General features: G+C 42.9%; 1 protein-coding gene and 1 long non-coding RNA gene across 2 annotated transcripts; both read left to right on the top strand.

Annotated features, from left to right (window-relative positions):
• The first annotated feature begins 19,607 nt into the window (after nt 1-19,607).
• On the top strand, nt 19,608-28,880 carry LOC137360165 (uncharacterized). Its single transcript, XR_010971745.1, has 3 exons — nt 19,608-19,658; nt 27,784-27,816; nt 28,572-28,880. It is a non-coding gene; the product is annotated as an uncharacterized lncRNA (long non-coding RNA).
• Nucleotides 28,881-31,748: 2,868 nt separating this feature from the next.
• On the top strand, nt 31,749-54,468 carry LOC137360149 (deleted in malignant brain tumors 1 protein-like). Its single transcript, XM_068025697.1, has 8 exons — nt 31,749-31,838; nt 34,625-34,737; nt 35,907-36,091; nt 43,670-43,984; nt 46,312-46,626; nt 50,901-51,215; nt 52,346-52,657; nt 54,371-54,468. The coding sequence occupies exons 1-8, from the start codon at nt 31,749-31,751 to the stop codon at nt 54,466-54,468; spliced, it is 1,743 nt and encodes a 580-aa protein (XP_067881798.1).
• The last annotated feature ends 17,621 nt before the right edge of the window (nt 54,469-72,089 follow it).

The raw sequence follows: 72,089 nt of genomic DNA, 5'->3' as shown, positions 1-72,089 counted from the left end.
TGGAGGGAGATATTAACGTATCAAATTACGCCTTGCAGTCTTCAGCATTCATCATCTCTATAACTGCAAATATTGAATTGTTTATGCACAAGTAGAGGGACATATTGCTGCGTTAATACAGCCGATGAATTGTGCAATATTGACCAGCAGAGGGAGGCATTATTGTAATCGTGGTTCTGTGCAGAATCCGCAGGCAGATGTGGACATTATTGAATCAATGTAAACATTGCGCTGTGCAGTTTTAACCAGTGTGGCAGTTAGCCAACTTATATCTGGGAAGTTAGAATTTCTGTCTGCATTATATCTGGTTAAGTTTATTTTCGTATATATATATGTATATACATATATATATATATATATATATGTATATATATATATATATATATATATATATATATATATGAAAGATGGAAATCTTTCGCTGAACTTGTTTACTTAGTGACTGCAATGAATGTCAATTTTCATGGGGCCCAATTGAATTTCTTTGCTGTGAATCAGAGTTTCGTTGTTATGTTATTCTCCCCAAACGTCAGTGACATCATCAAATCGGGGACAGACATGTATCAGCCGCTCTATAGTGAGGGAGAGAACGGATCAACGTCTGAGGTTAGTTTGGTTGAGTATGATCTGCAAGCTTCAATATGTATAGTCAAACGACCACAGACCATCATTTGAAATTAGGATATATATTGCAGTTTTGGGTTGCACTGTATCCAAATCGCTGATGCTGGTGTTCCTTCTGAGACCCGATGTACAAATATTGATGCTTCTAAATTTTAATAGAAATATAGACGGTTATGGTTTGTGTATCGATATTTCCAGGTATTCCATGGAATTGACAGTATTTGATCAGGATCTCTGGGAGTCTAGATGTATCTTCGGGGGGCGGGGGGTGCAATGTAAATGTCTAAGAATTTACAGATCAGGCATCTGTCTGCATCTATCGAACCCATTTCCCACACTTACGACGTCACCCCTACCCCTCCCTCCCAGAACAGTTTCAGGGTTGTCCTAGCCCCCACTTTCTACTCCTGCAGCTTCCAATCCAAAATCATATTTCCCTCAAATTTCCACCACATCCAGCGTGATGTGACCAACCAAACACATCTACCCCTCCCTTCTATGTCAGCGTTCCGAAGGGACCATTCCTTCTGAGACACACTGGTCCACTCCTCCATCACCCCGTCAGGCTTATTCCCTTTTCCACGGCACCTTCCCACGCAATAGCACGATGTGTAATACCTTTTACCTCCTCTCTTCTCACCATCCAAGGCTGCAAGCAATCTTTCCAAGTGAAGCAACGATTTAGTTGTACTTCTTTCAATTTAGAATAGTGTTATGACCAAGAGTTAATTCAGTCTCACAGCTCCACAGTTCACAACATATCAGTAAAGCTTTCCAGCAACCAGAAAAATAATCACATTAAACACTTTCTTTGCACCACTCCCGCACCACAAGCCCCCACAACCCCCGAACGCCCCAAGAATAAAGCATACCAAGCCAGGTTTCTTAAACAACAGAATTAATTATTTTAATAAATTAAATCCTAAACAATAATGAAACAAATCTGCATATGAAAAGATTTTATAACTTCTTACTCTTCCTAACTCTTATGCACACACACATATACATTCAAACACCGCTGAAACGGAGAAAAAGGGTTTTCTCTTTTGAACTGTTTCCTGAGAATAATAAAATAACTTGGTCATAATATTCTGGTCGGATATTCCAGGGTCGGTGAGGTGTCCCAGAGACCAATAGTCGGATGCAACTTGAAATCTCTCCAGGCGTGTTTAATGAACAGTCTGTGATGGTTTAGCGTTCATGGAAATTCGTCTACAGTAGGCGTCCCACATATCTTTCAGCAAAGGGTGTAGCAACAGACTTACTTGTATTTTGAAGTAGCTGTCTAGCAATATAAGCTTTCTTGAGCTTTCTGGGTCTTTTAAAATATAAGAGGCAACAGGAATCACTCTTGAGGCAGAGAGTTTTCAGAGATTGGGGACAATATGATCCTGTTCCTTTAACAATGCAGGGCTTCCTTTCTGCAAAGTAGTTTTCCACGACAGAATGTAACAACTCCTCTTTTCCTAGGTCTTTTCTCTCTCCAGGGCTCTTTATCCCTCTCCAAGCACTTCACCAGCACACCGCAAAAGTAAGATTTTTTGTTCCAAGTGAGGAAAATCTTATTTTTTCAGATAATAACTCTTTTCCCTTGTCTGCAAACATAGGTGCCTGCCAGCTCGCTGCAATGCTGCTCAGCTCATTGATCTCTCACAGTGCAAAGTGAAACTAAAACCCGAACAATAAGTCATGTGACATTCATAAATCTTCCTGTCATTTCCCTGTTGAGCTGCTTGGCAACAGGTGCCGGCAATCTGAACTCAGTTCCAACACCAAGTTTCAGCATCCAATGTTCACAGAAAATCCTTTTGCTCAAACATTTAAAATCACACAGAATTCTTAGCATTCAATACAAAGCAATCAAAGTTCTTGTGACATTATTGTCTTTGCTGTTTGACTACGAGCTTCCTATTACTTGCCATTTGAATTCCCCACCCTGCTCTCACACCCACATTTCTGTCCTTGGCCTCCTGCAGTGCTCCAGTGAAGCTCAACACAAGCTCGAAGGAAGCACCTCGTCTTCTGATTAGGCACTCGACAGCCTTCTGGGCTCAACATCGTGTTCAACAATCTCAGATCATGACTGCCATTAATTTTTTTTATTTATTTGATTTCATTTTATTTTTAACCATGGGTCAGTTTTGCATGCTTTTGCTTTTGGATGGAGCTTATCATTTCACTGCAATTAACACCCTCTCTGGAGTAATACAATGTAATTCTACTACAACTCTTAGCACTCCATTTTCTTTTTAATCCGGGCTATCTCTGTTATTTCATACATCTGGAATTAAAAGTTAGTGTAATGATGACCGTGAACCTATTGTCGATTGTTGATGCAACCCATCTGGTTCACTCAAGTCTTTTCCGAAAGGAAATCTGCTGCAGTAACCCGGTCTGGCCTACAGGAGAATCCAGACCCACAGCAATGCGGTTGATTCATAAAATGTCCTCTGAGCTAGTCTAGCAAGCCATTCAGTTGCATCAAACCACAAACAAGTCTAAGTGTGTTCGCATTGGAGTGCTGACGTGGGTTGCAATAGAGTGCAATAGTGGAAGTTTGGGAACTGAGGATCATTAAGGGTTAATTGTATCTTAAATCTAATCTGTATTTTATTTAGCAGATTAACTTAACAGTTGCTGTTAGGGTTGGAGAAGCTTTAAACAGGGTTCACTAAGGCTCTGCTTGCAGCTTCACTTGTCAATTAGAGAATTGGCTTAAATCAGTTTTCAGGGGCTGGAGTCAGTCCGTATAAAAGTGAGCCATCTTACAGTGCTGACTTTGTTTGTACTGGAGTGCTCACTTGGGTTGCATTAGAGTGCTACAGTGGAAGTTTGGTAACTGAGGAAGTTCGGTAAGGAGGGAGTGAGGAGCTCCTTTCATTTCCTACCTGTCCTCAGAGTGAGGGGGGCCGAGAGCTTCCAAAGAGCACAGTTGACTGGGAGAAGATTCGGAGGGCGGATTTCCGTGACGATAAGCATTAAAAATCTACCTCTGGTGAAAAACAATGAAAGAGACTTCACAGGAAAGCTGTGACCTGAGTGGCTGGCAGGGCATTTTTACTGAGTTTGAAAATAAAACATTGATGAAAATTGATTAAAAACCTAATTAACAAATAAGTAGAGTAACTAAACCAGAGGGAGGAGATTACTGTATTTAGCATTTAATATTTATAGTAAGCATCCAGCACTAGGGAACATATAGTTAATTACAACAAGTTAGTAAGGATTTAATAAGTATTTACTTATTTTAAATTGATGTATTAATTAGTGCTAGAAATATCAGTTAGAGGGGTGAAGTGCTTAACCTGTGAGATGTCGGAGGTCCGTGACGCTTCCAGCGTTCTAGACGACGACATCTGCAGGAAGTGTACCCAATTGAAGCTCCTCACAGACCGCAGGACACATAGGAGCATGCAGGTGGCAGAACGCGTCATAGACAGGAGTTTTAGAGAAGTGATTACACCCAAGGTGCAGGCAGATAGAGGCGTGACCGCGAGAAGGGGCAGGCAGTCAGTACAGAAATCCCCTGTGAATATCTCCATCTCTAACAAGTATACCGTTTTGGATGCAGTTGCGGGGGATGGCCTATCAGGGGAAACCAGCAGCAGCCAGAGCAGTGGCACCACGGATGTCTCTGTTTTTCAGCAGGGAGAGACAAAGCACAGAAGAACTATAGTTATAGGGGACTCTATAGTCAGGGGCACAGACAGGCGCTGCTGTGGACGTGAAAGAGACCCCAGGAGGGTATGTTGCCTCCCTTGTGCCAGGGTCAAGGATGTCTCTGAACGGACAGGGGGCATTCTGAAGTTGAAGGGTGATCTGCCAGAGGTTGTGGTACACATCGGTTCCAACGACATAGGCAGGAAGGGTGAAAAGGTCCTGCAGGGGGATTTTAGGGAGTTAGGTCGAAAGTTAAAAGGCAGGACCCAAAGGGTTGTAATCTCGGGATTACTCCCTGTGCCACGTGCCAGTGAGGCTAGAAATAGGATGATAGAGCAGCTAAACACGTGGCTGAAAAGCTGGTGTAGAAGGGAGGGTTTCAGATATCTGGACCATTGGGATCTCTTTAGGGATAGGTGAGATCTGTGCAACAAGGACAGGTTGCATCTAAACTGGAGAGGCACAAATATCCTGGCTGCGAGGTTTGCTTGCGTCACTCGGGAGGGTTTAAGCTAGTGTGGCAGGGCGGTGGGAACCAGAGCAGTAGGACAGCAAGTGGAAGAAATGAGGGGGAACTAGCAAATAAGGCCAGTAAGACTGAGAGGAAGAGCAGGCAGGAAGATGTTGCTGAGCACAGCGGGACTGGCGGTCTGTAGTGCATTTGTTTCAATGTAAGATGTATAACAGGTAAAGCAGATGACCTCAGAGCTTGGATTAGGACTTGGAACTATGATATTGTTGCTATTACAGCGACTTGCTTGAGGGAAGGACAGGATTGGCAGATAAATGTTTCAGGATTTACAAACTTCAGGCGGGATAGAGGGGGATGAAAAAGGGGTGGAGGAGTTGCATTTCTGATTAAGGAGAATATCACAGCTGTACTGCTGGAGGACACCTCGGAGGGGTCATACAGCGAGGCAATATGGGTGGAGCTCAGGAGTGGGAAGGGTCACTAAGTTGGGAGTTTTCTACAGGCCTCCCAACAGCCAGTGGGAGGTAGAGGAGCAGATATGTAGACAGATTTTGGAAAGATGTAAATGTAACAGGGTTGTAGTGGTGGGTGATTTTAACTTCCCCGATATTGACTGGGACTCACTTAGTGCTACGGGTTTAGATGGGGCAAAATTTGTAAGGAGCATCGAGGAGGGCTTCTTGAAACAATATGTAGATAGTCCAACTAGGGATGGGTCCTTACTGGACTTGGTATTGGGGAATGAGCCCAGCCAGGTGGTCGGAGTTTCAGTAGGGGAGCATTTCGGGAGCAGTGACCATAATTCCAAAAGTTTTAAAGTACTTGTGGAGAAGGATAAGAGTAGTCCTCGGGTAAATGTGCCAAATTGGGGGAAGGCTAATTGCAACACTATGAGGCAGGAACTGAAGAATTTAGATTGGGGGCGGCTGTTTGAGGGGACATCAACATCTGACATGTGGGAATCTTTCAAACGTCAGTTGATTAGTATCCAGGACCCACATGTTCCTGTGAGGAGGAAGGATAGGTTTGGCAACTTTTGGGAAACTTGGATAACGGGGATTATTGTGAGCCTTGTCAAAAATAAAAAGAAATACTTCATAAGGGCTGGAAAGCAAGGAACAGACGAATCCCTTGATGAATATCAAGACAGTAGGAAGGAACTTAAGCAAGGAGTCAGGAGGGATAAAAGGCGTCAAGAAAAGTCATTGGCAAATAGGATTAAGGAAAATCCCAAGGCTTTTTATACATATATAAGGAGCAAGATGGTAACTAGGGAAAGAGTAGGCCTACTCAAGGACAGAGAAGGGAATCTATGTGTGGAGCCAGAGGAAAAGGGCGAGGTACTAAATGACTACTTTTCATGAGTATTGACAAAAGAGAAGGACTTGGTGGATGATGAGCCTCGAGAAGAGGGTGTAGATAGTCTCAGTCATCTCATTATCAAAAAGGAGGAGTTGTTGGGTGTCTTGCAAAGCATTAAGGTGGATAAGTCCCCAGCGCCTGATGGGATCCACCTCAGAATATTGAGGGAGGCAAGGGAAGAAATTTCTGGGGCCTTGACAGAAATGTTTGCATCCGCATTGGCTGCAGGTGAGGTCCCAGAGGACTGGAGAATAGCCAATGTTGTTCCTTTGTTTAAGAAGGATTGCAAGGATAATCCAGGAAATTATAGGCCGGTGAGCCTTACGTCAGTGGTAGGGAAATTATTAGAGAGTATTCTTCGGGACAGTATTGACCCCCATTTGCAAACAAACGAACTTATTAGCGAGAGGCAGCATCGTTTTGTAAAGGGGAGGTCGTGTCTCACTAATTTGATTTTGTTTCTTGAGGAAGTGACGAAGATGATAGATCAAGGAAGGGCAGTGGATGTTATCTATATGGACTTCAGTAAAGCCTTTGACAAGGTTCCTCATGACAGACTGGTACAAAAGGTGAAGTCACACGGGATCGGAAGTGAGCTGGCAACATGGATACAGAACTGGCTCGGTCATAGAAGACAGAGGGTAGCAGTGGAAGGGTGCTTTTCTGAATGGAGGGCTTTGAATAGCGGTGTTCCACAGGGATCGGTGCAGGGAACTTTGCTGTTTATCGTATATATAAATGATTTGGAGGAAAATGTAGCTGGTCTAGTTAGTAACGACACAAAGGCTGGAGGAGTTACGGACAGTGATGAGGATTGTCAGAGGATACGGCAGGATATACATCAGCTGGAGACTTGGGCAGCTGGAGTTTAATCCGGACAAATGTGAGGTAATGTATTTTGGAAGGTCTAATGCAGGTGGTAAATAAACAGTAAATGGCAGAACGGTTAGGAGTATGAACAGGCAGAGAGATCTTGACGTACAGGTCCACAGGTCACTGAAAGTGGCAACGCAGGTGGATAAGGTAGTCAAGAAGGCATACGGCATGCTTGCCTTCATCGGTCGGGGCATAGAGTATAAAGATTGGCAAGTCATGCTGCAGCTGTACAGAAATTTAGTTCAGTCACACTTTGAATATTGCGTACAGTTCTGTTCGCCACACTACCAGAAGTACGTGGAGGGTTTGGATGGGGTTGAGAAGAGGTTTACCAGCATGTTGCCTGGTCTGGAGCGTATTGGCTATGAGGTGAGGTTGGATAAACTCGGATTGTTTTCACTGGAACGACGGAGGTGGAGGGGCGACATGACAGAGGTTTACAAAGTTATGAATGGCATGGACAGATTGGATAGTCAGAAGCCATTTCCCAACATTGGGTGGAAAAGTCAGTTACTAGGGGACATTGTTTAAGTTGAGAGGCGCAAGGTTTAGAGGAGATGTGCGAGGCAAATTCTTCACACAGAGGGTGGTGAGTGCCTGGAACCTACTGCCGGGAGAGGTGGTGGAAGTAGGTACGATAGCGACGTTTAAGAGGCATCTTGACAAATACACGAAAAGGATGGGAATAGAGGGATACGGTCCCCGGAAGTACAGAAGGTTTTAGTTTAGGCAGGCATCAAGATCGGCGCAGGCTTGCAGGGCTGAATGGCCTGTTTCCGTGCTGCAGTGTTCTTTGTTCTAGATTAGAGGACAATATAAATGGCTTGGTGCGATGAGCGGTTCTTTGCCAAATGGAGTTTTATCCTGAGAGGTGATGCATTTTTGGGAGGAATAACAAGGCAAGGAACTATAATGTGGATATCGGACCCGAGGAAATAGAGGCTCAGAGAGACCTTGGTGTACTTGTCCATAGATCACTGAATGCAGCAGCACAGGTAGATAAGGTTGTTAGGAAGGCCTTGCCTTATTAGCCGAGGAACAGAATGTAAGAGCAGGGAGATTATGATGGAGCTGTATAAAATGCAAGTTAGGCCACAGCTGGAGTACTGTGTACAGTTCTAGGCACCACACGAGAGAAAGGATGTGATTGCACTGGAGAGGTTGCAGAGGGGATTCACCAGGATGTTGCCTGGGCTGGAGAATTTCAGCTATGAAGAGAGATGGCATAGACTCGGGTAGTTTTCCATGGAGCAGAGAAGGCTGTGGGTGTGTGTGTGGGGGGGGGGGGCGGTGGGGGCGGTGCATGTTTGAGGCATGTAAAATTATGAGGAGCATTTGTAGGTTAGATTGAAAGACACATGTTCCTTAGGGGAGGGGTCAGTAACCAGAAGGTACAGATTTAAAGTAAGGGGCGATCGTTTCGAGGGGATTTGAGGAAAAGAATTTGAACCCAGAGGGTCGTTGGAGTCAGGAATGCACTGTCTGAAGCTGTGGTAGAGGCAGGAACCCTCACAACATTTAAAACGTATTTAGATGAACACTAGAAACGCCATAGCATAGAAGGCTGCGGGCCAAGTGCTGGAAAATGGGATTACAATAGTTAGGTGCTTGATGGCCGGCACAGACACGTTGGGCTGAAAGGCCTGTTTCTGTGCTGTATAACTCTATGACTCTATGATTGACCATCACACAGTAACTTTGGAGACCAAGTCCTGTCTTTACATTTTATGAATACCCACCATTGCGCTGTGTGGCAATACCACCATGCTAACTGGCATAGGTTGAAACAGATCTGGCAATTCAAAACTGGGTATCCATGAGGCACTTTGGGCCATAAGCAACAGCAGAATTACATTCAACCACAATGTGTAACTTCACGGCACGGCATATCCTCCACTCTACCATTACCATCAAGCCACGGGATCAACCCTGGTTCAAAGAGACTGTTGGAGGGCTTCCCAGGAGCAGCACCTTGAAACGAGGTGTCAGCCTGGTGAGGTTACAACACAGGACTACTTGGATACCCAACAATGGAAGCAACATGTGAGAGACAGAGTTAAACAATTCCACAACACACAGATTAGCTCCCAAACCGTCGCCTTCCCCACCCATATTGCCAGTCCTCCTGACTCCCAGTCTATTGCCAAAAGGCTTGAAAAATTCAGCCTGTTGAAACAGGCAAGACTTCCAGCCACATGACACACCAGATAATAAAAACAGGCAAGTACCTTGGTCGATGAACTCCATTTTTCCCACAGTTCATATGAAACCCCTCCTTCCCCCTCCCACAAGCTTCGTGTACACTCTTAAACCGACAAGCTAACTGTTAAAAAATCATTCTTCATACTGTTCCCACTCACTTGTCTGGATGAGTGCAGGTCCAATAAAACTGAAACAGATCTGCAGTCCTGTCGCATCCAGTCGCGAATGTTGGTGGACAAATGATCAACCAACAGGAGGAAGAGGTTCCACAAATATCCACAACGTCACTAATAGTGGAACCCAGCACATCAATGCAAAAGACGAGGCTGCAATATTTACATCCATCTTCAGCCAGAAGTGCAGAGTGGATGATCCATCTCGGCCTCCTGCTGAGGTCGCCAGCATCACAGATGTCAGTCTTCAGCCAATCTTATTCACTCTACCTGATATCAATAAACAGCCGAAGGCTCCGGATACTGCAAATGCTCAGGGCCCTGACAATATTCTGGCAAGAGCACTGATAACTTGTGTTCCAGAGCTAGCCAGACGATGAGCCACGTTGTTGAATTATGGCTACAACACTGACATCTACGTGGCAATGTGGAAAGTTGCCCAGGTATGTCCTGTGCACAAAAAGCAGGACAAACCCAACATGGTCAACTACCGCCTTATCAGTCTACTCTCGATCATCAGCAAAGTGATGGGAGGGGTGATCAATCGTGTTTTGAAGCGGCACCTGCTCAGCAATAACCTGCTCAATGACGCTCAGTTTGGTTTCCGCCAGGGCCACTCAGCTCTTGATTTCATTACAGCCTTAGTCCAAATATGGGCAAAAGAGCTGAACTCTAGAGGTGAGGGGAGAGTGACTGCTCTTGACATCACGGCAACATTTGACTGAGTATAGCATTAAGAAGCCCCAGCAAAACTGGGATCAAAGGGACATCAGAGGGAAAGCTCTCCGCTGGTTGAGTGGTACCCAGCACGAACGAAGTTGGTTGTGGTTGTTGGGGGTCAATTATCTCAGCCCGAGGACACCAGTGCAGGAGTTCCTCAGGGTAGTGTGCTCGGATCAACCATCTCCAGCTGCTTCCTCAATAACCTTCCCTCCATTATAAGGTCAGAAGTGGGGATATTCGCTGATGATTGCACAATGTTCAACACCAACTCATAATATGTGAAAGCAGCCTGTGTTCATATGCAGAAAGACATGGAGAACATGAAGGCTTGTGCTAATAAGTTGCAAATAACATTCACACCAGACAAGTGCTAGTCAGTGACCATCTCAAACAAGAGGTAATCTAACCATCTCCCCTTGATGTTCACTGGTATTAGAATTGCTGAATCCCCCGCTATCAATATCCAGTGGGTGACCGTTGACCAGAAACTGATCTGGAGCAGCCAGGTAAACGCTGTGGCTACAAGTGCAGGTCAGATGCCAGGAATTCTGCCGCAAATAACTAATATCCTGTCTCCCCACTGCCTGTCCACCATCAACAGGGCACATGTCAGGAGTATGATGGAATAACCTACACTTGCCTGGATGGGTGCTGTTCCAACAACATTCAAGAAGCTCGACACCATCCAGGACAAAGCAGCCCGCTTGAATGGCACCCATTCACCAGTTTCAACATTCACTCCCTCCACCACCGACATACAGTGGAAGCAGTGTGCATCAAGAACAAGGTACACTGTGGCAACACACCAGGCACATATCAAAGTCGCTACCCATACTACCTAGAAGAACAAGGGCAGCAGATGCATATGAACAGCACCACCGTAATATTCCCCTCCAAGCCACTCACCATCCTGATTTAGAACAACACCATCATTCCATCAATGCCGCAGTATTAAAATTCCAGCACTTCCTTCCTTTTCGCACTGTTTGTGTACCTGCACCCTAAGGACTGCAGCAGTTAAAGAAGGCAACTCACACCACCTCAAAGACAATCAAGGATAGTCAATAAATGCTGGTCTAGTCGGGATGCCCACTCCCTATGAATGAATAATAATTTAAAAAATCTCACCTGCCCTCCCTCCTATCGCACATCTTAACTTTATTTCTTCTTGCCCCCTTCTTTTCACTTTCTAAAAAAAACCTGTTACATTTCTAACCTTTTCCAGTTCTGATGAAAGGTCATAGACCGAAAATGCTAACTGTGGCTCCACAGATGCTGTCAGATCAGCTGAGTATTTCCAGCACTTTCCGACTTATGGTCAATGTTCATTAGGTTGACTGAGTAACACATTAATAACAGGGATATCAGAAAATGACAGTGTTGGCAGAGAGATCCTCAGTTCTCTACTTTTATACTGCATTCCCTTCAGTATTTGAGAAATTCTGTGCAGATCCTGCACGTGTAATATAATTTAAATCTGTTCTTTGTTGAGTATCAGTGGTTTCTGCAAGTTCCTTGGTTAGTGTAACAATTTTCAATCTGTTCATGTGTAATTGCCACTGTTTGCAGGACTGATTAGCTCTTCACAGATACAAGAGATTGACCCACATATCTTCAATCTCCACCACGCTGTGCGTGTGTTTCATGTTTCTCTGACAATCTGTTGCGGTCAACACCCATGGCTCATACTGAAATTGTCAGTCTGTGATATTTGCAAAACACACCTTGGGGGGACAAGTCTATCAGTTTGGAAAAAGACCGGATGCAGCCACAGAAACCAAACAGTTTGTGGCAGTGTTATGGCGGTCTTTACCTTGTTTGAAATCATATTTGTCGAGATTGAAAATGCAGTTTGTGGAATTCATTGATTAAATGTCCATTTCTGGGGAGTTTCTGTTTCATTCTAAGTGAGATACGGAGGAATTAATCATTTGAGAATTTTCCACCTGTGATAACTCTATAGTGGCAGCTCAGGGGCGGCCCAGTGGCGCAATGGTTCGCACCGCAGCCTCACAGCTCCAGTGACCCGGGTTCGATTCTGGGTCCTGCCTGTGTGGAGTTTGCAAGTTTTCCCCGTGATTGCATGGGTTTTTGCCGGGTGCTCCGGTTTCCTCCCACAGCCGAAGACTTGCAGGTGATAGGTTAATCGGCTGTTGTAAATTGCCTCCAGTGCAGGTGGGTATTTGGGTATATAGTAGGGTAGCATATTTGGGTGACACAGACTCGGTGGGTCGAAGGGCATGTTTCAGTGCTGTATCTCTAGATAAAAATATAAATTTATTGATCTGTTATAGTTCTTGAGACTCTTTTCATTGCCCAGATCTACTTTCACTCCCAAAGAAATCAGGCTGACATTAAATGTGATATAATGTGGCACATTATTGAAGCAACCCTCTGCCTTCAGATCCCCTCTTTGAATTGAATCACAGCAAGTTAACCACTGACATTGACAGAGGCTGCATTTCCAGTGATCGGATCACAGCGAGTTAACGCTTCACATTAACATAGGCTCAAACCTTCTGATTGCATTTGATTCTTAACAGTATTCCTGCTTCATTAACCTATACAGGAAACAGCCTCAACATCTCATGGGATCTTCTATTTTAAATTAAAACCACAGCGAGAATTGATGCTTTGGAGTATCTGACTTGGATTGGACTCAGAGTGATTTATCGTGACCTGTTGATATTGTGCGTTATACATTTGGAAATTGTACACAGATTACAGATATTCTGTGCTGTGATTCAGTCTTTGTGATCAGAGATACGTTTATTTGCAGACGCTAAGCTGTCAACTATTTCCAATGAATTAATGATATTGCCCATACATGCTTCCCCCAATACTTTGTCCTTTTGGATTTTAAACAAAGTAATTTCAAATTCCGAGTTTTAATATGCTGCTGCAGTATCTTGACATTACAGAGCAGCAGGCAAGAAAAACAGAAGCAGAGAAATCACCACAACGCCAGGTGCTTCCTCTCAGTTCAACAGAAAAACACGCAGTGGCTGTTCTGAGGCTCTGCAGACTGTGAGCTGCTTTTTACATATTTCAGTCATGGAAAACCGTTCTTGACTCCAAGTGATCACCTTCCAGAAAACAGATTCCTTTTTTTTTGAGGGAACACATCACATCACTCCCTGTATAGTTTAACGATGGTGAAAATTCGCTACTTATGATGACCAGTCAGTGTGGCTGTGTGTGTTCCCCGTCTCTCGACAGTCTCAATGAGTGATTACATTTCCTCAAATAGGTGGCAGGTTTCCTGATAAAGCTGCACAGTCCTTACATGGAGTGCAGCAGTTTTGAGAGGAATGGTACAGATACACTCTGCTGTTCTACAGTGGGCAAATACAGCAAAACTCAGCAGAAAAGCAGTGACTGCTGTATTGCTGATAATGGTGGTAATGGTAATCGAGGTGACTGCCCTCGACATCAAGGCAACATTTGACCAAGTGTGTGCTGAAGTAGATAACTTTCCTGATCCCATCATATTCCCATTTCCCAGCCTCTCCAAAGTTATTTATCTATTGTGTGTAAGTCTTTACATTCAATTGTAACCTCACCCCATTTCCCCATGACATCATCTTCGTTAAAAAGTCAAAATACTGCAGATGCTGTAAATCTAAAATATGAACAGAAAATGTTGGAGCCACTTAATAGGCGAGGCAGCATTTTTAAAAAGAGAAAGAGACGTAACCTTCCCTTCTGGAGAATTTTCTTCAGAACTGGAAAATGTTGTGCTGGAGTAGTGTTTCAGTAAGCACAGAGGCTGGGAATAGGGGAACGGAGGAAGGTGATAAAGAGAGAAATTGTGATGGGGTGGAAGGCAGTAGTGATTAAATGAAGAGCAGAATCATTACCAGAACCTGCTGTCAAAAACAAATGGGGGGGCAGTAGGTCCCATGTGATTTTATTTTTGAAGTTGATGCTGAGTCAGGAAAATTCAAACAGTGTCGGAGGTTGAGTACAGATGGGTCAGCTGGGTGTGGGACAGGGAATTGTAATGGCAAGTGAATGGAAGCTAAGGGACTTAATGGAAGTACTCAGCAAAGCAATTGCGGTATGTGCTTCGCCATCACAGTGCAGAGGACAATTGTTAATAATGGATACAATGGATTAGATAAAGAGTACAAGTAAATCACTGTTTGTGGGCCTGACGTTTGAAAGAGAGGAGGTGAAAATGGAGAGGAGGATGACTGGTGGTAGAGTTGCACTGAAGTTGGCAGAAGTGATGGAGGAAAGTTCATTGAATGGAGAGGCAGGTGGAGTGAAAGTTGAGGGTAAGGGCAACTTCTTTATGGTTAAGGAAGGATGGAAAGAAAGATAGTGGAACTGGGATTGAGAGGTTCGAATGCCCTTTCAGCCACAATGGCAATGAGCTAAATACACTTCATTCTAAAACACACTTCTAAATGGAAAAGAATAATCCCGTTTGCTTTACAATGTTCGTTACATTTCAAGTAAGATGTCCTTCTGATACAGCCAGGCCTGATAAGTCGACATTAACATTCGCACCACACACATGCCAGTCAATTGCCTTGTCCAACAGGAGAGAGTCCAACCCCCTCTTCTCGAATTCAAACGACAATACCATCGCCCAATACGACAACATTAACATCCTGGGGCTTACCATTGACCAGACACTTTACTGGAGCAGGTATTTATATACTGTGGCGACAGTAGTAGGTCAAATGCTCGGTATACTGCAGCCAACAACTCATCTACTGGCTCCACAAAGACATTTCGCCATCGACAAAGCACAACTCAGGAGCTGGAAGGATATTTTCCACTTGTGTGCAGAGTGCAGCTTCAACTATTTATAACAATTAGATGCAGTTTCCATGGAAACATATGGTGACTGCACGGCTCTCGATCTGCTCACTAATATCAAGCTGCACCTTGCAGTCGCAACAGAAACGGATAGAATTCTGCGCATTGAATATCAATCCCAGTATTTATGAGGAATGAAGGACTATTTCATTGTGAAGTGTAAAATATAGTTACCACGATAGTTTATATTTTAAATAAACTGCTGTTCCAATGTGTGAACTGACAAGTTGCTACTCCAGATCTATCCAAATGTAATTGTCCATCCATCTGAAGCCCGGCTGGAACAGATCACTGGGGGGATGGTGACGGACTCGCGAATCGACTGTCCGGAGTAGTTAAGCATCTCACATTCGCCTCTCTGACTGGGAGAAGTCAATTTAAAATGTAATCGTCACTCCACGATGAACCATTACTGGGAAAGGCTTTAACGAGGATTAACTGCTGTCAATGGGAATCAGAGGGAAAATTCTCCACTGGTGGAAATCATACCGAGGACAAAGCAAGAGGGTTGTGGGTGTTGGAGGTCAATCATCTCAGTGTCAAGGCATCAGTGCAGGAGTTTCTCAGGGTAGTGTCCTCGGCCCAACCATCTTCAGCTGTTTCATCAATAACCTTCCCTCCATAAGGACAGAAGTGGGTATGTTTGCAACAGAAGAACAATATACTGGGGGATTCAACAAGTGAATCTATTCACTAATCCATTCAGAAAATGAGTGTTAAATAGTTTAGTGTTTATTCTACACCCCCTGAAAGTGAGCACTAGATTATGGAGATATTCTATCAGAGAACTGCCTAAAAGCATAAAAACGGTTTCACCTTCAATTACACTAATATAGTCTGGGACAGACCATAGTAAAGGAGAAGGTGGAAAACAAGATCAACAACTTCTTATTTATGTAGTATCCTTCCATAGTTAAAATATCCAAGTCATATTATCAAAGACAATTTGATAGCGAGCAACGTTATCAGATATTATGGCAGATGACCAAATGCTTCATCAAGGTGGTAAGTTTTAAGCAGCATCTTAAAGGAGGAAAAAGATGTAGAGAGGCAGAGGTTTAAGGATAGAATTCCAAAATTTAGGATCTTGGCAGATGAAAACAAGACAACTAGCGGTGGAGCGATTAAATTTGGGAGTGAGCAAGATTCCAGAATTTGAGGAGCACAAATATCTGATAGGGCTGAAAGAGATTACAGAGATAGGGAGAGAAGAGCTCATGGAGGGATTATAAAATAAGCGTGAGAATTTCAATATTGTTAAGGTGCATGACCAGAAGTTAATGCCAGTGCAGCGGTGATGGGTGAACGGGACCTGGTGTATGTTGTACATAGGCAGAAAAGGTTTGGATGTCCTCAGGTTAACTGAGGATGCAAAGAAGGAGGCTGGCCAGGACAGCATTGGAATAGTCAAGTCCAGAGGTGAAGATAGGGCAGTAAATGCTGCACTTTCTGGATGATAAATAAATTTTCAGTTAAGGGAAAAGAGAAAGAAGAGATTCATTACAAATTCTAATTCAAGAATATAATCGAAAACCAAATAGTAAATAGAGTGTACAGGGAGAAATAGAAAAAGAATACAAGAAGGACAAAGAGAGAGTACAGAAAAGCTTAGCACCTAACAGTAAAGGGGATCACAAATCTTATAAAACTCAGAAAAGTAAAAGGGATAGTTAAAGGAATGGTGGGGCTGATTATGAAGAAAGAAACAAATATTCCTGTCGAGGCAGAGGGCATGACTGAGGTACTGAATGAACAATTTGAAACTGCCTTCATAAAAGAAGAGGCTGAAATTAATCTCGCAGTTGAGGAGAGGGAAGTAGAGATCTTGCACACGTTAAAATAGATGGCAAGGGGGTGCTAAAAATTTTAACATCACTAAATATCGACAACTTCCCTGGTCCAGATGGGAAGCATCCTAGGTTGTTAAAGAAATCTGGGTTGGAGATAACAAAAGCTCTGACCACAATGTTTCAATCCTCCTTTTATATCGCACTGGGGCCAGAGGACTGGAATTGGCAAATGTTCGAATCCTTTTCAAAACAAGAGAGGGTAAGCCTTGTGACTACAGGCTAATCTATCTAATTTCAGTGAAAGTTGAGAGAACTGCTCGAGGCCTACATCAAGGACAAAATTAATTCTCACTTGCAGAAGCATGGGGTAAGATGATAAAACCATCTCGGATTTGTTAAAGGCCAATCGTGTGTAGCTAACCTGCTTGAGTTCTTCAATCAAGTAAGAGACTGAAGTGGGCCTTGTGTATGTGGGCATCCAATGTTGACGAAGTACCTCATAGCAGACTTATTCAGATGATAGGAATGCATATTATTAAAGGGACTATGTCAGCACGAGTAGTCGATTGGCTAAGAGATAGGAGGCAGGGAGAAGTTGTGAATGGATGTTCTTCTGACCGGAGAGAGTGGGGGTTGCCTGGGAGTTGGTTTTAAGACTGCTGTTTTTCTCTCTACAAACAAATTACATAGACTTGGTTTTAGAATGTATAATTTTGACATTTGTCGATGGTTAAAAACATAGCTCTGTAGTAAATTGTGAATATTATAATAGCATATTTCATGTAGACAGTCTGCTGAAATGGGCAGATCCATAGTAGATGCAATTTATTGTGGTCAAGTCAGAAGTGATGCTCATTGGGAAAACATCATGTCAGTATAATATAAATGGTACCATTTTCATGGGATGCAGGAACAGAGGGATCCGGGGAATGCATGTTCATAAATCTTTGAGGATTGCAGGGCAAGTAGAGAAGCTGATTGAAAAATTGTATGGGATACGTGTTTTGAAATTGGGGTTATTAGATACAAACATAAAGGAAATCAAGCTAATCCTTTACAAATCAATTGTTATGACTCAGCTGGCGTCTTGTGTGCAATTCCAGGCACGAATATCTTGGAAGAATGTTAAGGCCTTGGAAAGGGTACAGAGGAGGATTAGCAAGAAGACACCATTGGTGAGGGAATTCATTTATGTGGAGAGAATACAGGAGCTTGGATTTTTCTCATTAGAACAGAGAAGGTTCAGTGGGATAGAAACATAGTAACATCGAAATAGGAGCAGGAGCAGGCCATTCGGCCCTTCGAGCCATTCATTATGATCATGGCTGATTATCCAACTCAGTAACCTGTTCCATCTTTCGCCCCATACCATTTGATCCCTTTTGACCCAAGAGCTATATCTAACTCCTTCTTGAAAACATGCAACGTTTTGGCCTCAACTGCTTTATCTGCCAGGGAATTCCACAGGCTCACCACTCTCTGCATGAAGACATTTCTCCTCATCTCAGTCCTGAATGGTTTATCCCGTATACTGAGACTATGACCCCTGGTTCTGGACTTCACACCATCGGGAACATCCTTCCTGCATTTACCCTGTCAAGTCCTTTTCGAATTTTATAGGATTCTATGAGCTTCCCCCTCACTCTTCTGAACTCCAGCGAATCTAATCCAAACTGACTCAATCTCTCCTCATTCGTCAGTCCCGCCATCCCAGATTGAACAGAACTCAAACAGATGAGGGGTTATGATAGAGTAAGAATGAGCAAATTATTTCCTCTCATGAATACATTTGTCATCAGAGATCATGGCCAGGATTTTACTGACCCCCAGAGGCGTGATTGGAAGCCAGGAGGGGTGGGGAGGGGCCAAGGAGAAAAGCGGCGCGTGGCAAGGGATGTGGCAGGATAAGATCCCATCGTTTCGCCATCTTCCAGTGATCTCGGGGGCGGGATAGGCTGACCACAGCCTTTTCGCCCAGTGACAGATTGAGGATCTTAAGTGGCCTATTAATTATGGGATCATTCCACCACCTCTGTGATCTTACCACAGCGAGGTCCTCCACCGCATGGAGAGGACACCTTGTAAAACGAGGCATTATCCCTGTGGCCTTGTGGTTGGGTTGGGGCGTCGCCTCCTTCATGGGTAATTTGTGACCCACAGAGCACCCCCACCAGGAACCAGTTCATTCCCTGGGGCCTCCCTATTTCTGCACCACAAGAACACCGCCTGGAGCATCTCATCGGGGCTTTACGGACTGGCTTTAGTGACCCCGCCTCACCTGCCTCTTCCCTGGGATTCCAACGCTGGGCTTGGGTCTGAGACCTTCCGTAGAACCGGCAGAATAACAGAATCTTGTTAAGATCTGGAAAGCACTATCTGAAAGAGTGATGAAATCAGATTCCAGAGGAATTTATAAAGACAATTAAACAAATGCTTGCAGTGGAATAATTTGCAGGGTTACGAGAAAAAGCTACATATGTGACAATAAATTAGACAGCTCTTTCAAACGTACGACTGTGACTAAAGTAGCCGAATGGCATTTCTTGTGCATCTATGATTCTATGATCTGGACGCCAGATCAGTGATTCATTTACTTTTCACACTGTCACACGTCATTCTCCTCGCAGGATAGGCTGGTAGTTGGAACTTGGGTTCATTTTATCCATTAATGGTCACATTTCTTCTCATTGGTGTATTTTACCAGCTTGTAATTCACGGTTCACACAAGTCAAAATCTATTGGTTATTTGGAAGGAAACATTGGTTTCTGCAGAAACATCTGTCAAATAATTAATTTCCACAATAGCCAGACTTTCAGAAGCTGCTGGCAGCAGCTCTTAGTGTCTCAGAACAGCGTTCGATTAATGTTCTGTTCACATCGCTGTACCCGGCGCCAGAACGATGCTGCATTCCTTCCTGACCCTGTCTCTACTGCAGCTTTTGAACTGTGAGTTACGGATTACTGAATGCATTATGTTATTTACTGATGCACTGATTATTATTACAAGACGTCTGTTTTGAATATATTTAACATATTTACTGAAGAACACATTCAGGTGATGCAGAAAGTAAATAATGCTTTATAAATGTTAATGTTCTTGTGTAGAGTTTAATGAAATATCGGAATGTGTTTATTGACTTCCACCTGCTGCTCGTACAGACAGAGCAGTCTGGAGTTGAAAATCTAATGGGTCTATTTAAGCAGGGTCTGTTCGAAAAAGAGCCACTTCGCTGTGAGAATAGAATCTGTCAGTGTCTGGGATCAATTTACAGAAAACGGATCTATTTTATTTACAGTTGTCTTTCATTGGGATGGAATGAAATGGATACTGAAATGGTTGAGATAATTTGTTGAAGTTTCATTTGATACAAATTTTGGATTGATTGTTTCCATTTTAAGTTCTATCAGCTGCAAATAGGAATAAACCTCAATTTATATAAAAGTGTCTTGCGTTTATAAAGCGCATTTCACTACGTCAGGACGTCCCAAGAGCTTGACAGTCAAATAGGTAATGTTTTGTAGTGTTGTCCATACTGTAATGTAGGAAAGGTGGCAGCAAATTTACACAGAGCAAGCTCCTTAAAACAGCAATGTGATAATGATCAGAATACTTTTTTTGTGTGTGTGGTATTGATTGAGGGATGAACATTCGCCAGAGCACGAGGGATAATTCCCCTGCCCTTCCTCCAAATAGTGCACCTGAAAGGGCCGACGGGGCCTCGGTTTAACTTCTCCTCCGATGGAAAGCAGCTTGCACAGTGCAGCACACCTTCAGTACTGCACTGGGGTGGCAGCTTAGATTTTGCGCACAAGTCCCTGGAATTAGACTTGAACCCACCCTCTCCTGACTCAGAGGCGAGAGTGCTAGCAATTGAGCTATTGCTGACAGGAATATTGTTTTGGTGACAGTAAACAAGTTTAGAATATTCTACAACTAATTAACGGGTATTTTAAATTCCCTGTTGAATTTGTGTCGAACACAAAGACCGCGGCAGTTTGTTTTATTTTTCCCCCTGCATTTCTTATACTGACACAGCCAGCTGAAATTGAAATTCTAATCTGATTATTTAAAGCGAGTCTGATAGAAGTAGAGCGCTGTCTTTGTTTGAATAGAGTTTATCAGAGTCTGGGTGTAAGTTATCTCACTGAGTGTGGAACAGCCGTCAAAACTACATCTACTGCCGACATGAACCGCCACACACATTTCTGTCACAGCTATTTCTCAATACAAGTGTTGTATGCTCTCCCAGTGATACAGTTCATGAAACTAAATATTTTAGAATAATTTGTTCAATGTTGAAGTGTTACCTTCAATCTATAATAACCACTCAACTGGAGATGGAACCAATATTTTTCAATTCGTTTTCATTATTAGTATAATTATCAAGTGCACTCTGCAAAAAAATATGTTACTAAAAGTTCCTTAATCTTTGGGGAATTTGCTCTGTGTTATTGATCAGTTAGTGATGATCTTCAAAATTAGTATCTTTTATATTAAATTAATTATTCTATTTCCTCCATTTTTTGTACAGTGCCTAAAGATAGTTAAGTTTCCCCAATCACATATTTTGACACAGTGTCATGTAGTGTGTAATGAGTTAGTGATAATGTTCTTTATTATTTTTCCAACGGCTCGATGTTTGTTATTTTATTCCATTGATGATTCCATTCTCTTCCTCACTATTTACCGTGTGTGTTTGGTTACATTGATCAGTCTCTGTCTATTGGAACTTTATTGGTTTACTGCCAGGACAACTTAGTCCCAGTGTTATCAGATACTTAATGTATTTAACGAAATATATTTCCGTGAGTATTAATAAATTGGATAGTAAAACCCAATTTTGTGGATTATTTAAATAACATTTTATTCAAGTCACAGAAAAGATAAACAATGAATTGCACTTGACTCCCTTATCCTTTTCTCCAATCGCCAGTTGCTCAGAATAACTTTTAAAAAGCAGGCATGTTTTATGACAAAAAAACAATGTTATTCTTTGCTATCATATGAAGCGAATATTGAAATAGTTTATCTCATTTGTAGAATTCACATTGAATACGGATCTTGGTCTGTTGGTTTGAGTTTACATTCCATCAATATTAAATAGGGAGCAATTATCCATTCTTCCGCTTTCAGAAAACATTGTTTTATAATATCTTCCATCTGATTAACACGTCTTCTAAATTCCCAGGTGGTACATGTGCGAAACTTTGATTTAAATCCAAAATTGTAAACAAATACCGTGGCAATTTGTTTTATTTGGTCCTCAGCGGCTCTTGTACCGACGCAACTGACTGGAGTGGAAATTCTAAGCAGATAATTTAAACACAGCAATCTAGCAGTGGAACGTGATCACTGTGAGAGTAGAAGGCCTCGCAGTTTGGGGTCTGGGGTCGATGGTAATGCACGGATTATAGAAAAGCAGTCAAAGCAAAATCTACTGCTGACTGAACCCACACGGGAATTTCTGTCCCAGTTTTTTACAGCAGAATTGCTGTCTGATCCTGTGTGGTATACTGAATGGAGATGAAATAATTTAAATAGTTTGTTCCACGTTAGAATGTGGTGCATGATCTATAAATATAGTATAATATATTAACTAGAGGCAGAACCAATATTATTTCAATGAGCATTAATTATTACTGCAATTGTGAAGTGCCTCTCCAAAAGATAATGTTACCGAATATTCCAAAATCTCCAGAGGATTTTCCATTGATTATTGTTTACTTAATGATGACCTTGAAAATTTTGATATTTGTATTGGAAATTAATCAACTGATTTCACATATTCATATGTACAGTGTCAACTAATAATTAATATGACAAAGTCTCCTTCCACATGCTCCTTTGATGTAAAGCATCGTGAAGTGTTTCATGAGATGTCATGAATAGTCTCCTTCCACCTGCTCGATATTTTTGCAGAGTTTTTCGGTCGATGATTCGATTCAGTTTTTCACTGTTTCCAGTGCGGGTTTGGTTACATTTGTTAATGTCGATCGACAACAAATGCTGGTTCACAACTGGGAACCTCACCCTTAATGTTATTGCATACTTCCATGATGAATTTTCTTTTGTTTTTGTGAAAGGGATTGTATTGTAAAATGCTGATTTTGAAGGTAATTTAAGAATATTTTCTACAAACCATAGAACGGAGATAAAGTATGGAATGTAGAAGACTCCCTGAATCTTCTTTTTTTAGCAATCGGCCGCTGATCAAAATCAATTTATAGCAAATGTGCATATTTATTTTAATTTGTCATTTATTGAGATCGTATAAAGTGAATATTGAAACAGCTTCCTTAATATGTAAATTTATAATTTAATACATTTAGTCATTTTTGATTTTAAGTGTATCAACTTCAAATAGGGAACTGCTGTCCATTTTTGTCGCATACAGTAAAAACGGATCTAATATTTTTCATCTGATTAACATGTAATTGCTTTTCCAGAGGAAATTTGAGTTAAATTTAGTTTTATTACCAAAATTGAACATAAATGCGGCAAGGGTTGGTTTTATGTTGTTTCCTATGGCGCTCGTACAGATGCAAAAGACTGGAGTTAAAATTCTAATCAGGCATTTATAACGGAGACTCCTGGAAGTAGAAAGTAGTCAGTGTTGCAATCGAGTGTATGGGAGTCAAAACAACAGAATACTGGGATCTGTATCTAGTGGACTCATCCCACATTGTCCCCTGAATTTCTCAGTGAAGTGCCCTGTGATACAGAGAATTAGATGAAATAGGTGTACAGCATTTGTAATATTCAGAAATGACAATAAAAGTTGTGCAATATATTAACTGGAGCTGGAAGCAATATTGCTTCATTTTTACTGATTATTAATAGAATTATCATTTACACCCTCCAGAAATGATGCTACTGCTTTCAGGGGGATTCGCTGTTAGAACAGTTGTATTTAGTCACCGACAATCTTCAAAACTATGCCTTTTGACATCAAATCATGTTTTCTTTTTCATCCATTTATGTGAACGGTGTTGTGTAGTAATTAGTGATTCTCACTATTATTCCACATGATTCCGACATTTGATGCTGTATTTAACATCCAGACGTGTTTCGGAATCTCTTTCCACATGTCCCATACTTTTTATATGGTGCGATGCAGTGTTTAATGAAAGATCCGGAGTTGTTTCCCAATCTCTGGGGAAAGGTGGGAAAGTGGATCTGGGGCAGTGGATCAGCCATGATCTTATTGAACGGTGGAGCAGCCTGGGTAGGTAGTATGGCTTAATCCTACTCCTATTAAATGCTTCAATGTCCTTCCACATGTCCCATACTTTGCGGAACAACCCCTGAATTCGCTTGCATATTTCAATTCAACAGACAATGCCCAGAACAATTAATATCGGTATTGTAGATGTTTAGAACATAGAACATAGAAAAAAAACAGCGCAGTACAGGCCCTTCGGCCCTCGATGTTGCGCCGACCTGTGAAACCATCTGGCCTAAACTATTCCATTTTCATCCATATGTCTATCCAATGACCACTTAAATGTCTTAAAGTTGGCGAGTCTACTACTGTTGCAGGCAGGGCGTTCCACGCCCCCACTACTCTCTGAGTAAAGAAACTACCTGTGACATCTGTCCTATATCTATCACCCCACAACTTAAAGCTATGTCCCCTCGAGTTTGCCATCACCATCCGAGGAAAAAGGCTCTCACTATCCACTCTATCTAACCCTCTGATTATCTTATATGTCTCTATTAAGTCACCTCTCCTCCTCCTTCTCTCTAACGAAAACAACCTCAAGTCCCTCAGCCTTTCCTCGTAAGACATTCCCTCCATACCAGGCAACATCGTAGTAAATCTCCTCTGCACCCTTTCCAAAGCTTCCACATCCTTCCTATAATGCGGTGACCAGAACTGCACGCAATACTCCAGGTGCGGCCGCACCAGAGTTTTGTACAGCTGCAGCATGACCTCGTGGCTCAGAAACTCAATCCCCCTCCTAATAAAAGCTAACACACCATATGCCTTCTTAACAGCCCTATTAACCTGGGTAGCAACTTTCAGGGATTTATGTCCCTGGACACCAAGATCTCTCTGCTCATCTACACTACCAAGAATCTTCCCATTAGCCCAGTACTCTGCATTCCTGTTACTCCTTCCAAAGTGAATCACCTCACACTTTTCCGCATTAAACTCCATTTGCCATCTCTCAGCCCAGCTCTGCAGCCTATCTATGTCCCTCTGTAAACCTACATCAATCTTCGGCACTATCCACAACTCCACCGACCTCCGTGTCATCTGCAAATTTACTAACCCACCCTTCCACATCCTCATCCAGGTCATTTATAAAAATGACAAACAGCAGTGGCCCCAAAACAGATCCTTGCGGTACACCACTAGTAACTAAACTCCAGGATGAACATTTGCCATCAATCACCACCCTCTGTCTTCTTTCAGCTAGCCAATTTCTGATGTGTCTTTGGCTATTTCCAACTGCGGTAACGTTTCTTCAGGCACTAGCTCATGCCTTGTAGACATAGATTGTTAAAAGTCACTGATAATGCTGTTAGCACACAGAATCCGGATTTGAGGTTTTAACCTACAATAACTGCAATTTTATCAATTAATTTGTTTCTGAAATCCACAAGAGCTCACTGAATTGCGAAAGTTGTTCAAATTGGGCCTAAAGTCGTTTGCGATAACATAATCATTTAGAATCTTGACCCACCTAATAATTTGCCACGAGAATCATGTACTTATAAACTCTCTGTATTGACTGTATATTGCAACCCCTAAACCACCGCTGTCCCTCGTATTGTAACTCATTCAAGAGGTTAAATTCTGGGCTTTCAATATCCCACGTTTGTCCCGTTTCAGTTCACCTCCTCTGAGTTTATTATTTTTTTTATAATTAATGTTTCTTTATTACTCGTTGTGGCAATCCGGTTCAATAGCAAGTTAATGTAAGTATAAAATATTAAAATAACTTATGTTTGGCACCAAAGCCATTAGTCCAAACATCAGGAATGCAACGGTGCGACTAATGAAATCAGAGGTGTTGGGAAGCGAGAGTCGTCATCGACAGTGAGAGCAAGGAAAATGGGTGAACGAGACTGTCCGTGCCAAGATAACAGCAGCAGCGGCAGAGTTTTAGCTGAGTTGACGTTTACCTGGGGGAGGAGGCCGACCAGAAGAGTGTGAAAATAGTGGGTATATTCCCTGTATATAGAGGTGATTCGGATCACGGTTCAAAAAGAAATGCATTCAAACTTTTTCAAGAACAACAATGAGAGCAGTTAGAAATTGTGAGGAAGCAAATGAGAGTGAATGGAGGACTCAGCAGATATGAGGAGTACTGTAGATAAATGGAAACATAGTAATGATTGAGAAATGGGAACGAATGATCATTTCTCTGAGACCGCAAGAGATAAACTTGATGAATAGGCAAGCATGGGAGTCTCGGTAACAGATTGTTTAGATTCATTTTCGGGTCCTGAGCTCGCTGGCCAGGTGGAATTTACTGAACAAACCTACTTAGCCAGAGGTGATGGCGGGGTGGTTTCCTGAACCAATGTCGTCATTTTGGCGATATTGTTCTGCACCAGTGTATTGTCCATCCCTAGTTTCCCTAAGAAGGTGTGCATCAGTTTACTCCTTGAACCACTGGATTATCAGGAAAAAAAATCCAGCGTAGCATGTGTGGATACAGGCTGAAATGGTAAATGCAGGAAGTGCACAATAAAAGACTGAGTGGATTGAAGAGGATTCACGGACCCGATAGAAGCACTGAGGTTGGTCACTGGGAAAGGGGAATTTGGGCGAGCACACTATTTATTATCAGGGAAAGTTGGCAGGAATGCTGAGGCTCCATGACTGGGATGAAGTCACACACTATTTACATTGCATAACTCGGAGCATAAAGAGACCAGTGAGATTACAGTTGGGAAACAGTAACTCATTCCAGATTACTCGGTAAGCACAGCTGAGGACAACAATCGGTATCACGTTGTCTATAATATATCAGCAGAGTATATAAAGAGACAAGCGTACATGGGAGATATATTATCAACTGGGAGATGGGGAGCAGGTCAACACACCGTCTATAGTATATCATGTTGTGAATAGAAAAACACCTGGAAATCTGTGAGACACATTATCATCAGGGAGATTGGATACAGGTCAACGGACTGACTGCATTTTTAAAAAGCTTACCAGTAAACGGGAGGACCATTGATCGAGCATCATTAACGGGTAAAAGAATATGGCACGTCGGCGAGGGCAGTTTGCAAGAGAATCAGAACCGCAGGAACTTAGGATGAAACAGTCAGCACCGAGTTAGGAGACTAACAGACCATTCATCTTGTTTTGTTTTGTTTGAGGAAGCTATATATTTTATTGAACAGCAGAAAGGCCCAATTACACCTTTATAGAAACTTTGAAAGTTACAGGTGGTAGACTTTGCAGTAAATTAAAAGGCATCAAAATTTACCACAAGATCGGAAAATCTTTAATTTAATTTAAATGTTCCCATTCCTTCTCGAACTTTCGATCGGAATGCTCAATTCACTGAGAGTTTAAAAGCAGATCCATCACCACCCTCTTCTCACGGCACCTACACACGGGTCATCAATCGTCAGAGCACCATCAGCACAAATTTACAGGGCGAAGGGGAAAATGAGTGGGACAAATTAGACAGCTCTTACAAAGAGACAGCATCGGCAGCATGGGCCGAATGGCATCCCTCTGTGCTGTTCCATTGTAAGATTCTATAAGGGAGAGGACCACCACCACTGCCTTCTCAGAGCACCTTCACACTGGTAATACATAAAGACCACCCACCGTCACCACAATGGGAGAGTGTATCCGAGTGTCAGTGTGTGTATATGTGAAAACAATGCTGGATACATTTTGGCCCATTACCAATATTAATTTGTTGCAGAAACTGTATTTTCTGTTTTAAAAAATGAAATCACAGATCCTAATATAATTTATTCAGCAAAGGCACGGGAATAATCACCCTGCAGTTCGTTGTATTCGTGTTTTTGCTTTCTGACATTTTCATTCATTTCTTGTCCCAGTGAACTCTAATTGTCAATTTCTCATTTCAGGCAGACCAGGGAACAGTCAGGCTGACCCGTCAGGTAATCGCCCTTTATTTCCACACTATCTGCTATCTCTCTGCTCTGATCTATCCCATTAAATGTTAAGCTTGGACGACACTCTCAGTACTTTTTGTGATCACGGATTAACCCGCTGCCCGGTTGCTAGTCAGAAAGGGAGTGTGTCCCTCATTGTGTTAGTAAAGATCTTTAATTCCAGCTGAGAGATGGCTGCTGCCTTCATGTGGAGGGACAATAACTGAGGGTCTCTGCAGAGCAGAGTGTGAAGGATCAGCTCCACTCACACTGTTGCCGGTCCAAAGGTCCACCTCACCAATCTGACGTGATCTCCAGTTCACATGACCATCCAGCCCTGTCTTTATTGGCTGTGGTGGTTGTGGCGGAAATTTCCTCTGCTCTTCCCTGTTGCTGGTATCTCACTGTGTTCGCCCAATCAGTACTGAAAACGTAACAATGTGATAATTACAGCCACGCTCCTCTCCCCACTTCTGCAGATTAAATATATTCTGAGCCTGAACACACCCCGTTCCCTTTGGAGCCGTTGTGTTGGTGGGAATATCCGGCTGTCTCCCGGCTCCCTGCTCCTTTGCACTGTGTATTAGTATTACCGTTTCTTTTTTATCATGTGTAATATTTCCACCGGGTTTTATTAGGGTTCTGAATGTAGACGGATGTTCCTATCAATTCATGCCTGGTTAATGGGGAGGGTCCGTGCGCTGGGAATCTGTGGGTTTAACGCAATATGAACGCTTGATAATATTTCTGATCTTTTACAGAGAAGGTGAAGCTGAGATTAGTGAATGGTGGCAGTCGGTGCGCTGGGAGAGTGGAGATTCACTACAGGGGACAGTGGGGGACTGTGTGGGATTCCTACTGGGACCTGCTGGACGCTGCTGTTGTGTGTCGGGAGCTGGGTTGCGGGACCGCGGTCTCTGCACCGGGTAAAGCTCACTTTGGGGAAGGGTCCGGACCCATTGTGACGGATGAAGTAGAGTGCAGCGGGACTGAGGCTGCTCTGCGGGACTGCAAATCAGATCAATGGGATCACTATTCCTGGTCACACGTCTATGATGCTGGCGTCATCTGCTCAGGTAAAATCCTTTCTCAGTTTCTCATCTCCCGCCGCAGCTAATGAATCCAGGAAGAAGTGAAAGTAAAGCAATCCGGGATGGTCCCTACCCGGAAAGTCAGATGATAATAATTCCATTAAACTCCGGTTGGAATTAATGTTAATATTCGGATCACTATTTAAAATAATATCATTAGTACTATATTGAAGAAACATTCTCCACCGGGAGCAACAAATATCTGATACTCAGCATACTTACAATACAGACAGAGCAGTTTGTATTGAGATTTTCCTTAAAGCCGCAGTGAATGATCTGAACCGCTGGAAATGTCACAATCTCAATCCAACTCTCCATTCATCAACCCAGCTGCCGCTACCGGGCATGTACTGTCAGCCCGGCTGTCCACCTGCAATGATCGCTTGGCCTCAGATCTGATATATTACACAGATTGTGAAGCTGAGACTGGGGATCAGAGGAGGGAGGGAGGCAGGTTTCTCAGCCTCGGGGAGCCAAAGTAATGGGTCCGCAGTTATTGTGGGTATCACAAGAGGAAACTGCTCTGTAACATCCCACGGCTGCCTGCGCATTGCCATTTAAATATTGAGAAAGTGAAATTCACAGAATATTAAACAAAAGAGCTAAGATAATTCAGGAAGCAGTTGCAACGATTAAACTCAACACAGTTGAACTATTCGAAGAAAAGCGGCGAGTTTTCCTGAATTCATGGCCGGTTACTGTAAGGAGGATATTGATATCCTTCAAGAGGATAAAGAAAGGCTGGTGAAATGGGCGGACGGGTGGCAGATGAAATTTAACGCAGAGAACTGTGAACTGATACATTCTGGTTGGAACACGGAGGAGAGGCAATATCACAGAATCACTGAACTGTTACAGTGCAGAAGGGAGCTATGCGGCCCTTCATGTCTGCATGGGCTCTCTGAAAGAGAGGTTCACTCATTTCCATTCCCCTGCCGTCTGTCCATCACTCTGCACATTCTTCCATTTCATATAACTGTCTAATTCCCATTTGAATGCTACAATTGAACCAGCTTCTGCCACGATCTCAGACAATCATTCCAGATCTGAACCACTCGCTGCATGAAAAAGATTTTCCTCATGTCACTTTAGCTTCTTTCACCAAATACTTTAACTTGGTGCCCTCTTATTCTCGATCCTTTCACCAGTAGAAGCAGTTTCCTTCTAGCTTCACTGTCCAGAACCCTCATTATTATGAATAGCTCTATCAAATTACCTCTCCGCCTTCTCTTCTCCAAGGAAAACAGTCCTAACTTCTCCAATCTATCTTCATAACTGAAATTCCTCATCCCTGGAATCATTTCCATGAAAAGTCTCGGTACTCTCTCCAATGCCCTCATATCTTTCCTCAAGTGTGGCGCCTAGAACTGGATGCAATTCTCCATCTGAGGCCGAACTAGCGTCTTCTACAACTGCAATATTACTCCCTTGCTCTTGTATTCTATGCACTTATTTATGATGTCCAGGACAGTGTACGCTGTATTAAACGCTCTCTCGACCTAGCCTGCCACCGTCAATGACTTATGCACGATTAAACCAAGGTCCCTCTGCTCCTGTTACCCCTTTAGAATTGAACCCTTCATTTTATATTTTATCTCCATGTTATTCCGACCAAAATGAAACACTTCGCATTTCTCTGCTTTGAACTTCATCCGCCAACTGTCTGCCCGTTTCACCAACTTGTCAATGTCCTTTTGCAGATCTGCACTATCCTCCTCACTATTCACTATGCTTCCAAGTTTTGTATCATCTGCAAACTTTGAAATTATGCCCTGTACACCAAGGTTTAGTTCATTTATATATATAGACTGGGACCTGAATATTGAAGGATACATGGCATTTAGGAAGGGCAGGAAGCTAGGAATAGGTGGAGGGGTAGCTCTGTTAATTAATGATGGTATTAGCACAATGGTGAGCGATGACCTAGGTTCAGGAGACCAGGATGTAGAAGCTGTTCGGGTAGAGATGAAAAATAATTCAGGCAAGAAGTCACTTGTCAGAAGTGGTGTCTCGGCCACCTAACATTAACCACACTGTGGGAGGGGGTATAAATGAATAAATAATGGCAGCCTGTCAGAAAGGTACAGTGATAATTAGGGGCGGATTTTCGCCTACATTTAGACTGGAAAAATCAGATGGGCAGAGATAGCCTAGATGAGGACTGCATGAAATATTTTCGGAATAATTTCTTGGAACAATAACTTGTGGAGCCAACCAGAGAGTAGGCTATACTAGACCTGGTATTGCGCAATGAGGTAGGAATAATTAATGACCTCACAGTTAAGGCGCCCCTTGGTAGCAGCGTTCATGATATGATTGAATTTTACATTCAGTTTGAGGGAGAGTAGAGTGGGTCCAAGACTAATATTTTAAACTTAAATCAGGGCAATTATGAGGACATGAATGCAGAGCTAGCTAAAGTGAACTGGCAAATCCGGTTAAGGGATAGGTCAATAGAGATGCATTGGCAGACAGTTAAGGGAATATTTCAGATATTCACACAATTTCACATATTTCAACGGGAAAGAAACATTCCAAGAGTGTGTCCCACCATCCGTGAGTAAGTAAAACAGCCAAAGGTCGTATCAAACTTCAAGAAAAAGCCTATAATTGCGCAAAGATGGGAGGCAGGTCAAAAGACTGGACAGAATTTTTTATAAAACCAAAGGATGACGAAAAGATTGATAAGGCAGGTAACATTAGAGGACGAGGGAAGGCTAGATAGATATATAAGGAGAGACAGTAAGAGTTTATATATATATATATATATACATTTAAAAAAAAGAAAAGAAAAGAAGTAACAAAGTGAGCGTTGAACTTATTAAATGTGAGTCTGGGGAATTAATAATGGAAAATAAGGAGATGACAGATGTATTGAACAGATGTTTGGCATCGGTCTTCACTATTGAAGATAAAAGTAACATCCCAGTTTTAGCTGTAAGTCAGGAAATGGAAGGGAGGGAGCAACTCAAGAAGATTGCAAACACCAGGGAAAAGGAACTGAGCAAATTGTTGGAGCTGCAGGCTGACAAGTCCCCAGGACCTGATGTACTTCATCCTAAGGTGTTAAAAGAAGTAGCAAGTGAGGTAGTTGATGCGTTAATTTTAATTTTCCAACGTTCCCTAGATTCGGGGAAGGTTCATTTAGATTGGAAAATAGCGAATGCAACTCCTTTAGTCAGAAAGGGAGGGAAACAGCAAGCAGGAAATTACAGGCCAATTAGTTTCCTTCGGGAAAATGTTACAAGCTATTATTAAAGATGTTATAGCAGGGCATTTACAAACATTCAAGGTAATCAGGCATAGTCAACATGGCTTTGTGAAAGGCAGATCATGTTTAACCTATTGATTGGAGTTCTTTGAGGGAGTTACATGTGCTGTGGATAAAGGGGAACTGGGAGATGTATTGTACTTAGATTTCCAGAAGGCATTTGATAAGTTGCCACATCAAAGGCTATTGCAGAAAATAAAAGCTCATGGTGTAGGGGGTAACGTATTAACATGGATGGAAGATGGGTTAGCTCACAGGAAACAGAGAGTAGGCATAAATGGGTCATTTTTTTTGGTTGACAAGATGTAACGAGTGGTGTGCCATAGGGATCTGTGCTGGGGCCTCAACGTTTCACAATTTATAGAAATGACTTTGATGCAGGGACCGACGGTATGCTTGCTAAATTTGCTAATGACACAAAGTTAGGTAAGAATGTAACTTGAGAAGAGGACATAAGGAGTCTGCAAACAGATATAATTAGGTTAATTGAGTGGGCAAAGACCTGGCAAATGGAGTATAATGTGTGCAAGTGTGAAATTGCCCACTTTGGCAGCAAGAATAGAAGGGAAGCATATTATCTAAATGCTGAGAGATTGCAGAGCTCTGAGATACAGAGGGATATGGGTGTCCTAGTGCATGAAACGCGAAACGTTCTAATGCAGGTACAGCACTTAATTAAGAAAGCTAAGAGAATGTTATAATTTATCGCGAGTGGAATTGAATACAAATGTAGGGAGGTTATGCTTCAGCGACACAGGGTATTTGTGAGACCACATCTGGAATATTGTGTACAGTACTAGTCTCCTTATTTAAGGAATGATGTACATGCGTTGGAGGCAGTACAGAGAAGGTTTACGAGACTAATATCTGGAATGGGTGACCTGTTATCCGAGGAAAGATTTGACAGGCTGGGCTTGCATCCTCTGGAATTTAGAAGAGTAAGAGGCGACATAATTGAAACATATAAAATCCTGACGGGACTTGACAGGGTTGCTTTGGAAAAGATGTTTCCCCTTGTGGGAGAATCTCGAACTAGGCGTCACTGTTAAAAAATAAGGGATCGCCCATTTCAGACAGAGAGGAGGAGAATTTCTTCCTCTCAGAGGGCCGTGAGTCTTTGGAATTATCTTCCTCAAAAGGCAGTGGAAGCAGAGTCTTTGATTTTTTTAAAGGCAGAGGTAGGTAGATTCTTGATAACCAATTTGGGGGTTGGGTGGGTTGGGGGAAGGTTATCAGGAGCAGGTGTAAATGCGGAGTTAGCAGTTCAACCATCAGCTTATTGAATGGTGGAGCAGGCTCGAGGGGTTGAGTGGCCTACTCCTGCTCCTAATTTGTATGTTCATACGTATATTCGTATATAACAGGGTATATCTAATACATCCTCTTTATTAATTTAAACCCCTCTAGTATCTGAATTACCTCCTCTTTAACCATTGCCTGGGGTGCACCTTCTTCCTTGGTAAAGACAGACGCAAAGAATTCAGATAATACCTCAACTATGCCCGCTACCTCCATATGTAAATCCCCTTTCTGATCCCTCATCGACCCCACTCCTCCTTTTACCACCCTTTTACAATTTCTCAGTCGATAGAAAATGTTGGGATTTCTTTTAATGATCGCTGCCAGTCTGTTTTCAAGGGTACAATTATAAAGTGGCTGCAGCCAAGAGTGACCTGGGAGTATTTCTGATCAAATGGTTGAAGGTGGCAGGGCAGGTTGAGAAAGTGGTTAATACGTCAATGGAATGTTGCCCTTTTTAAATAGAGGCATCGAGTACACAAGTCAGGAAGTTATTATGAACATTTGTGAAACACTGGGTTCACCTCAACTGGCGTAATGTGTACAATTCTGGACACGACACTTCAGAAGAATGTGAATGCTTTAGAATGGGTGTAGAAAGGATTTACAAGGAAGGTTCAAGGGATGAAAGACTTCAGTTCCATTGATAGGTTGGAGAAGCTGTGGTTGCTCTCCTTCGAACAGCGAAGGCTGCGAGGAAATTTGATAGAGGTGTTCCAAATCATGAGGGGTCTAGACAGAGTAGATAGAGAGGAAGAGTTCCTCTTGACAGAAAGGTCAATAACCAGAGGACACTGCTATAAGGCGGATGGAAAAAGAACCAGCCGTGACATGAGGAAAAACGTATTTACATAGCGAGTGGTTAGGATCTGGAATCTTCTGCCTGCGAGTCTGATGGAGACAGATTCAATTGTGGCTTTCAATGTGGAATTGGACAAGCACCTGATGAGAAAATCTTTGCATGGCTATGGAGAAAGGGCAGATGCATAGGACTAGTGAGGTGCTCTTACAGCTAACCAGCATAGAAACAACGGACTGAATGGCCTCCTTCTGTGTTGTAAACATTCTATCATTATCAGCTGACTGCTGCATCTTGCTGGTCACAAACTGTCTGTTCAGTTTTTAAACTTAAAACTGTGGAAGTGGTTTCAAGGTAATTAATTTCATGCGAAGGGCTTTGAAGGGTAATCATGGCAGACTGCAGCAAACTGGCTACAAAACAGTCATCAAAGTCGGGGTTTATGTAGTTATTCAGACTGGCAAAAGGTAAGAAGTATTGTGTGACAATTCATGTCAATGGGTTAGCGCTGTGCAAATGCGTTCCCTTGTTTGGTCCATTCCGAAGATTACGGCACACAACATTAATAAGCAGCTGAGCACACAGCACAAAGCAAATGTTAAGGGCCCGATAACACTCCGGCTGTAGTGCTGAAGATCAGTGCTCTAGAACTAGCGACAACGCTAGCCAAGCTGATCCAGTACAGTTACAGCAGTTACAGCACTAGGATTCAACTGATATCGTGGAAAGTTGCTCAGTTACACACTGCCTAGAAAAGTAGGGAAACACTGACTTGTTAACACCCAATCAACCTACTCCCAATCAACACCAAATCTTTCCTTGTGCTGGGTGTGACTCCCCTTTCAACGTATCACTCATGAACAAACCTCTATCTTTTTTTGTATTGCCTAGAGCTTTGTTAACATGTATTGATATTTTATTGATTTTTATATCCGTACCCCTAAGTCCCATTGCTCCTCGATGCAATTTAGATTATCATTGTCCAAGGAATATGGCTTCTCAGTCTTCCTACCCAAATGTGTAAGTGTACATTTATCTGCATTAAAATTCACTTACAATTTCGTTAACGTAAAGTATTTTTCTCACAATCTGCCTTTGTATTAACTATTGCTCCAAGTAGATGTCATTAGTGAATATTAGAATTGTACGTCCCTTTTCTGAGTCGAAATCATTTATGTTAAATATGAACAACAGTACTCCGAGCACCAGTTCTTGTCACACAATACTTCTTGCCCAGTTCTAACTGCTGAGACAGTGCATGTTTCTCAGTTACAGTGACGGCGACTGGGGAAGTTATAAATAAATAAAGGAATATTTTAAACATGATAGTTCTGTTGCATTATAAGCAGTAGTGATACAGGAAATCCAGCATAATCAGTTTTGAACAGAATCTGAGAAGAATGTTGCCAGATTTGTGATTAATCAGATGCGTATTGAAATATAAATATTTGTATTATTGTGATTATTAATGTATTATGCTAATTATGATATAATATGCTTATTAAGATCACAGATCTCCTAGACTAACATCCGGAGACTCCCCATGCTCAGGCAGACTGGAGATCCAGTACGTTGAAACCTGGGGAACAGTGTGTGACCTTGACTGGGATTTGAAAGACGCCAATGTGGTCTGCAGTCAGCTTCAGTGTGGAGTCGCCGTGTCGGTGCCAAGTTCTGCTCATTTTGGAGAGGGCACTGGGCTCGTACGGACTGACATCTTTGAATGCACTGGAAACGAATCCAGTTTATTGGACTGCCGTCTTTTTCAAGGAACTCAGCAGGAGTGCAGCCACAGGAACGATGCCAGTGTGATCTGTTCCGGTGAGTACAGACTTACTAAAAAGCAGACAACTTCCTGCTTAATATTTGGAAAACTGAGAAAGGTGGCATTCCCATGTTTCTATCTGAAAGGTTCATATCGAAACTAGCCATTATAATTTACTATTACTGCTGAAGGTCTGGTGTAATGTGGTACAAAATACCCGCAATCACCGGTAAACAAGATAGTTCTAAATCTTAACATTTATTCTGCAAGAAGCAGAATTTTCACAAGTTTGTTTACCACTGCACCGAATGTATAGTTATAATTGAATATTGGCTACAACAGTTGGGAGTTGACTAAATGAATATGCACTGGCCTATTTCGATACTTTAATTTGAACACCACGAATGATCCGACATTACAATAGCCTTCTGACCCTCCCTGACCACATTATTATTTTTATCATACAGCACTGAAACAGGTCCTTCGGCCCACCGAGTCTCTGCCGACCAACAAACACCCATTTATACTAATCCTGCATTACCTACCATTCTCCTAGCACCTACCCACAGTAGGTTTAATTTACAATGGTCAACTTATTTTCGACCTGCAAGTCTTTCGCTGTCGGGTGAAACGCGGCAGAATCCCACGCACTCACAGGGAGAACGTGCAAACTCCGCACAGACAGCACCCAGAACTGAACCCAGGTCACTGGAGCTGTGAAGCAAACCACTGCTCCACTGTGCCCACGTTAACACTTACTGAACGGCAGGGTATAAAAGAACGGCTATACTCTAGCACTGCTCAGTGCAATCAGGCCAGAAGTGAAAGATTACAAAGTTATTTTATAGAATGTGTGCATTTTACCCCCTAAATATGACAGGATCGGACACATATCCACATTATCAGTACAGAGCTTTCAGTTGCACCAGCTTGTTCGATCATTCAGTTCGATCATACCTGATATGTTCTTCAAGTCTCTTTTCCTGGCTTTGAACCAGATTCTTTGATACACCGAGCTTACAAAAAACTATCAATATTAGTCTTGAAAATTTAGATTAGATGTAACATCCACAGCTCTTTACTTTGGACGTTGTTAGGGAAAGTTCCAGATTGCCGCTGTTGTTATAGAAAAATGTGTTTCCTAATTGTTCTTTGAGGCCCAACTATCTTCTGGTGCTTCGTCAGTTACCTTCCCACCATCAAAATGTCAGAAGTTGGGCTTTTTGCTGAGAATTGCATGGTCTTTAGTTCCATTCACAATTCCTTGGATTAAGAAACAGTTCATGCCCAATTACATCAAGAATCCGGACATTATTTAGACTTGGGCTGATAGGTAGAAAGTAACACACTCACCACCTCCGTGTCAGTTAATGACTATTTCCAACAAGAGAGACAATATCATCTCCCCTTGCTATTATAATCAGTGAATTCACTACCATCATCAAATCCTACTGGGTGTTGCCATTGACAAGAAACTGAACTGGACCATTCACAATAATGTAGTGGCGAGTGGAGCAGGTCAGATGATCGGCATTCTGTGGCAAGTAGCTCACCTGCAGAATTCCCAAAGACTTTCCAGCAGCTGGAAGACATAGGCTGGGAATGTGAAAGGACATGACTCTTCCAAATTTCAGGGAACCCAGCCACAGTTTGTGTAATCCTTCATCATAATGAGGGGAGGCAGTGGCGTGGTGCTCATGTTACTGGACTAGCAATCCAGAGTCCCAGGCTAATTCTGGGGACGCTGGTTCAATTCCCACCATCGCAGCTAATGGAATTTAAATTCAGTTAATAAACCTGGAATTGAAAACTAGTCTCAGTAATGGTGACCATGAAACCATTGTCGATTGTCATTAAAAAAAATCTTGTTCAGTCATATCCTTAGGGGATGAAATCTGCCATTGTTACCTAGCCTGTCCTACATGTGAATCGAGACCCACAGCAATGTTGTTGACTCTTAACTGTCCTCTTACATAGCCTAACAAATCAACCTGTTGTGAAAGGCAACGAGGCATGAACAACGAATGCTGGCCTTGCCTGCGACACCCACATCTTGTGAATGAATAAAAAACAGAAACATTTGAAGCCAAGGAATCATTCTAGTATCTGGTATGCTGCACACTCTCCCTGTTCAACATATCCTTCCCAATGCATATTGCCCATAGCTGAACATTACACCAGATGGGGCCTGACCAGTTTTCTTTTTAGCTGCAGCATCATTTCTAGCCCCTTGTATTCCATTCCACTAGATATAAAGCACAGCATTCCATTGGCTGTTTTGATTTTCGCTCCTGCAATTGCCCATGACACTGAAGTCTCTTTTCCCTGTGCTGCATCCGGCTTTTCACCATTTATAAAGTACTGTAATCTTTTTAATTCCAAACTGGAGACCTCACACTCACCAATATTGAAAAAGTTTTACACAGTCACTGTATCTTTTTTTTTGTAAAGTTATGCTTAAAATATACATGTTTGCAATATGGTTGATGGTTTCTTTCAATGGCAATATTGAATATGTCAATTATATGTGGCTTTCTATCCAGTCATCTAAATCATTAATAAATATGGTGAATAGTTGAGGTTCCTGCCGGACGGCGCCATCACAGCCTGCCAGTTAGATGATCTGCCCATTGCCCCTGCTGTCTATCTCCTGCCACTAAACTGACGTCCTAAGTAGGTCAATAATTTTCCCTAAATTCTATGAGCTTCAACTTTAGCCAACAATCAGTTACGAGGGATTTTGTTGAGTGCTTTCTGGAAGTTCATCTGAAAAACATCCATTGAGGTTCCCCTGTCCTCTACTTTAGTTACCTCCACAAAATATTTGATCAGGTTTATTTACAAATCCACGCTGGCTCTCTCTGATTAGCTGTAACTTTTTATGGTGATCAGACACTCCATCTTTAAATGTACACTCTAGTAATTCCCTGACAACTGCTGTTAGGCTAAACAATCTGTAATTCCCTCGGTTCACTCACTAACCTTTCTTTAAATAGCAGTGTGACAATTGCAATTTTCTGATTACTGATCCAGCAGTTTGCTCTCTATCATTAACAAAGTGATGGAAGGTGTTGTTTACAGCGCTATCAAGCAGTACTTACCAATAAACTACTCACTGTTGCTCAGTTTGGGTTTGTCGGACCACTCAGCTTCAGACTTCATCACACCCTTTGTACAAATATGGATGATCTCGCTGTATTCCAGATGAGAGTGACTGCCCTCAAAGTCAGGGCAGCATTTGTCCGACTGCGGCAACAAAGAACCTTAATAAAAGTTGTGTCCATGTAAATACTGATGCAAAGTAATTATGTATAATTCCTGCCATTTCCTTATTTTCATTTATAATATCATAACTGTGATTGTAATGAGATCACATTGCTTTTAATGACAATATATTTCTGACGTTATTGTAAAAGATTTGTCGCTCTTGAGATCTGTTTTGTCATCCTTTGCTATTCTTTGTATCTCTGCCATTCACGAAGATCTGTGCTTTTTTTTTGCATTTTTGCATGTTTTTGGTCTCTTTTATATTATGATGTTATTGTGTCTTGCATGCCAGTCCATAATAAATGAGCTTGAGTTTGGAATTGGACCATTCAATGCGGTGGTCATTGAGTTGATCTTCTTTGATGGCAGGCTTGTGCCGTTCACTGCGTCAGGGAAGCTATGGAGATCGATAAACACAAGACCGTCCCCCTAACAGTGACCTGTTCCTCCGTGAATATCAGGGTTTCCCTCCTCGAGAAGACGCACAAGCACCTGCTGTGCAGACAACATACCACGACCAGAACAGTAGCATGGATTGACTTGCCACAATGCACAACAACTGACGAATCAGCAGAAGGAATAATGGCATATACTGACCTCTCATGGAATATAATTAACTGACCAATAACAGCCAGAGCAAGAACACGTAATAACCTATCAGTAGTAAGATCCAGCCCAGATTCCCATTCTGCACTGCATATAAACAGACTGCTTCCACCAATTCCAATTATTTCTCCAGACAATGGGCAGAGTACATGGCCCAAAACGTCGCGGTCTGTCAGTATTTCTAACAACTGCTTTTCCAAGAAAGCAACTGCTGTTTTCAGCGCAAAGGCACGTGATGTAAAACCGTAAAATGGTCTGACTCAAATGTTGCATGTTTTAGTTTTCTATTCCCCTGTAGCACCTGGATATGCTACATTTACAACTGTGCTCCAGCCCCTCACCCCGCCCCCACCAGCCTCCCCTCACCCATTTACTAGTTTAAGGTTCCTGTAACAACCCTATTTATCCTTTATTCTGGGACACTGATCCCAACCAGATTCAGGTGCTGCTCATTCCAACAGAATAATTCTTTAATATCCCAGTACAGGTGCCAGCGTCACATGGAGTGCAACACATCTTTCCAACATCATAATCTTCAAGCTCGTGTTCATCTCCTTAATCGTTTATTTTTCCTATGCCAATGTGCAAGCAGCTTGTATAAAAATCCAGAGATTATAATCCTTGAGATCTTCTTTTATATTTCAGCTTCTGGTAATCTCCAAAAAGAACCTCTTGCCGACTCTTTGCTATGTTGTTTATCCCTACATGGTCCACAACGACTGGATATTTTCCATCCATTCTTGCAATCTGATTTGAGATATCCCTCACTTTGCACAAGTTGGGAAAATACTGTGTGGAACTCTTAATGCCCTAATTATTGAATCACTTAAAAGTATCACATTATGCTCCACTCCTCCTCCTTTTGAACAGCTTCCTATTCAAAGGTATCCCGGTCAACATTCTGGCTGTCGTTCTGACAGTCTTCATCCTTATCCTCACAAATAGACAGTACTTTGTTCCTGTTCACTTCTGTATATCCTCGTTCTCCATTACATCTGGATTTCCATTCCTGAGCACTATAAGCTGCAACAACCTCATTCTGATCCTGCAGCTCTCTACAAGGTGTGACTGAAATCTGCAGCAAACTGTCAAATACTCTTCTTGCTGCCATATGTGTTGGCGTTTCTCCAATTCCCACAACAGCTCTATGATACTGAGCCAGAGAGTTTCCAGGTGGAGATATCTACAACAGACAAGTTCCCTCGGGACAGTTCCATTATCTACACATTCCTATATCCGGAAAAAAAAAACTGCTCTGCCAGAACTTAGTCTGTCTTTATTTTCGAGGTAAAATTATTTGTCGATGCATTTTAGCTTTAACACTATTTGACTGGTTAGCTAACGCCGAAACACTAAGCACTCATCAATTAACGTATTACTTATTTACAACCTACCCACGCCCTCTCACACTCTGGCCTGACAATTGCTTCACTGAGTGAGTTTTTCCCTCTATTTGCCTGATGTTTGTCTCTCAGCCCCTTCCAATAGGCTCTGCTGCTGCTGGCTGTGACGCTCTTCTAAACCGGTGGCTCTAGTCACTGACTCCAGTTTAACAGACAAAACAGAACATCTCCATCCGAACGCTCACCCTCTACTACCTAGAAGGACGAGGACAGCAGATGCATGGGGACACCATCTGCATGTTCTCCTCCGAAGCACACACCATCCTGATTTGGAACTATATAACTGGTCCTTCACTGTCGCTGGGTCAAATCCTGGAAGTCCCTTCCTAACAGTACTGTGAGTGTACTGAAAGCGCATGCACTGCAGTGGTACAAGAAGGCGGCTCACCACCATCTTTGCAAGGGCAGTTCGGGATTGGTAATAAATGCTGTCCTCGCCCGAAATTCCCACCCCCTGTGAAAGAATAAAAAATACCTCCTTTTCCCCCTCTGCACCGAATTCTTACTCTTAGCAAACTCTAACTTCCCACTATGTTCATAATGTATTCAGTTAACATTGCAATCTGTGGTCACATTCTGCCTTACTAGAAGTCTAAAAATAGAATCATAGAAAATAGGAGTAGGAGTAGGCCAGACAGCCCTTTGGAGCCTGCTCCACCATTCAAAAAAAGTCATGGCCTATCATCCAATTCAGTACTCTGTTACCGTTTATCCCCATATCGCTAGATTCCTTTGGCATTAAGAAAGATATCTATCTCCTTCTTGAATATATTTAGAGATCTGGCCTCCACTGCCTTCTGTGGGAGAGAATTCCGCAGGTTCACCACCTTCTGAGTGAAGACAGTTCTCCTCATCTCGGTTCTAAATGGCATACTCCATGTCCTGAGACAGTGACCCGTGGTTTTGGACTCTCCAGCCATCGGGAACGTCCTCGCTCCATCTAGCCTGTCTAGTACTGTTCGAGTTTTATAGGTTTCTCTGAGATCCTCTCTCATTCTTCTAAACTCTAGTGAATATAGTCCGAGTCGATCCGATCTCTCTTCATACGTGAATCCAGCCATCCCAGGAATTAGCCTTGTAAATCTACTTTGCACACTCTTCATGACAAGGGCATCCTTCCTCAGATAAGGAGACCAAAACTGCACACAATACTCCAGGTGTGGTCTCACCAAAGCTCTGGATAGGTGCAGTAACATCTTGCTCCTTTATTCAAATCGTCTTGCAATGACGTCCAATATTATATGCTTTTAGAGGTACCTTCGAGATGCAACAGTTTAGACAGTTTCCAGCTGACAGTAATTACCCGAGTTCGCACAATCACAGCTGATTGACAGCTTACTGCGAACCTGACTTGCCCTGTTCACTGCGAACAATGAACTGCCTTGCAGTTTGGTTTTTAATTCCAAGCGAATTGCTAAATGTTACGGCTAGATTTCAGTCTTAGCCACTAATTACCAAATTCCAAACTTCCCACTCTGCTTCCAACACATGCAGTTAAAGGTACACTCTATGCTTGCACACTTTGCCTTAACTCTACCTTACTGCATTGCAGAAGAACATTCCCCATGCAGGCAATTGCAGTTCAAGAGGACGGTCCTGACACCGGTTTCAAGGGCAAATAGAGTTGAGCAATAACTGCCACCTCTGCCAGAGATGTCCACATCCGCATAAAGAAAAGCAGCTTGTTTTGTATTTGTTCTCCAGATCTTCTATAGCTCATCTATCAAACCCCTTAACCATTTTAAACACATCAACCAGATAAGCTGTAATCCTTCCAAACCAAATCTACTACAAACAAAGTTTATGCAACTTGTCTTCATAATGTAACTCTTTAAGCATTGTTGCCATTCTGGTGACACTGTTCTGAACAACCTCCAAAGCCAATGGTTTTGTGAAGTGCAGTGCCCAAACGTGACAACAGAGACAACAGAAACATCACATCCTTCATCGTTTACATTCCAAAATCCAAGAGATAAAGACCAACAATCGATTAGCGTTTGCAAGAAGAGCTGTTAATTTTTGAGTGTTCAGCCAACTTCTTAAAGAGGTCCTGTAGTAATTATTGTGATGAAAGTGCACAGACCTGAAACATAACTCTCTTGCTCTCTCCACAGATGCTGCTAGCCCTGCTCAGTATTTCCAATATTTTCTGTTTTATTTCAGATTTCCAGCATCTGCAGTATTTTGCTTTTGTGTTGCTGTGGTAATTCGAATTGTTTTTTGATAGATAATTTGTATAAAGTATGGAGAGATAATCGTGTACATAAGATTCAACTTTTATACCCATTTTCTATTTTGCTGTTTCTATGCAGAGGATGATTTATAAATTATTTGGATTTGGATTGGTTTCCAATACAGGGGAAAATGGACCTCGATTGGTTGATGGGACGAACAGATGCTCTGGCCGTGTGGAGGTGCTGCACGGAGACCAGTGGGGGACGCTGTGTGACATGTACTTTGATCTAGAAGACGCCAACGTGGTCTGTGAGCACTTGCAGTGTGGGACAGTAACCTCAATCCCGGGAGGAGCTCACTTTGGGAAGGGAGCCGGTCCAGTGTGGAAGGAAAGTTACAGGTGTCGGCGGAATGAGACGCGATTGTGGGATTGTCCTGTTTCATCCTGGGAACAGTTTAGCTGCTCCCATGAAAATGATGCCAGTGTCATCTGTACGGGTGAGTCATCTCAGTCAATTGAACTGAAATACACCAACTGTTCTGCTGTCAAGCATCATTAACTATTTCCACAGGTCGCTGATTCACTAGTTTTGCTGATCCCATGCTTCCTTCGACACTAAGATTCTGAGATGTGTTTGTCGGTTTATTGGTCTGAATTAAATTACAAATTAATCAAAGAGCTTCACTCTAGTAAACATTGAATACATACAATGTCTCGTGATTAGTACTTATCGCTCATATAATATCTCTTTTGTGGTAAATCTAGGGCATTGCTCAAGGGCTATAGAATCAGCAATTTGCTCCCAGGACCACTGCCATAGAATGGAAATGTTGCTCGAGCATTGAAACTGTTATCAATGTTGGCCGTTCAAATATGAATTATCATGGAATTCTCTGCAAAGATCAGCTGTACAATAGAAAAAACTGTGAACTTGTTTCCAGCTAAATAACATGAGATAAATTTTAATTTCCATTACATTAAGGGCAATAAAATGATCGTGAGTGAAGTAACTCGTTATTTCACCAATATGCCATGTCTTTGATTAGTTCACAAACTTGATGTAAATTACAATTCTCCCAGTTATCCCTCAACCAGCGCCCTCTCATAACAGATTATCTGCTCAGTTAACTGATAGCTGTACGTGGGACATTGCTCAACGCACATTGCTCCCACTTTTCACAATTTAAAATATAGGTAACAAAAACAGTAAGTGCTGAAAATACTCAGAAGTTCTGGCAGCATCTACGGTGAAAGAAACAGAATCAACCTTACAGTTTGCTGATCTTTCATCAGAAGTTAGAGATTTAACAGTTTTTAAAGAAAGGGGAAAGCAAGGAAATAACGAAAGGAACAATCTGTGATATGGTGGAAGGCAGGAAGAATTAAATGATAAATGGGACAATGCAAGGCAGAAAGAGGTAGGAATGGGCCAAGTGAAAAACACATTTCGAGAGAAGCTGCAAATTGGAAGGCAAGACATCGTTCCAAAAAGGGGAGGGAATCTTTCCTGAAATTGCTGAATTCAGTGTTCATTCCTAAAGCCTGTAAAGAGTCTAGTGGAAAGAGGAAGTGCTGTTTCTCAAACTTATGTTAATCTTCATTGGAACTGTGTCGGAGAAAGAGGAGAGAGATGTCAGAGTGGGAGCGGAATAAATAATGAAAAGGACAGGCAACTGGAAGCTAAAGGTAAAGCTTGCAGACTGAACAAAGGTGTTGTGCAAAGTAAGCACTCAATTATGTGTGGTGTCCCAATGTAAAGGAGACGGTATCATGATCAGTCAATGCAGTGAATACAGTATACTAAAGAGAAAGCAGTACAAGAAAATCGCTGTTTCACTTGGAAGCAGTATTTGGCGGCTTGGATGGTGAGAAAGGTGTAGGTAACAGGGCAGTGGTTGCACCTCCAGCGCATTCATGGGAAGGTCCTGGGGGAAGGGGAACTGAGAATGATTGAAGAGTGAATCAGGGTGCCACAGAGCGAATGGTCCCTTCAGAATGTTAAACGTGGAGGGAAGGGGAAGATGTGATTTGTAGTGGCACCACATTAAAGGTGGTGAAAATGGTGGAAGATGATCTGTTGAATATGGAAGCTGATGGAGTGGAAGATGAGGAGAATCAGAATCCTATCATTGTTCCGGGAGGGGGAAAGGGTGAAAGCAGACGTTTGGGGAATGGAATGGACGTGCTTGAGGGCCCTGTCAACTATGGTGGGTGGATGAGGAGGTGAGGAGAGTCCTCGGTTGAGGAAAAAGGAATACATATCTGGAACCACTGGTATGGAAGTTTGCATCACCAGACATTGCAGATGGAGCAAGTGAAAAAATGTGATAGAGTCATTCGAAGAATTGGGGTGTGAGGAAGCATAGACAAGGTAACTGTGAGAGTCACTGGGTTTACTCTTTATATTAGTTAATAACCTATCCCCAGAAGCAGACAGAGATGTTGAGGAAGAGAATGGAAGAGTTGAAGATGGACCATGTGAATATAAGGAGGATAAATTGGAAGAAAAGTTGATGATATTTTCAAGTACAGGGCGAGAGCTGGAATATCAGTGCATGTGGACAGGAGGACGACCTTCAGTCCCTCGGCTATCACCGACAGTTCATTTTACCCTCTGTCCCCAGTTCAGCAACCGTAAGCTACTCGGTCCGTCTCTAAAATGTATTTACAGAGAAAAGGTAATGGTGAAAATGATCTTTCAACAAGCCTTCTGAACAATGATGACAGGAATAGTAAACATTAATATTAATGACTTTTCGGGTGGCAGTAAATTCTGAGATATTTTGCTTCAGTTTCACCATTCTCAATGTGTTTCATGTTGTAGATGAAAATTGGTCACTAAGACTGACTAACGGGGGAAGCTGGTGTGATGGGCGAGTGGAGATTTACCACAATGGCAGCTGGGGGAGATTGCAGGATAGACACTGGACCCTGAATGATGCCAACGTAGTCTGTACACAGCTGGGTTGTGGTGAAGCGACAGCCGCTTATAACGAGTCAAAGGACGGAGAGAGTGAAGGACCCGTCTGGGTGAATGATGTCCAGTGTGAAGGAAACGAATTGCAGCTCCAGAACTGCAGCTTATTCACATTGAATTCGTCTCTCACTGACAGTATGGATGTTGGGGTCCTGTGTTCAGGTAAGCAAATTCTTCACTGCTTTTACAAAAACATAAAAGTGAAATGTCTAATCTTCTGAGAAAAGTGATAATATCGGTTACTTGTTCCTGTGTTTCTCAAACCAGTAATTTCACTCGAGGAGAGTGGGAGAGGATGGTGGGCGGTCGGGGAGCTGGGGTGGTGTACAGAGAGAGAGGACACGGTCACAATTAAACAGCAAGAACGTTTGTATTACAGAAATTTCAATTAACACATACATCACAAGGGGTTTAACAGGAATGTAAACGGAGAGAAAACTGACACAGAGCCAAACAAAGAGATGATGGAGTGGGTGACGAAATTCTTAGTCAGATGGTTGGATTTGAAGAGCCGGAGACACGGAAATATTTCTGGTGGAAATTCAGATCTGGGGGTTAGATGGTTAAAGGCAAAACTGAAAGTTGTGGGCAATTGAAGTGGGTGAAGTACAAGAAGCTGTATTCAGAAAAAAGCAGAGCTCCTGAAATGATTCAGGCTGGAGACGGTTATACTGATGTAGGGGGAGAGCATGAAGGTGTCTGAACAGGAAGATCATATTTGGAAACTCTAGGTATTGATCGCAGGGAAACCAATAGATCGTCGAGTGCCATGGCGTTCCTGAGAGGGGCTTCATGTCGGGCAGGCAACAAAACTTTGGATAAGCTGATGTTTCTGGAGGATGCAAGATGGGTGATCGCCCAGGAGAACATTGAAATATTCGATTCTGCAGGCAACAAAGCATGGGTGAGCATTTCAGCAGCAGATGGGCTGAGGCAGGAAGGGAGGTGAATGATGATAGAGGTGAAAGATAACGGCCTTATGATAAAGAGAATACGGAATTGGAATCTCAGCTGCGGTATCAAATCCGGCGCCAAGCTTGCAATCAGTTCTACTGCATAGTATATAAGTGGAGGTAGCTGTGTGGGAGTTGGTCTGGTGCAAGTTTCATTAGGTTGTGTATAAAAGTAGACAGATGTTTTGGACTAGACACTTTAAAGTTTCATTGTGTAGCATGTTAATGCAGGCATGTGTTCTGGGGATGTTGCATTATGCAGAGTGTAGTTTAGTTTTGTTTAGTTTAGAGATACAACACTGAAACAGGCCCTTCGGCCCACCGAGTCTGTGCCGACCATCAACCACCCATTTATACTAATCGTGCACTCATCCCATATTCCTACCACATCCCCATCTGTCCCTATATTTCCCGACCACCGCTAGGGGCAATTTATAATGGCCAATTTACCTAACAACCTGCAAGTCTTTTGGCTTGAGTGTGGGCAGATGTTTTCGGGTTGTTCCAATGAACATTTATTTGCATACGACATGTGGAACTTACAACATATGAGATCGTTAATGATTCAGATTTGATACCGATTGGTTACAGTAAGCATTTTCTTCGGACACTGCGGAAATCAATACATCCAGCGTTTCACGTCAGAAGTTTACAGTGCTGAATGGTTATTACACACTCAGTCACTGGACAGAGTCGAGTATGTCATCTTGTTCTTCAGTTAGGTAGATGTTAAGCTCCACCCAACATTTATGCCCACCTACAGAAGCCATGTGTCTTCTCCTTGTCTTCTACTTCTGTATCTGATGGGTCACATTGCTGATGTTTACTCTCCAAAGTGCCTGACGCAATTAGTCCAATCATTTTTGTCCAGTCCAGATTAAATACTGGTTTCTGTTTAGCCAGGAGGTCAACACATCTGGCGTCCAATTGCCTGTAGGCGCTTCCTGATCCTGTCCAACATTTTGCAGACAGATCCTGTTTTCTGCCCTCTTTGGTCCGGTCCAACAGTCATATATTGATAGAATTAGTCGTTTAGTTCATTGAATCTTTGCAGACAATAGCAATTGCTAATGTGCCTCACAAGTTTCGTTTGCTCATTTAACATAATTGCAGCAGTCTGTCTGGACAGACAAGTCTGCATATTCTCTGTTCAGACATGCGGTTTATGTCTCTAAAATTGCTCAAATATATTCCTTGTCAAAGACAGAGTCCCATCCTTACAAAGGTAAGTGATTCTCTTATGCTATTAACATTAAATTGATTCATGATAATGTAGTAATCAACACAACCCTAGAACGTAATTCTGCACGAAGATACTGCATATTACAAGGCTGATGTTTAAGGGCAGTACTTGTGGACCTTACATTCTCCAATATGAAGTGGAGTAGTAAAGTAATAATGAAGTAATAAATAGCGTGGATTAAACTGCTGGTCTTGCCAGTGACACCAACATTCCCTAAAATAATTAAAAAACAGAAAGGCACGGTGACATGTGGGGAACTATCTGGTATTATAATCCTGAATGGATCAATCACAAAAAGCATCATTGGGTCCTCCTCATCTTCACTAAAACCTCCCGTTTGACAAAGATTATCCAGGAAGGCAAAGAAAATGCACAGCAAATATTCTCCATCATAAATCTTCCTCCTGAACCACTCCCCTGCCTCATCCACCCTGAACTCCAAAAATAATTGAGAGGAGCTCATAGACTTTTTGTCACAAAGTTCAAAAACATCCGTTCAGTCACCTCCACTACTTCCTTTTCTTCCCCAACCCATCAGGCCTAACTTCCTATCAGTTCCCACCCCCATCCCATACGATCACCCTGAATTCACATTTCTTGTTTCTCTCCTAGAATCCTTCACTCTCACTCTGAACCTGTGCTGTTGATGGTATCCACATTTTGCTGGATACACCTTATTTCTATTAAACTACTGAACACAAACATTCCCTTCCTGGGTTCCATGTTAGCTGGCAATATTAACGATTCTCTTTCTCTCTCTCTCTCTCTACATGTTCAGGCTCCTCTCCTTCAAATCAGCAGTCATCACACCTCTCCTCAGAAAGGAACCATTGACCACCTGTCCATGCAGGTTACTGCCCCAGCTCCAACTGTTCGTACCTCGCCAAAGTCCTTGAATGTGTCGTCGCCTCCCAAATCCATGCTCATCTTATATGAAGCTGCATGTTTCAATTCCGCAAATCAATTTTCTATTCACACCACAGGACGAAAACAAACGACATCCGAAGTGATTGTGACAAACATAAACGATTCCACCTCCTCTTTCTTGATTTGTCTCAAATTTTTATATGATTGATCATGAAATACTTCTCCAATTCCTCCCCATTAACACACGGCTGGGTGGGACTGCACTCAGCTGGTTCTAGTATTATCCATGCAGTCATGGTAAGAAAGTGGCCTGCAATGGCTTCATTCCCGCTCCTTCAAAGTCACCTATAGTGTCACCAAAGGATCGATCCTTTGACACTTCATTACTCATTTACATGCTGCCTTTCAGCGATATCCGCAAACACAGCCTCAGTTTCCACATGTATCTCACTGTATCCAACTCTACCTCACATTCAACACTCTTGAGCCCTCCAATGCCTGTACACTGTCAGAATTCCAGGCTGACATTCAGTACTGCATCAGCAGAAAATTCCTCCAACACTGTATTGAAAAGATAGAAACCATCAGTCCCCACCGCATGTTTCCTTGTCTCCAACTCCATTTCTCGCCATGCCAACTGTCTGTCACTCAGCCAGACAGCTTGGAATCTTGGTGTTAATCTTGCTGTCATTCCTGGTTTTAATTGTGCACCATTGGCGACCGTGCCTTTATTTGCGAAGGTCACATGCTCTAGAATTACATCCTTAAATCTCTCTGCCTTTCAACCTGTCTTTCTGTTTTAAGACGTTGCATAAAAACTAACTCTTTGACTTAGCTTTTGGTCATCTGACCTAATATATTTTTCGGTGCTCTGTGTTAAAATGTCTTTGCTATCACTCCTGTATCGCGCCTTGGGATGTTTAATTACGTTAATGGCGCTAGATAAATGCAAGTCACTTGTAATTGAAGATGAGGGAAATAGCAGATGGCAGTAAATGTCTGACCAAGATAACAAATAAGGGTAACATACATGGATAAAGAACAGATACAGTTATATAACATGAGTATAAATTAACTGTTAATCGTGTGAGTGATTGCCTGCTTGACACCGTACACAGCATTCAAAACATAAAAGGTGAACTGGAGATCAGAACTTGTCAAAGCCAGATGTTATAGGATATCTGAAACATTGCTGTTCATTACATTCTATGTAAGAAGTAAGTGTAAACAGATATTCTGTTGTATATTTTTTTTACCTGTCACCGGTGCATTTAACCTTCATTTTTTGTGCTGGTGATGATAAAATCAGTTGTATTGAGTGATGATGTGAATGTCTATTGAAAGTATAATCCTCATGTACTGTTATCCAACAGACCACGTGCAGTTAAGGCTGGCTGACGGTGGAAGCCCATGTACTGGCCGAGTGGAGCTTTATTACAATGGGACTTGGGGCTCAGTTTGTGATGATTCCTGGGATCTGGCGGACGCTGACGTGGTTTGCAAACAGCTGGGTTGTGGAAAGGCATTGGACCTGGCACTTCCTGCATCTTGTGGACCAGGCTCAGGGCCAGTTTGGTTGGATGAACTGAAGTGTTCCAGTAACGAATCATTTCTCTGGGAATGTCCCTCAGCATCGTGGGGTAACCACGACTGTTCTCATAAAGAAGATGTGAGGATCATGTGTTCAGGTAAAGGTGCTTCCATGTTCCCATTTTCCGTAGTGTTGTGCACGTGGTTTCACAGGGAAGATATTACTTCGAAATACATACATTGGACAGCACGGAATCTGGCCATTCGGACGAACTGGTCAATGTGGTGTTTACGTTGCCTACGAGTATCGCCCCACATCACTGCACCTAACCCTCTTTGCATATCCTCTAGCTTCTTTCTGCCTCATGTACCTGCATAGCTTTACCATAAAGGCATCAGTGCAAATCACCTCAGCAATTGCATGTGTTCGGAATTCAAAATTCAAACCACTCCCTAGGTAAAAAAAAAAAATTCTCCTGAATTTCTTATTAGATTTATTCGGGATTATCCTATATTTATGGTCACTCGCTTCGGTCTCTGTCACTTCAGAAGTGATTAGTGCCTCTGTATCCCGAGGTCTCTTTGCTGATCGATATCATTTTCACTCTTATTTTGCAAGAAGTACGTGGCCTCTTTATTCTTCCTGTCAACACTGAGCACCTTAGGCTTATCTGTATTCAACTCATTTGGCAATTGTATGCCCATTCGGCCCGTTTATTAACGTCTTCCCGTATTTTGTCTCTGTCTTTCTTAGTGTTTACTATACCCCCAAATTGCTGTCATCTTAAAATTTGAAATTAAGTCTCCCTTGTCTAAATCCAAATCGTTCATGTAAATGTTGAGCAGCAGTGACCCCAGACCTGTGGAACACCACTTCCCACCTTCCGCCATTCTGGGTTACCACATTGTACCCGGACGGTGTGCTTTGGAGCTGGTTTCCTATCATTCTTCCACTGATCTCTTGACTTCACAGGCTCTGACCCCAGTCATGATCCTTGTCAGAGGCCTTCTGAAAAAAAAACATGCATATTACATCGACTGCATTATCCCTGTTATCTTTCTGTAACTTCTTCAAAGAATTCAATAACGTTGTTTGTCTTTCTGTTGTGAAATCCGTGTTGATTATTCTTTATTACTTTATGGGCTGTCGGTGTTTTTCTATCGCTTTTCTGAAATAATTACTGGAAATCAGTAAACACAACCGGTGCAGCATGTGTTGAGCTGTGCAGTATGAACATACAACGAGTTATCAATCTAACTATCTGGATATTTCTTGTGTCATTGACAGAGCACAAAGAGCTGCGGCTGGTGAATGGGAAGCATCGCTGTGAGGGGAGAGTGGAAGTGTTCTACAATGGCACCTGGGGAACAGTGTGCTCGGATACACTTGATGGACCTGATGCAGAAGTGATCTGCAAACAGTTACAGTGCGGTCCCCTCAGTTCTATCGATTATTATGCTCAGTCATTTGGAGAAGGATCCGGACCCATTTGGCTTGATGGGATGGAATGTATTTCACACGAATCGTTCCTTTGGCAATGTCAAAAAGAACCGTGGGGTAAACACAACTGTGAACACAGGGAGGATGCTGGTGTTGTTTGTTCAGGTAACACAACAAACGTCTCAATGTGCGAGTGTCATTTCAAACATTGGTGTCTGATACAGTCAGCATGTTTCTCTTCTGAACAGAAGCAAAAGTAACTGAGGAGCAGCCCCACAGATCAAAGGACTGCATTCGAGAATATGATTGTAAACGTGGGCTTTCACCAGGTGCTACTTCCTCTTTATTATACCAACTATCTGACATGTACTCCTTTCTTATACTACATCAATAATAACCATTGATTCTCTTTGCCAGATTCTGGACATTGGTTGCGCCTGTTTGGAGGTAACACCAACTGCTCCGGGAGAGTTGAGATATTGTGCAATAACAGCTGGGGCACGGTGTGTGATGACTCCTGGGATATGGCCGATGCCAATGTTGTCTGCAGACAGCTGGATTGTGGTCACGCTCTTTTGGCCCCAGGAGGAGCTACTTTTTCCCAGGGTGACGGTGTTATCTGGCTGGATGAGGTGAAATGCACTGGAAGCGAATCTTCTCTGGCCGACTGTCCTTCTTCATCGCCGGCTCAGTCTGACTGTGATCACAAGGAAGATGCCAGTGTGATTTGTTCCGGTGAGGGTGACAGGGTTTGGAGAGTGGGGTTAGGGTTCATTGTTTTGTTAAATTGACTCACTAGTTCCGGAAATTAAGAACAGTATTTATCGTTTAAATGGAAAGTGCTGAAATTTCATCCTCCTGAACCTTTTGTACAATATACTCCACAGGGCTCGATGTGCCTCCAATTGCTGTCCCGTCCACATCTGCAGGTACTTACCATTATTAGTATCCTCGCCAGCGTTAGGGTTTGAATTAGTTGAATTGGTATTGTAGTCATTTTCTCAAGATGCTATGAGCACTTTCCCACTGACTGGAATATCTTTTCCTCACCGCATATTTCAAATGGTCTGGTTGAAATTCAGCTAATTCCAGATTCTGGCTGGACCTGAACTGTCGTGTTCTCATCAGAAACATGGGGGCACTGTCTCTGTAATTTAGACTGGCTCACACTTCCCTCTGGTGCAATGTGCACCACACATATTGCGGAATGTTCAGCCTGACTCATCGCCCGGAAGCAGTGGATATAATTATTAACTCCCTTTTGTAAATATGTTATTGTGCAAGACGGACTGTGTATGTGTTAAACCTTTCTGTATTATTGTCATTAAGAACAGGGATATAAAACTACTTCCATCCTAGTTGCGGTCTGCTTCGGAGTCCTGCTATTCTGTGTGTTGATCTCACTGATGGTGGTTATACAGAAAAAGTCAATCAGAAGAGGTGAGGTTCATATCTTCCCGCGGATCCAACGAAAGGTCCCAGATATTGTGTCATATGCAGTCAAAACTCTCGTTCCTTGCATATTTCTATGGACTGTCAAGTGGCCTTGTTAGAAACACATTTTTCTTTGCTGATTTTCTCCAGTCAATGTGCTCTGGATTTAGTAAAATGTGACATTTAAAATGCAGAGTGATTTGAAGTGTCCACATTCACTGTGAGAGTTCAGCACATCATACATGAAACTCTGGAAGAATTTACTTATTGTAACAAAGGATCCGGAAATTTAATTCAACTTTTTAAGCTGTGCATTCAACTATTTATTTGTCTGTTAATCTTCCTTCATCCATTGGTTATCAGTTCCAGCCTTTCAGATTCCGGCTCTGGGCATCCAATATCGAGCTGTCTAACCGTGTCTGACTGTTATTTTGACAGGTGATACTTGTATAGGACCTTCTGTATTCACCAGCGGTGATTCAACATTCCAAAACGACGCCCTCAACTCATATTCCACCCATCCAAATCACTCCTGATTTATTATAAGAAATGGGACGCTTAATAAATGACACTTTTCATAATAATATAAAGTTCCTATAGAAATAGACCTCTCTCTCTTGAGAAAGATTCTGTAGCTGGGACAGCATAGGCGCCTAGCACTGCCAAGGACCCGACCAGAACAGGCTCTGTAACAAGACAGTCCGAAAGCTGATAAGATCGAGCCTTGTAACCTCACTAGACTGGCAGTCGTTTACAAACGATCACAAGCAGGAGATCAGGTCATAGAGTCATAGATTAATAGAGTTATTCAGCACTGAAACTGTCCCTTCGACTCAGCGTATCTCTGCCGGCCATCAGGCACCTATCTATTCTAATCTCATTTTCCAGCACTTGGCCCATGGTGTTGTATGCGATGGCATTTCAATTGTTCATCTAAATACTTCTGAAATGTTGTGAGGGTTCCTGCCTCTGCCACCTCTTCAGGCAATGTGTTCTGGACTCCAACCATCCTCTGGGTGATACTTTTCCCATCAAATCACCTCGATATATCCTTCCCCTTACCTTAAAACGATGCCCCCTGGTTGCCGACCCCTGCACTAAGGGAAAAGTTTTCTTCCTATCTATCCTATCAATACCCTTCATAATTTTGTATACCTCAATCATATTCCCTCCTCAGCCTTCTCTGTTCTAAAGAAAGCAACCCCAGCCTTTCCAGTCTCGCTTCATAACTGAAATGCTCCGACCCAGGCAACATCCTGGTGAACCTCCTCTGCACCCTCTCCAGTGCAATCGCATCCTTCCGACTGTGCAGTTCCCAGAACTGTGCACAGTACTCCAGCTGTGGCCTAACTAGCGTTGTATGCTGCTCCATCATAACCTTTCTGCTCTTATATTATGTGCCTTGGCTAATAAAAGCAAGAATCCCATATTCTTTCTGAACCACCTTATCTTTCTATGCTGCTGCCTTCAGTGATCTATGGACAAGTACACCAAGGTCCCTCTGATTCTCTGTACTTCCTATGGTACTACCATCCATTGCATATTCCCTTGCCTTGTTACTCCACCTAAAATGCATCACCTCACCCTTCACAGGATTAAATTCAATTTGCTGCTCCCTTGCCCATCTTACCAGCCCATCTATATCGTCCTTTAATTTAAGGCTTTCTTCCTCACTATTTACGACACCACAAGTTTTGGCATCATCTGCAAACTTACTCCTCATACCTCCTATATTCAGGTTTAATGTTAATGTTCACTACAAACAGTAAGGGTCCCAGCACCGATCCCCGTGGTACATCACTGGTCACAGGCTTGCACTCAATAAAACAACCCTCGATCATTACTCTTTACTTCCTGCCACGCAGCCAATTTTGGATCCAATTTGTCAAATTGCCCTGGATCCCATGGGCTCTTACCTTCAAAAGGGAAATATTGAGAGTTCAGGGCTAACATGTTCCCATAGAGTTGAAGGGTTGGACGAACAATTCCAGGGATATTGTGGGTGTCAAGGGATATGGAGGATTGGATAAGGATCAAAAAGGAGGCTACTGGCAGATTCAGAGCGCTGAAAAACAGCGGACTCCCGAGAGGAGTACAGAAAGTATAGGGGGTACTTAAAAATTGAATTCGGAGAGCGAAGAGGGGGCATGCAATAACACTGGTGAGGAAGATCAATTGAACGCCCAATGCATTTTTTAAAAGTATATCAAGGGCAAGAGGATAACCAGGGAAAGAATGGGAACGATTAGGGATCAAAATGGCCGTCTGCAATGTGCAGGCAGATGACGTAAATGCGGCTTTAATGGATTACTTTTCATCTGTGTTCACCATGGAGATGGACGATGTCGGTGTAGAGATCAGGGAGCGGGGTTGTGAAGTACTTAAACAAATTAGCATTGAAAGGCAGCAAGTGTTTGTTGTTTTAGCGGGCTTAAAATGGAAAAATCCCCAGGCCCAGATGAGATGTGACCTTGGCTGTTAAGTGAGGTAAGGGAAGATCCAGCAGGGGCTTTGACACACATTTTCAAATCCTCGCTGGCCACAGGAGATGTACCAGAGGATTGAAGGACAGTGAATGTGGTATCATTATTCAAGAAGGGTAGCAGGGTTAAACCAGGTAATTACAGGCAGGTGAATCTAACGTCAGTGCAAGGGAAAATATTGAAAACATTTTGAGGAACACGATTAATCTCCACTTGGAGAGGCAGGCATTAATCAGGGACAGTCAGCATGGCTTTGTTAGGGAGAGATCGTTTCTAACAAACTTGATTGAATTTTTTCCTCAGTTAGCACATTTGTCCTCAGTCTGCTGCAGGTGAACATAGGGATATGCAGTAGAATTGACACAGACATGTACGAAAATACACACAACAAAACTACTCCGCATTCACTGTATCCGACTTTGTCCCTTTACTCTCTCTGTCTCTGTGATTTGGATGTGCTCGCAGATAATTTACTGTTAAACGCTCATGGGTTGCAACTAAACTTTAATCTTCCCACCCTCCATCTGACAGGTTCTGTCACTAGTGGCAAGGGTTCACCGGCTGGTTTATACCAAGCAATTTATGAAGAGATTGGGAATATTCCACCTGGCAAGGATTCCTATCAGATCCGGCGTTCAGGTCAGTGTTTTATATTTCATGCCGAATGTTCACAAGACAAATGTCACTTCCACTTAAATACCCCATGTTAATGGTCAGTTTACTGACTGAACACTGTCAGAAATCCGCTCGCGATCCCCAGGTGAAGGAGTCATATCACAGTGCGAGTGTGTCTATATCTGTGCGTATAGCAAGATTAGCAATAGGTTTGGGAAGATTCCCGCCCGTTGCTACTGCTTGAAGAACGTGATTTCTGTTTGTTTGTAACTATCATGTCATTTTATTCCATTTAAGCTAGACCATAAATAGTAACTGCTCTCAGGAGGAGACAGTCACATTGACTCAGAGTTTATTTCTCTAAGTGACTGGATTTCTGGATCAGAAACACGCTTCCATCAGGAACTCCTGAACTGAAGTCGGTGGTTCCTGCAAAAAACATATCCGAACACTTTGCATTCTGAAGTTTAACATTAATCTACAAATTCTGTTTCACAATACTGGGGCAACAACACTGGCAAATCGATAAAAGTTTTGTCTTGCGATATATTTGGAGGGCAATTTAACCATTGAGATTAATTTCTCAGGTTGCAAAAAATACCAGGAAAGAACAAATCCGTTATTCGTCTCCTTGCACTCTTTACACTTTTCTGCCCCATTATCCGGGGTGGGGTTAGGTTTTAAAGCCACCACCATCCGTTTGAGACTCTGAAATTGAAAGAAACGCGGACAGGATGGAAGGATTCTGGATTATGAAACTGTGCGAACTGATTATGTTTTATACTATTGTCTCTGCTCTGATGTCTGAAATCTGACCCACCAGCTGTACTGTGTATTGTTTTAACTGCTCGCTGGATGAGCCAACATATTTGGTCCATCCCGAGTTGCTGTTGAACTACTGCAGTCCCTGTGATAAATGTTTCACAATCGTGTCAGATACAAAGTCCCAGGACATTGTCACCAGATGATGACGGCATTATGTTATTTGCTGGAACGTCCCAATCGATCTCTCCAATAACCATCCATGTTTGTGTTTAACAGTTGCTGATTCCATTGACTCCCTAAATCGGATTGAATATTACACCAGTCACAGTTTGGGTGATACGGATCCTGGATCAGAAAATCCTGAAGGGAACTCCTCCAGTATTCAGGGTGGGTACATTTTTATTTGTTACCATCACGTTTTTTTAATCCATCACGCAGTCTGTTATCTAAAATCAACAACTAAATATATCAGAACTTAATCGCTGTAAAATGATGCTGCTGAATGCATGGGGATTTGTTGAGGGATTTTAGTTTTTAAGAAAGGAGAAATAATTTGGATGTCTGCAAAATAATACCGATTGCAACCAATACTTTAATGGAATGAAACATTCAATTATTGTGATTTCTGACACTGTTGTGTGGGCGGTGAAATGTGACATTTGTGTGTATGTTGAATGGGTGATTCAATGGGACAGATGTGACTTTAAAACGGAGGGCAGAATTTTGTCACACAGTGGCGACAGACTGGGAGGGAAATTGCCGCTGGATAGCAGTGCAAAGGAAGCCCGACGTATTTACTCTGTTAAGTGATATTCCTGGAAGCGGCCGAGCTGGTGGGTGGAGGCTGCACTTTAAGGCACTGGGCAGGCAATTGAGTCAATAAACAGGAAATTCATGGCAATTTTCCAAACCATTCACAATTTAATGAAAGGTGACAACAGTTTTCAGAGACTCGCCATCTATAAGGAGGGGGAAGGTCAGAGGAAGGTCAGTTTTGGCTGTGAAAAGCATTGTGGCACTGGAGGGAGGGGGAGAGATACTGTATCGCGGTATTGGCAATCTGGAGGCTGACCTATCTTGGCGATCATAACAGAGGTATTTAGGATGAGCATCCTCTCAGACTTGAAACTTACCTACACCAAGTAAAAAGAATGGAGACCTTGAGAAGTGAGTGCAGCAATTTACAATAGGTCTACGCCACGCCGGTTTTGAGGCCTCCCATTGTGGAGGAGAATGAGAGATGGAAGCAGCTGCAGTCCCCAGGAGTTGGGCTGCAGCACCCAGATAGGGACAATAATCATGAGGCTGGAAAAGAGTGTGGATGAGCAGGGCACACAGCCGCAAAAACCAGCTTCTTGAGTGCAGAAGATGCTACCCACCAGAGAGGGCTTACCATCAGAGGCTCTGCTTCCTGCAAATATCGGAACAGCAGTGTCACTGAAGATTGTGCTTCTCCAAGAAGGTGGGCACTGAGCTGTGCTCCATGGTGTAGTAACATCTGAACCAATGAGTGAGGCACCCCTTCTCTAATTTAATTTTTATCATTTGTGACATTTAAGGCTGTCAAATTAATGTTCGGCACTGCACTCACCTTGTCATACTATATCAGGGCATTGATCCCGTTCCTGCACTGAAACCTCTTACATGGGACTACCTCTCGGCTGCTCACTCCCTGCTCAATCTCCTGCCATGCCCTCCCCACCTGCCTCACTGGCCTCCTCCTCCGGTCCCGATGGAAAAGCGCTTCCCTCCTTGCCCTTGCTGCCTGGAGGAGCACTTCCATGGAGGCATGCGAAAACCTGGGCGCCAACCTTGCTCTGGCTGCTGCCATCTGCCAAACATGCAGGTTGTCAGTCTCCCAACCAAAATCCTACACTGCCCCTTCCTTTCAATCGATTACAGGCTGCATTTTAAACATGGCATGAGCGATGACTCGCCTATCGTGACAGGACACGGTCCCATCATTCGCCAGCCTCAAATCTCACTGCGGCTGAAGATCACAGTTTACCCTGGCTGGCCCGTGTCGACTGACGTCTAATAATATAATTCTAAGTATTCAGTGATACCATTTAATTTCAGTGAAAATCATTATTTCCGCTCAGGTCTGGTTCCGGGTGATTATGATGATGTTGAGACTGGAGCCATTGACACTCAGGATGGTCACTTGTTGCTGGACAGTAGTCCTGATGATCTCTTCACAAGTGCTGGCGGTGATCTCTCCACTCTCGGTGAGTTAAACTCCCACAGTCACCAGCTCTCTGTCACTACTTTGAATTTCGTTCCACTCGGCGATGTCACAGACTGCTGGTTGATTTAAATACATGTTGTGATTAAAGGAAATTAGACAAAACAATGCTTGAAATATTTTAGAAAAGACACCCTTATGTTATTCGGTGTGTGATATCTCTCTTACTAACACTTTGACTGGAAATCTTCCAGGTGCTCAATCTGAACACCCTGATACAGTCTTAGCTGATCCATTTCATCTGCTATCACCCAGCGGTAAAAAAAAAAACAACACGGTGAATGGAGATGGAAAACATTCCGAGGCCAACACATTCCAGTCCCCTTTACGTTATACGTATATAGATGACCCGCATTGGACCAGCTTTCAGTCCAATCATTAAATCATAAACTTTCTCTCCACAGTATACAGCTCTCAGACCCGCACTGAGCCCACTTTCAGTCCAGTCATTCATCCATAAGCTTTCTCTCCACAGTATACAGCTCTCAAACCCGCACTGATCCCGCTTTCAGTCCAATCATTAATCTATAATCTTTCTCTCCACAGTATACAGCTCTCGGACCCGCACTGAGCCCACTTTCAGTTCAATCATTAATCCATAATCTTTCTCTCCACAGTATACAGTTCTCAGACCCGCACTGATCCCGCTTTGATGCCTCCCTCCATTCCTGAAAACAATGAGGATGTTCACTATGACACGTTCACAATAGCAGACATTACACCAAAGATGGGCACTGACTGTGTGGTTCAACATCTTACATCTCCATCAGTCTGGTAAGACCAATGTTTTATAATTTGTTCCGTGTATTGTGCTGACAGTGTGCAGTCCCAGCTGTTTCCGATATTAAGAATATCGATATTGATTCCAAAGTATCAGAAAGATGATGGGTGGCACAGTGGTTAGCACCGCAGCCTCACAGCTCCAGCGATCCGGGTTCAATTCTGGGTACTGCCTGTGTTGAGTTTGCAAGTTCTCCCTGTGTCTGGGTTTTCGCTGGGTTTCCTCCCATCACCAAAAGATTTGCAGTTGATTGGTAAATTGGTCATTATAAATTGCCCCCAGTAGACGTTGGTGGTGGGGAAATGTAGGAACAGGTGGGGATCTTGTACGAATTTGGGATTAGTGTAGGACTAGAAAAAATGGGTGGTTGATGGTCGGCAGAGACTCGGTGAGCCGAAGGGCCTGTTTCAGTGCTGTATCTCCAAAAAAAAGAGAACATTTTCTGTACTTACAAAAGAAATAGGAGGCTTATTGAAGCAGAAATATTCTGAGGAGATCATATACTGTATTTGATGTATTTGTTTGGTGGTTAACATTGCTGTAAACCTCTCAAGTCGTTTTTGTTGTCCTTTCAGGTAAAAGTCAGCCTCAAATCCAGTGCATGATGTCTGGAGGTGGATCACAGACTGATGTGTTATTCTGTGTTAAATCTGAAGGAACGGCATGAACTTTCCCAACAGTGTGAACGCGATAATTGTGCTTTGTTTTACGATATAAACATCACTTTATTTTTTATCAACCATCATTTTACATTGTTTTGAAATAACTAGATTTGGCTTTTCTCTTTATTTTGTCTGAAGGTGCGTGTTTTCTGTTTAATTCAAATACCAAACAGAATTGATTTCGGAACATTTCTCTGTCTGTACAAATACTGAGATATATTACTTCGCATGTAATTACACTGTTACAGAAATGAAAACCATTGCTTATTAATGAAGAGTTCATGTAATGTTCGTTTTGTAACCGATTCACTTTTCCTGTTTAAAAAGGTTTAGAACACGTCAGGTGACAAATAAATGGTCTGTCTCTTTAATCTGCATTTATTGTAACTTCTTCCTCCACCACCACATACTCGATATGGACAAATTACTGCAGTTTCTAATGTAAGTGTTGATGTACAATGGGAATAACCTTCAAAAATAATTAAAATGATTTATTCAATGTTGCAGTTGGAATTTGTGCCTTTGTCAATATTAACGACTGTATTGTGGTTCAAGGACTAAATATACACCAGTTTCGAGATACAATATAATGTTTTCCTGTGCTGCACTATCCTGGAGTATGGTGGGAGAGCAGGAGAAACTGGTCAGTAATTCATGCGTGTTTGCCGTCAATTTTAAACATTTCTGTTAGTCATCAGCAGAGCGCAATTGTTACTCTGTCGGGAGAAGGTCTTTGATCAGTTGGAGGGCCGGAATGATACAAAGATAAACAAAATTATGGCGAATGGGGCAAAGAAAAAGGAGGATTAGAAAGTGGGTGGTTTAAATGGTTACAGCAGATTACAGAAGGAGGGAGGAACCTGGAAAATCTGGCAAAGACGAGCCTGGAAAAGTGACACAGTATGGTGGGAAAACCCACCAGCTGTGTATTAATATAGAATCCCTACACCACCTCCACTCTGACTGACTCAGGTGTAACCATCCCCCAGTAACAGCACGGGCTGTCCGAGAAAGTGGAAGCAATGTTTATTATCTGAATATTTTAATCTCCGTGTTGAACCCGAGATGCAATAAAACACCTATTCGAAATTGAGCTGCAATGGAAGAGGGCAGGGGTTAGCGATAGAGAGGTCAGAGTGGAGGAGGGTGCAGAATTAAAGTGATAAGTGAGTGTAAGGTCAGGATTACGCTTGCAGACTGAACGGAGGAGTCATGCAATGCAATCACCCAATCTGCATTTGGTCCTGTCCCAATGTCCAGCTGACTTCACCACGCGTACTTTCATTGCAGCAGCTTTTTCGGAAGCAGAGTGTGAGCGAGTGAGCAGCTGGGAAGGTCAGTTTGAAAGTAAATTTAATTTCCTTTTGTTTTTCGGCGGAGGCCAGGGGGCTGCTGGGTAAGTAAAACACTAAATATTTGGGCGGTATAAAATAACTTTCCTTTCATTGCAGCAGCTTTTTCGGGAGCAGAGTGTGAGCGAGTGAGCAGCTGGGAAGGTCAGTTTGAAAGTAAATTTAATTTGCTTTTGTTTTTCGGCGGAGCCAGGGGGCTGCTGGGTAAGTAAAACACTATATATTTGGGCGGTTTCTGAACCCTAGACCCCACACTTGTCGTGTCTCCCACCTGCCCTCCTCCTCTAACCAAAAAAAAAGGACTCGGTGGGGTGTTTATAAGGTAAGGCTTTTTCGATTTCTCTGGTTTTATTGTGATTGGTAAAAACTTTTCGTTCCTTTTTCATTTAACTAAGTTAATCTTAAGATTAAAAATGGCAGGAGATCTCAGACCCGTGTCATGCTCCTCTTGCTCAATGTGGGAGCTCAGGGACATGGCTGATGTCCCTGACTCCTTCACGTGCAGGAAGTGTGTCCAACTGCAGCTCTTGTTAGACCGCATGATGGCTCTCGAGCTGCGGATGGACTCACTTTGGAGCATGCGCGATGCTGAGGAGGTCGTGGACAGCACGTTTAGTGAATTGGTCACACCGCAGATTAGGATTGCTGAGGGAGAAAGGGAATGGGTGACCAAAAGGCAGTGAAAGAGCAGGAAGGCAGCGCAGGAGTCCCCTGCGGTCATCTCCCTCCAAAACAAGTATACCGTTTTGGATACTGTTGAGGGAGATGGCTCACCAGGGGAAGGCAGCAGTAGCCAGGTCCATGGCACTGTGGCTGGCACTGCTGTTCAGAAGGGCGGGAAAAAGAGTGGAAGGGCTATAGTCGTAGGGGATTCGATTGTAAGGGGAGAAGATAGGCGGTTCTGTGGTCGAAAACGAGGCTCCCGAATGGTATGTTGCCTCCCAGGTGCACGGGTCAGGGATGTCTCAGATCAGGTGCAGAACATTCTAAAGGGGGAGGGTGAACAGCCAGTTGTCATTGTGCACATAGGCACTAATGATATAGGTAAACAACGGGATGAGGTCCTACAAGCAGAGTTTAGGGAGTTAGGAGCCAAGTTAAAAAGTAGGACCTCAGAGGTAGTAATCTCAGGATTACTACCAGTGCCACGTGATAGTCAGAGTAAAAATTAAAGAATAGTCAGGATGAATGCGTGGCTTGAGAGATGGTGCAGGAAGGAGGGGTTCAGATTTTTGGGACATTGGGACCGGTTCTGGGGGAGGTGGGACTATTACAAATTGGACGGTCTACACCTGGGCCGGACTGGAACCAATGTCCTTGGAGGTGCTTTTGCTAACGCTGTTGGGGAGGGTTTAAACTAATGTGGCAGGGGGATGGGAACCAATTGAGGTCAGTTGACAGTAAGGAGGTAGTAACAAAAGCCAGTAAGGAACTAGATAATGAAGTCAGTGTGACTAAGGGGAAGAGCAGGCAGGGAGCAGATGATGAATATAAAGGGACTGATGGTCTGAGGTGCATTTGTTTTAATGCAAGAAGTGTAGTAGGTAAGGCAGATGAACTTAGGGCTTGGATTAGTACCTGGGAGTATGATGTTATTGCTATTACTGAGACTTGGTTGAGGGAAGGGCATGATTGGCAACTAAATATCCCAGGATATCGATGCTTCAGGCGGGATAGAGAGGGAGGTAAAAGGGGTGGAGGAGTTGCATTACTGGTCAAAGAGGATATCACAGCTGTGCTGAAGGAGGGCACTATGGAGGACTCGAGCAGTGAGGCAATATGGACAGAACTCAGAAATAGGAAGGGTGCGGTAACAATGTTAGGGCTGTACTACAGGCCTCCCAACAGCGAGCGTGAGATAGAGGTACAAATATGTAAACAGATTATGGAAAGATGTAGGAGCAACAGGGTGGTGGTGATAGGAGATTTTAATTTTCCCAACATTGACTGGGATTCGCTTAGTGTTAGAGGTCCAGATGGAGCAGAATTTGTAAGGAGCATCCAGGAGGGTTTTCGAGAGCAGTATGTAAATAGTCCAACTTGGGAAGGGGCCTTACTGGACCTGGTGTTGGGGAATGAGCCCGGCCAGGTTGTTGAAGTTTCAGTAGGGAACTACTTTGGGAATAGTGATCACAATTCCGTAAGCTTTAAAATACTCATGGACAAAGATGAGAGTGGTCCTAAAGGAAGAGTGCTAAATTGGGGGAAGGCCAACTGTACCAAAATTCGGCAGTAGCTGGGAAATGTAGATTGGGAGCAGCTGTTTGAAGGTAAATCCACATGTGATATGTGGGAGGCTTTTAAAGAGAGGTTGATTAGCGTGCAGGAGAGACATGTTCCTGTGAAAATGAGGGATAGAAATGGCAAGATTAAGGAACCATGGATGACAGGTGAAATTGTGAGACTAGCCAAGAGGAAAAAGGAAGCATACATAAGGTCTAGGCGGCTGATGAAAGACGAAGCTTTGAAAGAATATCGGGAATGTAGGACCAATCTGAAACGAGGAATTAAGAGGGCTAAAAGGGGTCATGAAATATCTTTAGCAAACAGGGTTAAGGAAAATCCCAAAGCCTTTTATTCATATATAAGGAGAAAGAGGGTAACTAGAGAAAGGATTGGCCCACTAAAGGACAAAGGAGGAATGTTATGCTTGGACTCAGAGAAAATGGGTGAGATTCTAAACGAGTACTTTGCATCGGTATTCACCGAGGAAAGGGACATGACGGATGTTGAGGTTAGGAACAGATGTTTGATTACTCTAGGTCAAGTCGGCATAAGGAGGGAGGAAGTGTTGGGTATTCTAAAGGGCATTAAGGTGGACAAGTCCCCAGGTCCGGATCGGATCTTTCCCAGGTTACTGAGGGAAGCGAGAGAGGAAATAGCTGGGGCCTTAACAGATATCTTTGCAGCATCCTTAAACACGGGTGAGGTCCCGGAGGACTGGAGAATTGCTAATGTTGTCCCCTTGTTTAAGAAGGGTAGCAGGGATAATCCAGGTAATTATAGACCGGTGAGCCTGACGTCAGTGGTAGGGAAGCTGCTGGAGAAGATACTGAGGGATAGGATCTATTCCCATTTGGAAGAAAATGGGCTCATCAGTGATAGGCAACATGGTTTTGTGCAGGGAAGGTCATGTCTTACCAACTTAATAGAATTCTTTGAGGAAGTGACAAAGTTGATTGATGAGGAAAGGGCTGTCGATGTCATATACATGGACTTCAGTAAGGCGTTTGATAAGGTTCCCCATGGCAGGCTGATGGAGAAAGTGAAGGCGCTTGGGGTCCAAGGTGTACTAGCTAGATGGATAAAGAACTGGCTGGGCAACAGGAGACAGAGAGTAGCAGTGGAAGGGAGTTTCTCAAAATGGAGACGTGTGACCAGTGGTGTTCCACAGGGATCCGTGCTGGGACCACTGTTGTTTGTGACATACATTAATGATTTGGAGGAAAGTATAGGTGGACTGATTAGCAAGTTTGCAGACGACACTAAGATTGGTGGAGTAGCAGATAGTGAAGGGGACTGCCAGAGAATACAGCAGAATATAGATAGATTGGAGAGTTGGGCAGAGAAATGGCAGATGGAGTTCAATCAGGGCAAATGCGAGGTGATGCATTTTGGAAGATCCAATTCAAGAGTGAACTATACAGTAAATGGAAAAGTCCTGGGGAAAATTGATGTCCAGAGAGATTTGGGTGTTCAGGTCCACTGTTCCCTGAAGGTGGCAACGCAGGTAAATAGAGTGGTCAAGAAGGCATACGGCATGCTTTCCTTCATCGGACGAGGCATTGAGTACAAGAGTTGGCAGGTCATGTTGCAGTTGTATAGGACTTTGGTTCGGCCACATTTGGAATACTGCGTACAGTTCTGGTCGCCACATTATCAAAAGGATGTGGATGCTTTGGAGAGGGTGCAGAGGAGGTTCACCAGGATGTTGCCTGGTATGGAGGGCGCTAGCTATGAAGAGAGGTTGAGTAGATTAGGATTATTTTCATTAGAAAGACGGAGGTTGAGGGGGGACCTGATTGAGGTGTACAAAATCATGAGAGGTATAGACAGGGTGGATAGCAAGAGGCTTTTTCCCAGAGTGGGGGTTTCAATTACTAGAGGACACGAGTTCAAAGTGAAAGGGGAAAAGTTTAGGGGGGATATGCGTGGAAAGTTCTTTACACAGAGGGTGGTGGGCACCTGGAACGCATTGCCAGCGGAGGTGGTAGATGCGGGCACGATGGAGTCTTTTAAGATGTATCTAGACAGATACATGAATGGGCAGGAAGAAAAGAGATACAGGACCTTAGAAAATAGGCGACATGTTTAGAGAGAGGATCTGGATCGGCGCAGGCTTGGAGGGCCGAAGGGCCTGTTCCTGTGCTGTAATTATCTTTGTTCTTTCTTTGTTTAAATACTATTTCTAAATGGTGAATAGTACAGCAAATTGTTTTCACTGTGAAGGATTGCTTGGGGCCTTGGATACAGGGAAGGGAGGAGGTGAAAAGTGAGTTGTTGCCTCTCCTGCCCTTGCATGTGAAGGTGACAGGGAAAATTATCTGATATTGTGGCTAATTGTGGAGTGGACCAGGGTGCAGGGAACAGGGTGGTAGAAGAGGAGCCAAATATATGTTTAGTGCTGGACTTAACCGGATATGGTGGAAATGTTGGAGGATGGTGTGTTCATTGTGGAGGCGAGTGGGGTGGAAAGTGAGTACAAGGGGAACATTATGATGGTTTTGGCTGGGAGGGGAATGGGTGAAGGCAGTAACACGGAAAGTAGGATCGACACGATGAAAGGTCCTGTTAACCACAGTGGAGGGTAGTCCTTGGATGATGAATAATGACGAGATTTCTGAAGCACTGGTATGAAAGGTAACATAGTTGGAACAGATGGAATAGAGATGGAGAAACTGGGAGAATGGCACAGAGTCTTTCTAGGGTGGGAGGAAAGATAATCAAGGCAGCTGTGGGAGTTGGTGTGTTTAGAGTAGATATTCGTGGATAGCCAATCCATGAAATAGAGGCAGTATGGTCGAGGACGAAAAGGGAAGTATCAGAGACGGCCATGAGAAACCCAGGGAATAATGGGATTGAGGGAAAAAGTTGATGAAATTTTCCAGTTCAAGGCAAAAGAAGTAAAAAGCAGTAGCACAGTCAGCAAACTCGGGAAAAAATGTGATGGAAGGGAACAAAGAATGGTCCCCGTATTCTAAGCAAATGAAGCGCAGCTTAACTCATACAGTGTTCCAGAGACATTATTTGTGTGTTTAGTATCCAACTGTTTGCACCAGAGGTCCATGCACCTATAATTTACAACAGGGTTTCTGCACAGTTCTCAGGATCACAAAAAGTGGTTAGTTTTGATTCCCAGGCAAGAGTCACTGACAAAGAGTGGAATTCCAGTGGAAATGGTGAGCAAATGACACAAAAACAATCAATTTCAAATAGAACCCTCGGAATCTACCAGAAAAAGATGATGGAAGGAAACTAGGTGGCAAACAGACTCACTTTGCTGGAGCCTGTTCTCCTCCTGAAGTCGGGTTTTGTTGTGGGGGCTTTGAGAATCAAGGCAGAATCATTTCCCACAGAGCCTGACATCAGGATTGCAGGTTTTGATTCTCCCGGGAGCTGGATAGACCTAATGATGTTTTCATGCCCTGAGGCCAACTTTGGCTCCTGAGTGGCCTATTAACGGGGCGACAGCTTCACAGGACTGGAACTAATATCCTCACAGGGAGATTGGGCAGCGCTGCTGGGGAGGGTTTAAACAATCTTGTCAGTGGGATGGGAACCGGAGGCATAGCTCAAATTGGAAGAAACTAGAGTTAAAACAGGAAGTAGAAAAGTATTCAGCAGCATCAGAAGGTAGGCGAAATAAAGGCAAGCCTCAAAGAACAAAGAACAGTAGAGCACAGGAACAGGCCATTCAGCCCTCCAAGCCTGCGCCGATCTTGATGCCTGCCAAAACTAAAACCTTCTGCACATCCGGGGTCCGGATCCCGCTATTCCCATTCTATTCATGTATTTGTCAAGATGCCTCTTAAACATCGCTATGGTAGCTGCTTCCACCACCACCCCCGGCAACAAATTCCGGCACTCACCACCCTCTGTGTAAACCTCAACTAGGTTTAGAATGCAGAATAATATTAAGAAGACAAGGTTAAGGGCACTCTACCTGAATGCACGCAACATTCAAAACAAGGTAGGTTACTGAAAGGCACAGATAGAGGTAAATGGGTATGATCTAATTGTCATTACAGAAACATGGCTCTCGGGTGACCAAGACCGGGATCTGAAGATTCAAAGAGATTCGAGATTTGGAAAGGAAAGGAAAGCAGGAAAATTAGGTGGTTTTGTGCTGATAATCAGGGATTGGATTAGTATATTAGTAAGGGATGATCTCAGATCCTAAAAACAAAATGTGGTGTTTGGGTGGAGCTACGAAACAGCAAGGGGCAGCAAACATTGGTAGCAGTTGCTGATCGGCCAACAAGCAGTAGTGACAGTGTGGAGCACGGTGTTAATAAGGAGATTGGCAACATGTAGCATGGGTAATACAATGATTATAGGTTACTTCAATCTGCAGATAGACAGGGTAAATCTAATGAACACTAATGCTGTGGTGGACGAGAAGTTGGACTGTTCGGAATGGTTTTCTAGAGCACTATGTTGAGGAACAGACGAGAGAACAGGCTATTTTAGATCTAGTATTAGGTAACGAGAAAGGGATAATTAATAATCTTGTTGGTAAAAATGCTTTCAGGATGAGTGACTTTATATGATAGAATTTTACGTTATGTTTGAAAGTGAAGTAGTTCAACCTGAAGCCAGGGTGTTAATTTCAAATAAAGGAAATTATGAAGGTATGAGGGGCAAATTGGCTACGGTGGATTGTGCAAATACATTAAAAGGTCTGACAGTACAGACGCAATGGATAGTCTTCAAATAATTATTTCATTGTTTACAGCAACTGTACATTCCTTCAAGGTACAAAAAACCCAAAGGTAAAGGCAGTCAACAGTGGCTAACAAAGGAAGTTAAGGGTTTTATAAGATTAAACTAAAATGCGTATAAAGTTGCCAGAAATAGTAGTAAACCAATGGAATGGGAAGATTTGAGAATACATTAAAGCAGGACCAAAAACTGATAAAGAGAGAGAGAACAGAATATGAATGTAATAATCAAAAAACAGACAAAATAACGCACTGGAAAAGCTTCGACATGTCCATAAAAAGGAAATGTTTGGCTCAGTCAAATTTGGGTCCATTACAGGCAGTGTCAGCAAAATTTAAATTGGAACATATAAATTGCGGTGAAGCTAGATGATTTCTTTGTGCATTTCTTCACTGAGGAAGATACAAGAACTCTCCCAAAATTAGAGATCCAAGGGACTCGGGAGAAAGAGGAGATGACGGAAATTAGTGTGAGGATCAAGCCTGTATTGGAGAAATGAATGGGGCTGATGGTTCCTGCAGATTTGAAGGTAGCAAATGTTATACCACCATTTTCGAAGGGAGGGAGAGAGAAAACAGGGAACGACAGACCTGTTAGCCGTACATCAGTAGTAGAGAAAATATAAAAGTCTATTCTGCAGGATGTGATAAATGGACACTTGAATAATAATGATCTGATTGGGCATAGTCAACATGGTTTCATGAATATGAAATCATGTTTGACGAACCTGTTGGAGCTTTTTGAGCATTTTACCAGCAGAATTGAGAAAGGGGAGTCGGTGGACCCGTTATATTTGGATTTTCCGAAGGCTTTTGAAAACGTCACCCACAGCAGAGTAATATCAACATTAAAGCACGTGGGATAGGAGGCAATATACTGACATGGATTAAGGATAGGTTAACAGGCTGAAAACAGAGAGTAGGAATAAACGTGTCATTGGCATTGGCAGGCTGCAAATAGTAAGGTACCACAGGAATCAGTACTCGTGCCCTGGCCGTTCACAATAAATATTAATGATTGGATGTGGGGGCTAAATGTAATATTTTCAAGTTGGTGGATGACACAAAACTCGGGATGAATGTGCTTTGTGAGGAATATGCAAATTGGAATTCAAGGGGATTTGATCAGACCCACTGAGTGGTCAAGAACAGTGGCAGATAGAATATAACGTGGAAAATCGTGAACTTATCCATTTTGGCAGGAGCAGCTGATGTGCAGATTATATCTTAAATGGCAAGAGATTAGAAAGTGTAGACGTACAAAGGGACCTGCATATCTTTGTCAATAAGTCACTGAAAGCAAACATGCAGGTGCAGCACGCAATTAAGAAGGTTAATGGTATGTTAGTCTTTATCACAAGAGGATTTGAGTGCAGGAATAGTGAAGTCTTGCTTCAATTGTATAGAATCTTGGTTAGACCGCACCAAGATTATTGTGTAAGGTTTTGGTCCCCTTACCCTAGGAAGGATCTTTTTGCCATAGAGGGAGTGCAACGAAGGTTCATCAGACTTGCTGCCGGGATGGCGGGATTGTCCTATGAAGAGTAATTGTGGAAACTGGGCGAGTATTCTCTGGAGTTTCGAAGAATTAGAGGTAATCTAATGCAAACATTAAAAAATACATAAAGGGACAGACAGGGTGGTTGCAAGTAAGATTTTCCCCCTGGGTGGGGAGTCGAGAACCAGGGAACATAATTGCAAAATAAGAAGTAAATCATTCAGGAGAGAGATGAGGAGAAATTCCTTTACTTAGAGGTTTCTGAATCTTTGGAATTACCTGCCTCAGAGGGCTGTGGAAGCTTAGTCATTGAGTATGTTTAAAGCAGAGATTGTGAGATTTCGAAATGCCAACGACATAAGGAAATATCGGGATAGTGTGGGAAAAAGGCATTAAAGTGGATGATCAGCCATGATCGTATTGAATGGTGGAGAAGGCTCGAAGGGCTGAAAGGCCTACTCCTGTTCCTATGTTCCTAGTACAGGCAGTGGCCACCGCTCCCGGTGGTGCTGCCATTACTGCGAGGCTGCCGGCCCTGTGATTGTGCAACCGACAGCCCTGTAAAGTCTTTAATGGGAAAGGAAGTTCGGTCCTGGGGGCGGCGGGAGGAGGGTTGGAGGGGGAGGATGATAATATGCGGGCCTCCACCTGACATTTCAGGCCGACTCCGGGAATTCTGCCTCCTGCACAGGACCCAGCCCATCGTGTCTGTCAGGAATGATCCCATCCCCTGAGCATAAGGACAGCTCGCATTTACTGGACTTTGGAGCAGAAACTGACATGGACAAACATGGAAATGGATTTGTGGAACACAT

The sequence above is a fragment of the Heterodontus francisci genome, unplaced genomic scaffold (assembly GCF_036365525.1).
Source record: "Heterodontus francisci isolate sHetFra1 unplaced genomic scaffold, sHetFra1.hap1 HAP1_SCAFFOLD_216, whole genome shotgun sequence".
Lineage (NCBI taxonomy): Eukaryota > Metazoa > Chordata > Chondrichthyes > Heterodontiformes > Heterodontidae > Heterodontus > Heterodontus francisci.
This window is presented reverse-complemented; position numbering and strand designations above follow the sequence as displayed.

Bases quoted from the DNA above. Each gene is read 5' to 3' on its own strand.
- LOC137360149 (XM_068025697.1), top strand. From the start codon at position 31,749: ATGGAAAATAAGGAGATGACAGATGTATTGAACAGATGTTTGGCATCG. The intron at 36,092-43,669 runs GTGAGTACAGAC...TTTCCAATACAG, and splicing joins TGCCAGTGTGATCTGTTCCG to GGGAAAATGGACCTCGATTG. The intron at 43,985-46,311 runs GTGAGTCATCTC...TTCATGTTGTAG, and splicing joins TGCCAGTGTCATCTGTACGG to ATGAAAATTGGTCACTAAGA.